Below are 72,089 nucleotides of genomic sequence, written 5' to 3'. Positions count from 1 at the left end.
TCCAAAAACCTCCAACTTCCAACTATCGCCAAATGACCTTGAAATGACCTACAGACCTCCAAATCCACATCCGGATGCGCTCCTAAGACTAGAATCATCACACGAACCTATTGGAACCTTCAAATCCCAATTCCGAGGTCGTTTACTCAAAAGTCCAACCTTAGTCAATTCTTCCAACTTAAAGCTTCCGAGATGAGAATTTTATTTCCAAATCAACTATGAACCTCCCGAAATTAAATTTCGATCACATGTGCAAGTCACAATACATGAAGTGAAGCTTCTCAAGGCCTCAAACCGTTGAACGACACGCTAGAGCTCAAAACGACCGGTCGGGTCGTTACACCTCCGCCTCTTGCGTTTCTAGCAGTATGTGCGAGTGTTTGCTCAGCTGACCCGGTAGCACGTGTCCTCACCATCTGTGAGAGAATAAAGGTACAAGGCTCAAATTTCAAAAATCAACAAATTCCGCACGACAGGAATGAAAGAAGTGGAAATTTCCTAACAGTTCTGTACCCTCTAGAAGATAAGTACAGACGTCTCTGTTCCGATCCGCAAGACTCTACTAAACTTGTTCCTGACTCATAGAACCTATGAACCTAGAGCTCTGATACCAACTTCTCATGACCCAAAATCCCACCATAGGCGTCGTGATGGAACTTAGTCTCTAAGACTAGGTAAGCCGATTACAATTACATTTCGAGCCTTTTTTTTAATCATACAATTTAATACAAGTGTCGAAACCAAAAGTAGAAATAAATATAACAACCTCTCAAGACAGGTAATACTAAGTCACCAACTCTAACTGAATACATGCCATGATCTCAAGGATCGAATATACAATATTGTTAGAATAAGAGTTGACAGTACAATAAAATAGAAAGATTCCTAGGGACTGCGACGGCCGAGCAGCTCTATCTTGAATCCTTGCGATCAACACACTAACTCTTCCCCAGTCTAGTATCTCCAATACCTGGATCTACACAAAAATGTGCAGAAATGTAGTATGAGTACACCACAGTCGGTACCCAGTAAGTATCAAGACTAACCTCGGTGGAGTAGTGACGAGGTACAGTCAAGACACTCAATAGTCTAATAACATGTGCAACATAGCATACAAAAATAATAGGAAACAGTTAGCAGTGATAGCAAGAATAATCGATTAGTGATATAAACAGCAAGGCAGCAAGAACACCATAAATATAGCTCAAACGAATAATGAAGACGAGTATAACTAACAAAACAAGTCCTTCAAAATATACATCTTTTATCTATAAGTTTTCAAATAAAAATCTTTAGAATGCAATCCTTTCAATTAAATATATCTCGAATATACTTCCTCCAAATAAATATCTTACGAATATAAATCTTTCAAATAAATATCTTCCAATATAATTCTTTTAAATAAATATCTTTTGAATATAATCCTTTCAAATAAATATCTTTCGAACATAATTCTTTCAAATAAAATCTTTCGAATATGATCCTTTCAAATAAATATCTTTAGAATATAATCCTTTCAAATAAAATCTTTCAAATATAATTTTTTCAAATAAATATCTTTCGAATATAATTCTTTCAAATAAAATCTTTCGAATATAATTCCTTTCAAGTTAAAGTCACCGTATGACATCTCACTTCATAATCATAAAAATTACGGGTCTCAACCCACTTTCATATTTTCACGACACCTCGTGCCCATATTTCTATCACAACCGCACGGACAATTCACATGGCAGAAGACCTAATAATTTAATGAAATGACTGAGAAGTGAACAATGAGAAGTTTCATAACGATAACAACACAACAACTAGAGGTAAACACACAACAGGGACGCTCCCGAGGTATCGCCTCATAAACCCAAATGTAACTGCTCAACAGGGGAATCTCCCGAGGTACCGCCTCGTAGTCTTAAAAGTAAATATGCAAACAGGGGGATCTCCCGAGGTACCGCCTCGTAGTCCCAATAGTAAATATGCAAATAGGGGATATCTCGAGGTACCACCTCATAGTCCCAATAGTAAATATGCAAGCAAGGGGATCTCCCGAGGTATCCCTCGTAGTCCCAAAAGTAAATATGCAAGCAGGGGGATCTCCCGAGGTACCGCCTCATAGTCCCAAAAGTAAATATGCAAGCAGGGGGATCTTCTGAGGTACCGCCTCGTAGTCCCAAAGTAAATATGTAAAAGCGAAGACGGGAGAATAACTCAGCAAGAACAGCCTCTTCTTAAATCCAAATTTCTGATAAATATATTAACGTCTCCATTTAAACTTATTTAATTGACTATTTGCAGATGGAAAATCCATAATGTAATTATTTCCAGAAAATATCAACTCAACAAGCATACGGAATTCACATAAAAATCAAAGTAGCAATCACACTAAATTATCATATAAAACAAATTCGACAAACAAAGAACGAGGGATGACAAATAAGGATTTAATAGGTGCCAGCAATTGCCAATTTAATACTTAAACATTCCTATGACTTTAAACTAATACAATTTGCACATATAAGCCTGAGTACTTACTTGACACCTCGCGTACACGGCTTTCACATTACACAAATGGCACATACGACTCAATGCCTAAGGGGAAATTCCCCACACACAAGGTTGGGAGAGATAATTACCTTTTTGAAGTTAGGAAAATATTCTAAAATAGCCTTCTTGCTTGAATTGACCTCTGGAGAGCTCAAATCTATCCAAATTAATTATATAACTTCATTAAAATTCATCAGAAACAATTCCGGATAATAAAACGTCGACTTAAAAATTCTCATAAAAAAGTCAACCAAAAGTCAACGCGGGGACCGTCCTTCGGAACCCAACAGAATTTCATGAAATTCAAACACCCATTCCGATATGAGTTCAACCATACCAATTTTATCAAATTCCGATAACAATTCGACCTCCAAATCTTAAATTTCTGTTTCTCAAAGATTTTACAAAAATCTCAATTTCCTCCATTAAAACTCGAATTAAACGATGAATAAAACTATGGATTTATGAAATATAATCACTTTCATATGTAGAACACTTACCCCAGTCAAAGTCATCGAGAATTCCCCAAAATCACCCAAGAACCGATCTCCAAAAATCTCAATCGAAAATGAAGAAATGACCATTTTTTGTCCTTATGATTCTGTACGATTTTCGCTTCTGTGGACAAGTGGTTACATCTACGGCCTCTCTTTTGCGAGACCAATCTCGCTTCTGTGAAAGACCATTACCAGCTGAAACCACGCACCTGTGGACAAGGATCCACTTCTGTTCAACCGTAGGTGCGGCTGGAGTTGCGATTCTGCGTTGCTGTCCGCTTCTGCTTTTCCATCACCTGCTTCTGCGATCACGCAGGTGCGGGAAATTTTTCGCACCTGCGACCTCTGTCCAGTCCAGCCTTCCATCCCAATTTCTCTTTTGCGAGCTTCATCTTGCTTCTGCGAGGTCGCTTTTGTGATGAAGCTTCCGCAAAAGCGAAAACACCAGCAACAGATTTCCAGTATTTCCTTCAAGTCCAAAAATCAATCTGTTAACCATCCGGAATTCACCCGAGGCCCTCGGGACCTTAACCAATAATTCCAACACGTCCCAAAATATAATACGAACTTAGTCATGGCTTCAAACCACGTCAAACAACGCCGAAATTGCCAATCACGCATCAAATCGAATTATAAGTTTTCAAATCATCCAACTTCTATATTTTGCGCCGAAACGTATCAAATCAATTCGGAATGATTTCAAATTTTTCACACGAGTCATAAATACGTAATGGAGTTGTTCCAATTTTCGGAATCGAAATCCGGCATCATTATCAACCAATTGACTTACGGTTGAATTTATGAATATTTCAAGAACTTCATTTTTCCAACTTTTCGCCGAAATGTGGCTAATTTTCCTACAAACTTCCAAATCCAAATCCGGACATACGCCTAAGTCCGAAATCACCATACGATGCTATTGACATCATCAAAGCTCCATTCCGAAGTCGGTTGCTCAGAAGTCAAACTCTGTTCAACTCTTTTTATTAAGCTTCAAAAATAAGAATTGTTCTTTCAATTTAATTTCGAGTCTTCCGAAAACCAAACTAGACCACACACGCAGGTCATAATACATATTACGAATTTGCTCGGTATCTTAAGTCACTGAATGGAACACTAATTCTTAAAATAAGAAGTCGGGTCGTGACAAAGAGGAGCAGGAAAAAACCACCTTCATCACCCACCAAGGAACGTACTGCTATAGGGTCATGCCCTTTGGGCTGAAAAATGCGGGGGCAACTTATCAAAGGTTGGTAACGAAGATGTTCAAATACCAACTCGGTAAAATGATGGAAGTCTATATAGATGACATGCTGGTCAATTCCAAAAGGAAAGAAGATCACATCGACCACTTGAGAAAAACCTCCGGCATACTCAGGCAATAAGGGATGAAACTGTACCCCAAAAAATGTGCATTCGACATGGCCTCAAGAAAATTCTTGGGTTTCCTAGTATCATAGCGAGGTATCAAGGTCAATCCCGACCAAATCAAGGCCATCGAAGGGATACCCGAACACTTGACCACCAAAAAACAGGTTCAGAGGTTGACTGGTCGTATCGCCGCCCTTTCAAGATTCATCTCGCGATCCTCTGATAGGTTCCATAAGTTCTTCGGAGTACTCAAGAAGGATAACGACCTCCAATGGACCCCTGAGTGCATCCAAGCCCTGAAGGAGTTAAAGGTATACATGTCATCTCCATCGTTACTTTCGAAACCAGAATTGGGACAGCCCCTCCTCGTCTATTTGGCCGTGTCCGAAGAAGCTGTGAGCGCGGTCCTGGTCCGATAAAATAAAGGTATGCAATATCCCATCTATTACATTAGCAAAACACTAGTCGATGCCGAGACAAGATACCCCTATCTCGAAAAATTGTCTCTGGCCTTAGTCGTAGCTTCACGAAAGCTTAGACCATATTTCCAATGCCACCCTATCTCGGTCGTCACGACTTTCCCCTTAAGAAGCATTTGCATAAACCCGAGCTATCGGGTAGGTTAGCCAAATGGGCCATTGAATTGAGCAAGCACAATATCACATATCGACCGCAAAAGCTGATAAAGTCATAGGTCCTCGCAGACTTCGTCGCCGACTTCAGTGCAAAAATAATGCCCGAAGTCGAAAAAGAAGTCGTCTACGCTTCTCCCCAAACATAATATCTATGGGTCTTGTACACTGATGGCACGTCTAAAGCGTCAGGGTCTGGGATGGGACTCGTACTGGAAGTTCCAATAGGCGAAATGATTCGCCAGTCCATAAGATGCCCGGACATGACTAAGAATGAGGCCGAGTATGAGTACATATTTGCATGATGGCATGGACCCAGATGATAAAAAAGAGGCCAAGAAACTATGAATGTAAGCAGCCAGATATAGCATCATTCATAACGACCTGTACAATAGGACCTATGGTGGCCCTCTAGAGAAATACTTAGGCCCAAATCGGATGCGGTGCGTCCTTGAAGAAGTACACGAAGTCCACTGTGGATTCACTCCGGCAATCGAGCTTTGGTCAGATGCCTCATACGGGCAGGGTATTACTGGCCCACCATGGAAAAGGAGACCGCATATTTCGTGAAAAAATGTGAGCAATGCCAGAAGTATTCCCCAATTATTCACCAAGCAGGCGAACACCTACACTCAGTGACTTCCCCCTGCATATACGATTTGTTTGGTTTTAACTGACTATTTCTCTAAATGGGTAGAAGCAGGAGCATTCGCCCAAACACGCGAACAGGAAGTGATCTTCTTCATATGGAAAAATATTATACATCATTTCGGTCTCCCCAAAGAGATCAGCTGCGACAACAGACCCCAGTTTGCGGGAAAAAAGGTTGATGAGTTTTTTTAGGAAATGGCACATCAAAAGAATTCTCTCAATGCCATACCACCCCGCGGGTAAGCGAAATCCTCCAATAAGTCGATACTGAACATCATGAAGAAGAAGAAGCTCGAAAAAGCCAAAGGATTGTGGCCGAAAATAGTACCGGAAGTACTCTGGGCTTACCGAACAATGCCAAAGACGAGCACAGGAGAGACGCCATACTTACTAGTCTATGGGACTGATGCAGTAATACCGATTGAGGTCGGGGAGCCCAGCTTGAGATACTCCCATGAAAGCGGACCCCGGAAAGATGACAACAGAAGGAAGGAGCTCGACGAAGTCGAGGAACGAAGAGACATGGCCTACGTAAGAATGGTCGCCCAAAAGCAACAAGCAGAACGTTATTATAAAAAAAAGGCAAAGATCAGGCCACTCAAAGTCAGGGACTACGTGCTTAAATCTAAAACACAAACAAGCAAAGACCCACGGGAAGGGAAACTAGGAACAAATTGGGATGGCCCGTATAAAATCACGGCAACAGCGAACAAAGGGTCATTCCAACTAGAGACAATGGAAGGAAAACGGCTACCAAACAACTGAAATATTACACACCTCAAATACTTCAACTTTTAAAAGATGAAGCGTCCCTAAAGTCATACTCTTTTTCCCCTCACTTGAGTTTCGTCCTAATTGGGTTTTATCGAGGAGGGTTTTAACGAGGCGATGAAGGGGACACTTCAGGATTGAAGTGTGTACAGGACGGCTAGTTCATTGCTCGACCTCTCAATACTTCTCCAGGTCGACCAATAAAGGGATTAGATAGACTAGGACTGGGACTGAAATGCCAACCAACGCCCGGAAAATATGTAAATTTCTCCAAATGTATGAGCAAAGCACAAATGCATGAAGTTTATTTCCACTTTCTCCAAATGTACAACCAAGGGAACGTTGCCTTAAACTCATACCGCAGAAAAATGCAACACCTAATCGGCCCTCGGCCATAATCAAGCATAGGTGATATTCGACCCCGTTCCAATCAACACCTAATCGGCCCTCGAACATAATCAAGCATAGGTGATATTCGACCTCGTTTGAATTACGTGCGAATCAACACCTAATCGGCCCTCGACCATAATCAAGCATATGTTATATTCGACCTCATCCGAATCAACACCTAATCGGCCCTTGGCCATAACTAAGTATAGGTTATACTCGACGTCATTTGAATCAACACCTAATCGGCCCTTGGCCATAAATAAACATACGATATGTTTGACCTCATTCAAACTAACATCTACCGGACCTCCGCCATGATTAAACTTAGGTTCTGTTCCGACCTCGTTCGACCCTACTCGAGCTAAGTTATTACGACTAAGGAAACCAAGGCAACCAAGCACCAAAATCAAAAGGCATACAAACTCAAACAGGAAAAAAAAAAGAATCAGGTACAAATAACAAAACTAGTATTTCATACTTAGGATATGTTTTACAAAGGCTCAAAAAGACGCCCACAAAAAAAGTAGAAGCCTGCGGCAAAACAAAAAGAAGGAAAATAAAAGCTACTAATTGACCTGATCACCTGGGCCATCGCCATCTGCCCATTCACCATCACCATCGCCATCAGGATACTTGTCCTCATACCAGGTGTCCTCTTCAATCCGATCCACACCCACATCTTACTCGTCATCAACGGCCTCCGGTTTAGTAGGATCATAGCTGCAAGCGAACCAAGCTCCACGTGACTTAACACGAGCATCCTAGAAGACATCCTCTTAAACGGTTCCCGCCCTCGTTAGGTCTCTAAATATATCCAACTGGGCCTCAGTGTGAATCTACTCTCGTACAAATCTCGAGGAAAATCAGGGAAACTAGAAGTGCGGGAAAAGGAAGGTCGAGCCAGTAATTGTGCCTTCTCGGCCTCGAGAGCGGAGACTCAATCACAAAGGCCAGAAGCCTCTTTCGACCTTGTTCGAATCAACACCTAATCGACCCTCGGACATAATCAAGCATAGGTGATATTCGACCTCGTTTGAATCAATATCTAATCGGCCCTCGGCCATAATCAAGCATAGGTTATAATCAACCTCATTCGAATCAACACCTAATCGGCCCTCGGCCATAATCAAGCATAGGTTATATTCGACCCTGTCTGAATCAACACCTAATCGGCCCTTGTCCATAAATAAGTATAGGTTATACTCGACCTCGTTCGAATCAATACCTAATCGGCCCTTGGCCATAAATAAACATATGATATGTTTGACCTCGTTCAAACTAACATCGATTGGCCCTCGGCCATGATTAAACTTAGGTTGTTTTCTGACCTCGTTCGACCCTACTCGAGCTAAGTTAATACGACTAAGGAAACCAAGGCAACCAAGCAACAAAATCAAAAAGCATACAAACTCGAACAGAAGAAAAAAGAATCAGGTACAAATAACAAAACTAGTAATTTCATACTTAGAATATTTATTACAAAGGCTCGAAAAGACGCCTCTAAAATGGTTCCCGCCCTCGTTAGGTCTCTAAATATATCCAACTGGGCCTCAGCATGAATCCACTCCTCGTACAAATCTCGAGGAACATAACGGAAACTAGAAGTGCGGGAAAAGGAAGGTCGAGCTAGTAATTGTGCCTTCTCAGCCTCGAGAGCGGCGACTCAATCATAAAGGCCAGAAGCCTCTTTCTCTAATTCTCCAATCTGATCATCAAGCCGCTCTTCTTTGGGCCTGGCCATCTCCAAGGCACTCTCTCGCTCGGAATAAAGAACATGGATTACGATCTCCAAAGCCTCATCCTTCCTCATAGCCCTCAACCGAGCTAACTCTGCCTTCTCGAGATCTGTTGCCTTCTCGGTGACCTATCCACTTAAAGCGCCCGCTTTGAATTCACAATCCTTGAGCTCGGCGCACAACGAGACCACCTGGGCTTTAATATGGCCGCACTAGGCTTCGACCCCCTGCTAACTTCAAGCTCCTCTTCTTTATCTCTCAGCGCCCCCTCAAGAACGCTGCATTTTTCGATGACCCTCACCAGCTCGCCATCCTTTTCCTTCAGTTCGTCTCGGAGAGCCTGGAAATTGCCGCTCTCACCGAACCACATACAAATATTACGGTGCTTGCCACGGTACCCGTGGTATTTTTTCTCCATCTTCAGGAAAATAGCCTTACGCCTCTCCTATCTTCGGGCGCTTTCAATCTCCAAAACCACAGTCTAAAAGAGAGACAAAGAAAATGAAGAGTAAGAATGAAACAAACTTTGAACTTGACAAACAAAACCGAAAGAGGTCGAAAAGCATACCCTGAGAGCGAGGTCGGCTATGATCCTAGATAAGGTAGCGTCATCCAGCTTTTCAAGGGTTTTACCCTCCACATCAGAATAGAGAGGACCAAGGGAAGGGACCACATTCTCTGTGTTAACCAACAAATCTCTATCCACGGGAATCATAATAGTCCGCGTTGACCCCTCCAATCTTACTTCGAGTCGGGTAAATCCCTCCCCCATCATCCTCACCTCATCGGCATCAACATCGGAGCCCGTCTCATAACCATCCTCGGCTATGCATTTTCCTTTTATGCCGGCCATCGAAGAAGGATCATCGGCCAGTCACGAGGCAGATGGCTCATCTCGCCATAAATTGTTAAAGGCTCTCGCCGATGGCCCTTCAACCTCCATCATGGTTTCAGGAAGAGACATACCCTCTACGGCTTCAGTCGGTGGCGGAACCACATGCGATAACTCGGCGTCATCTACAAGCTCTATGGTCGTCGTTTCATGGATGACAAACTCACTCCTTACTCAATCCGCCACCTGGGCACTCCCATCACCAACGTCCAACGATATTCTCTTACGAGAACCAAATCCCCATCATTCGGTGGTGATTCCTCATCCACTAGATTAAGCAAAAGGGAAGCCGAAATCTCTATTGTCGATATATCTACAGGCAGAGGAAAAGCCGGTATGGAAGCAGCAGTAGGTACGGCCCCCGAATGAGTAGATCTGGCCGCGACAGAAGAAAGAACAGAAGCAGATCACCAAGCAGGCATAGCCGCGGTCAAAGAAGGAACAGACTCCAAAGAAGAAGCATCCTTCCTCTTAAGAAATGCAGGAGGAGGAGCCCTCGGCCTCCTTGAAGATCCTCGAACTAAAAAAGAAATATATAAGGTCGTCACTACCGATAATAAACTATAGCGAGCAAGCGACCACGAGGTCAAAGCAGTAAAAATAAAAGATAGATGAACTCACCGGTCAAGGAAGAAGCATGCCCAAACTTCTTGAGAAAGCCAGGCCACTCACGAATCCCCACAGTGTGAGGCAGAATCCGGCCAACCCAGTCGGAAATGTTCCCAACCAAAGGAGGAGGCGCAGTCTTGGTTGTACAAGGAAGAGACAAAATGTTAGAGCCTACAACTAGAAACAGACAAATCAATTACCTTTCACAAAAAATGGATACTTACAAGCGTGATTCCAAGTCATAGGAAAGTCGTCCGCGTTGGCTACCATGTCTTTGGTTTTGACAAAAAGGTAGTTAAGCCAGAACTGACGATTTGCTTTGTCGTCTATCTTCACCACCAGGCATTTACCTCCTCGGTGGCTGATCTCGTTCAAGTTCGCGTCTCAATTCGAGGTTATGAAAATGGTCGATGTAATAATAAAACTAGGAAATTGATTTTGTTGTTTTTCAAATGTTATAAAATGGCTTAGAGCTATGACCTTCACCTAGGTGTTTGCCTAATGGGATATAAACTTTAAAGCTTGTTTCATTGGTCAGGGTGTATTATAGCTATCAACACTCAATACCTCTCGGTCAGAGAGTGATTTTGCCTAATTTGGCTTTCTCAAGTCCAAATGGGTATTGAACAAAATGGTTGATAAAAAGCTCAAGTCGGGTTGTTACTATCTCTAGGTTCAACCCTTTAATTGGGGTTGTCAATCTCTCAATTGACCCAATTTCTTGTTAGCCAAATTTTCCTAGACTAAGTTTCTCTTTCTCAAGTAGAGACCAAGTCATATAGGCATGAACTAATGTTTGCAACCATTAATTCCACAAATAAAAGCAATAACAAGGCTGAATAATAAACACCCAACCATAAACAAGCATTATATCAAACACTCATTAAGTTTACACACTAGGGTTGGGTCACAACCCTAGTGAAAATCTAGTTGCTCATGCTTGAAATGGAAGAAATAGAAGAAGAAGTGATAATTAAACTCATATTGCTAATTAAAATGATAAAATCTTTGTTCAAATAGCTCAAAATATGAAAAACTACTAAAAAGAGTAAAAAGAAATGGCTACTGTAGCAGCTGATGTCAAAAGTTAACTTTAAAATATGAAACTTTTCTATTTATGCAGGGCTGGAAATTCCGGACAAAAATGTCCTTCCAGAGGTTCTGCGGCCGCATAATTCCATGTGCGTTCCGCACTTTTCTTCAGCTTGACATGATTGGAAGTTTGCGGCCGCATAATGCTGAACTTTGGCCGCACTGCACTCTTTCTGCGGTCCACAAATTTATAACTGTGGCCGCATCTTGCTCTTCTATTGTCCGCACAATTGTAATTGCGGCCGCATATCACATCTTCTGCAGCCGCACAATTGTTGTATGGTCCGCACTTCTGGGAGACTTGGAATGCATCTTCTCTGAACTTTACTTCTGGCTCAGCTTTTGCAGCCGCACAATTCATGTGCGGACCGCACTTTTCACCAATGTCTGATGGAATTTCCTTTATAACCTTCGGCCGCATATGGAATTCTGTTGTCCGCACTTCTGAGTTTCTATGCCTTTTATGTCTTTAAGTTCATATTACTCCTTCTTGAGTTGGATTTCATCTCGGGAGTTCATCTTCCAATATTCCTACAATTTAGCACATTTCATTAGTTTTCGGGAACACAATTAATCGATTTTAGACTAAAACGAAAGCTAAAAGGCGCTAATAAGTAGTCAAAATCCCCACTTATCAACTCCCTCAAACTTAAGCTTTTGTTTGTCCTCAAGAAAATAAAGTGGTTCCCACCTCCACAAGTTAAGAGCCATTCCAGCAATTCAAAGTGAGTCACTTACACATCAATTGGGACCAACAATTACCCACACCACTTATGAATTATCAACAAGGCAACAAGTTAAACTTTTAAACACAAATAGTTCTAATGTGACACTTGAGCATCAAGAGTTGACTTTATTCATCAAGGAAGCTCGCTCTTTTATGTAGGTCATTGTGGATCCCAAACTCTTCCTCCTCTAATCTCCATTTGCCTATCTCACTTTAGAATTTAGCACTCAATCCAAAGATTTGCGAAAGGTTCACTCATCTCTCTCAAAAGAATGTCACAAGTATGGCTTTAAGTACCATAGGCTTGCCCCTCATGTAGATCACCACTAATGTAAGCTCACTCGGCTTGAAATCACATAGGGCTTTTTCGGAATGCAACGAAGGCTTTTGGACTAAGGTTGGATATACTATGATAGAACGGATTCATCTTTCCTTAAGCACTACATTTTCTTTTCTTGGCTCATGCTTTGCCAATTCTTTGAGGCGTTTTCTTTTCCTTAGGGGAACTAGAGATACTTACCATAACTCTTTCTTGATTATGATATTCATTTTATCCTTCTTTGATTTCTCCATGGTTTTCCTCATTACTTTTCTTTGAATCCCTTCAATTCTTCAGCTTATTCACTTCCTTTTTGCATTTTTTTTCTTTTTGTTCTTCCTTTTTCTTGCCTTTTATTCTCATCATTTCTTTTCTCTTTTTGTGCCTTGATACCTCTTTCAAGTAACCCGTCTATCCCCCAAACTTATGTTTTTAGCCAATTATTTCACAAGAGTGTTAAGGAAAGCTCGGGTGCCAAGAGAGGGTCACGACAAAACGGGTAAAGGCTTATAACATAGTTGTCAAATGAAAAGGGTTTTAGTCTCAAATGGGTTTACTAGGGATAACAATATTGGTTGGTCATGGAAAACTTCAAGCGGGTCAAGGAGAGCCTACAATCACTTCTCAAGCCAAGCAAAACTTAAAATTTTGCCTACAAACACATTTGGGGCAAGTTCTAGACCATTCGCACTAGTACTTGGACTTGCAAAAACAACATCTCACCTCTCACGCAGTTGGATTGTTAAAAAGGATAGAGTCGAAGGCACACAACGACCATATTTAAGATTGAAAATAACTATGGTTCGATTAAACCACTCGATGATAGCCTAAGTCAACACAAGAGTCACACTGTCACTAACTAGAGCTATTTCTTTCCAAAAACCTTGTTTTTAACCATAGGCATGCAGTTAAGTGTGTTAGTACCAAGTGAAGCATGTTTGACTCTTCGAGTATGACTCAATTAGGTCTTTTTATTCATTACTACTACTATTATTACTTAAATACCAAAAATGGACCCAATCCCTTAAGAAGGTTGTCATGCCATCCATCGTTGGGAAGAGCCACCCGGTTCACACAGAAACCACCTTTGGAAAGAACCGTGGCATTAAGAAAGTTAAAGAAGACAAACATAAATATAAAGAAGCTATAAAACAAAATAAATATTGAAATCTAAACGAATATACATAATGAAAGATAAGAGGGAATATATACATAATGAGAAAGAGGAAGAAAATAGTAATAAGTTAATTACAGGCCAAATGTATCATAGTTATCAAAATACAGAATCATCAGAATGTGTCAAAGAAACTCCACACCTCGAATAAAAATAAGCATTGTCCCCAATGCTTAACAACATAAGAGTAAAAGAAGGGTGAGAGTGAAGAAAACTCCCTATGGATCTGTGGCCATCTCTGTGTCCCCAGCAGTGGTACCGACCTCAGCCTCATCCAATTGGATCTCATCATCCTCAAGTCTAGGAGTGGCTAGGTTGGTGAATATCTGACGGACTACCTCAGCAGTGTCAGTAGCAGTGTCTGGCTCCTCAGACTGGCCAGCTGGTGCTGTAGGTGCTGTAGGAGCTGGGCTGGGTGGTTCGGGTCTATCAACATATCAAATGGAATGTCTCTAGCTGCTGCAAGCATTGTAACCTAGCTCCGAAGCTCATCCACTGACTTCTTAGATGCCTGCCACTTTCTCATTTTATTTACCTTTTTTCCCAAATCTTCGATCACTGCCCCATGATGCACTAAAGTGGCCATGATCGTGTTTTGATTTTCCAGGAGCTTCTTCAAAGTTTCTTCAACTGTAGGGTAAATCTAGAGTGTCGGAATAGATAATTGTGCTGCAACATGACTAGATATGTCAGACAACTTTGCAGTAGCTGTCTGCATCCAGTTGTTGAGGCTCGCTAGAGTCTGGGAGACTCGCAGCGCAGAGAGTGGAGCAGAGGGCATAGGCACCGGCTTCAAAGCCGAGGTTGAAGGCACTGAGGCTGAAGGAGGAGGCATGTCAGCTGCACTGACTGAGCTCTGTTGAAGTGGATGGCATATCGGCCGTCTCTACAGCTATGCTGGTAGTCGGATGACCCTTTCTCTTCGAGTTATGTGCATCCATCATAGAATACCATGAAAAGGGCTTCTTATCCCTAACCTTCGTGTCAAAATCTCTGGGCTCTACCCGTGCATTCGTAAGGTACTCATTGATGGTGTTGGGATACGGGTAGGAGGTATCAGCTTGCCTGCCAATCACTGACATGTTGGCCGATATCACGGCACCCACATTGATCGGGTACCCGGTCATAATATAGGCGACTAGAACTGCCCGTAGAATAGGTAGGTTGGTTTCATTCTGGCACGGGTCAAGTTTGCTGCATACGAAGGTCTGCCATCCCTTCGCCTCAAAGTTTAGGGTGTTCCGCTGAATAGGAACCCCTACTGTGATCCATGGTAGAGGTGGCACCGGGGCTGCAAGAATCTCAGCTAACCATGGGCAAGCTGCATCACCCATTGCCAGCTTCCCTCAACATCCTCAAACCCCAAATAGGTGTTCAGTGTGTGTTGGTCAAGTCTCACCTTCCGATTCCTCACATTTGTCACTTTGGTCCCTTTCTTTATGTGTGCCACATTGGCGTAGAACTCCCGGACCAGATACTCTTTGGCGTCCGCAATAGTTTTGGTTAACTACATTCACCCTTCCGCTCTCGGAACTGTCTCAATACTGTTGGATTATACGTGTCAAGATCTTTGAGTTGGAATTATCGCTGAAGAGTGAGAGATCGCACAGGCTACCATCCACGGAAGCTCGTGAAGGCACCTAGACTTACAAAAAGGTCCTCCCAAACCTCTTTCTTTTTCGACCTCTCAAGGCTGGAACCTGTCATATCACCCCCTCGGCCATCATCCGGAATATCGTCAATAGTAGCCACTGGTGCCTCAGGGACAGGTGTAGAAGAGGGCTCTGAAGCCTGGCCGTCACTCTCCTAACCCTCGGAGGTGCTATGTGAGAAGGAAGGCTCGTCCCGAAGTTGATACCTTCCTTGTGGTTGTGATTGGATAGCAGGCTGCTCTTGCACTGAGTCGCCCTCCGATGCTTCCTGAGATGGGGCATATGAACTAGATGCGGAGGGCTCTGGATTTCTTCCTCGGCCGACTGTAGCCTTCTTTGTGATTATCGTTTGGAGGGCGAGGGGTAAAGTACTTTTGCCTCAACCTTTGGAAGGTTCACCCTTCCCTTTTAACGTATCTCCATGGCCTCGAGATCTCACCATTTTCTGTAACAAGCAACATTAGGAGTCAGTTGTAAGTCAGGTGCAACAGACAGTGAACACATAGTGTAAAACATATTTGCAAGGTGGGGAAGTGCGGTCCGCACAATTTCAAGTGCGGCCGCAGGCTGGGTTGTGCAGACCGCATAATTTGAACTTGTGGTCGCAGCAATGAATCTGCAGTCCGCACAATAATTATTGCGGCTGCACATTGGACACCTCAAAATGTCAACTCTCTTAAGATAGAGAATAGGCGGTTTTGCGGCCACACACACTTTTCTGCGGTCGAGGTGGGATTTCTGCGGTCCGCACAATTTCAAGTGCGGCCATAGAATTTACTTGACCAAAGACCCAAAATCTCAACTTCTGTGGGCCGCACAATTTCTTGTGCGGCCGCAGATTTCATACCTAAATTGATCAGACTTCCTAGGGTTTTCAATTTTTGCACATATTCAACATGGTATTAACAAGTAGGCATGCAGATCAATTTATGCAGTCCCCATAAAGCAATTGGCAATTGACTCATTACAGATTAAAACCCACATGGTAGTAAAATTGAAATCTATTAACAAATGGCCTAAACTACCTATAAAATTGTAAATTAAACTAAACAAAAAAAAAAGAAATTAAATGTGTAATTGAAGAATACCATATATGAAGGAGTGCAACTAAGTGATCACAAATGTGGATGGAGTGTGGCAGATGATTAAACAGATAATTTCAAAGTGTTAATGTTTGGAGTGCTCAGAGAGGGGAAAAATGTACAGACGGGCTGGATTGAGGTACGAAAGAGGAGTACGGCCGCAGAATTCTTTCCGCGGTCTGCACTTTGTTACCTGGGGCTCAAATGCCCATGATGATCTGCGGTCTGCACAATTTAGGGTACGGCCGCAGATTTTGGCTGCAGACCGTAGAATTTGATGTGCGGCCACAGATTGGCAATTTCTCTGACAGATCAAACTTCAGAGAGTTTGTATTTTCCATTTCCAAGTTGTGCGGTCAGCACTGAAATTGTGCGGCCGCAGTTGCCTTCTGTCGTAGCACTCACAATTGTGTGGTCCGCACTTTTTCACACTTAGACAATGTTCTGAGTACAGTTCTTGTAAAGCACACTCATTCCTGCACCACACTTCAAATCCAGTTAGCACAAAATAACACATATATACAAAAGAAGAAAGGAAAAAGAAAAAGAAAACATGGGCTACCTCCCAAGAAGCGCATGATTTAACGTCGCGGCACGACGCAGATTACCATCACTTCAAATGAATAACTGTCACCACGTGGCCATCATCTACTTATCCTAAATAATGCTTCACCCGGTGACCATTGACTTGGAATACCTCATTATTTTCGTTCTTCAAGTCCAATGCACCAAAAGATGTCACACCCATAATTTCAAAGGGATCACTCTATTTAGATTTCAGCTTTCCGAGAAACATCTTCAATCTTGAGTTGAACAACAAAAGAAGATCGCCCACCTTGAACTCCTTGTTTCGGATGTATTTGTCAAGAAGGTACTTTATCTTCTCTTTGTACAAGGATGAACTTGCATATGCATTGTACCGGAACTCATCAAATTCATTCAAATGTGCAACACGTAAGTTAGCGGATGCATCCCAATCAAGATTCAATTTCTTTAAAGCCCACATGGCTTTGTGCTCAAGTTCCACCAGAAGATGACAAGCTTTTACAAACACTATCCAGTTTGGAGACATCCCGATAGGAGTTTTGAAAGTAGTCTGATAAGCCCATAGTGCATCATCAAGCATCTTTGACCAATCCGTCCTGTTAGCATTCACTATTATGGACAAGATACTCTTTATCTCCCGGTTAGAGACTTCCACTTGACCGCTAGCTTGTGGATGATAGGGAGTCTTAACTTTATGAGTGACACCATACTTGCTAAGCAAAGTGACAAAAGCCATGTTGCAAAAATACGACCCCACATCGCTTATGATAGCCCGCGGAGTACCAAATCTTGTAAAAATATTCTTCTTCAAGAATGCCACCACACTTCTCGCTTCATTGTTGGGTAGAGCAACGGCCTCCACCCATTTAGACACATAATCAACCGCAACCAAGATATAGTTGCTTCCACAAGAACTCACAAAAGGACCCATGAAGTCAATACCCCACACATCAAAATTATCAATCTCCAAAATGGTAGTGAGAGGCATTTTATTCTTCTTCGAGATTTCACCAGCCCGTTGGCATTCATCACATCTTTTCACCATATTACTTGCATCTTTATAGAGAGTGGGCCAATAGAAACCGCAACTTAGCACTTTATCCACCGGTCTTGCTCCGCCATGGTAACCACTATAAGACGAAGAATGGTAAGCCTCAAGAATAACATTTTGCTCTTCGTCCGGTACACATCTTCTAATTACCCCATCCGTGCAAATCCGGCATAGGTATGGCTCGTCCCAATAATAATCTTGACAATACCGTTTGAGATTCTTCCTTTAATTTGAATAGAGCTCATCCAGGATGATTCCACACACAAGGAAGTTTGCTAGATTCGCAAACCATGGCACCTCCTTCATTGAAATAGCCAAGAGTCGCTTGTCGGGGAAAGAGTCATTGATTCAAGGCCATTATGCGACCTCCCCTCCTCCTCCAAATGAGACAAGTGGTTCGCCACTTGATTTTCACTCCCTTTTCGATCTTGAATGTCAATATCAAACTCTTGCAACAATAGCACTATAACAACCTACTCGGTCATTTTGAGCATTTGTACTTTGCTTGGTAGTTTATGGGTATGAGTAGCTCAATATGATGTATTACGACTTATGTGAATTGTCGGTTTTAATTTTCAGGTTATTCAGAATCGAATTGGAAGAATGGATTTCATTATTGAAGTTTTAAATTGGGAGAGTTGAGCAAGTTTGATGTTTTGTGAATTTGAACCCGGAACGGAGTTTTGATGGTTCTGGTAGGTCCGTTGGGTTATTTTGGACTTAGGAGCATGTCCGGATTGTGATTTGGAGGTCCGTAGTGGAATTTGGCTTGAAATGGCGGAAGTTGGAGTTTTGGAAAGTTTCACCGGGAGTGGACTTTTTGATATCGGATTTGGATTGTGATTTTTGGAATTGGAATAGCTTCGTTTTGTCATTTGGGACTTGTGTGAAAAATTTGGGTTCATTCTGGGTTGATTTGTTATGTTTCGGCATGAGTTATTGAAGTTGAAAAGTTCAAAGTTCCTAGATTTCAATTTGAGGCGTGATTCATCATTTTGATGTTGTTATGTGTGTTTTGAGGTCTTGAGTAGGTCCGTATTGTGTTATGAAACTTTTTGGTATGTTCGGACGGGGTCCCGAGGGGCTCGGTTGAATTTCGGACGTAGTTCGGATCATATCAAATGGCTTTGCATTGCTGGTTTTTCTGTTATTACCTATTGCTTCTGGCATTCTTCGCGATCGAGAAGGTGTAGCCGCAATCGCGAAAGGTGTTTGGTCAATGGAGCTATTTGTTTTTCGCATTCATACTAGGTTGAAGATTTTTGTCTTCGCATCCGCGTCCATTGCTATGCGTTCGCGTAGTGTTGAGGTTTGGCAGCTGGGAGTTGGAGAATTCTTCAACGTGATCGTGAAAGGTGAGTCGTGTTTGCGAAGCTTTGCATCAGTGGTCATCACGTTCGCTTGGGGTGTATCATGAACATGTAGTGCTTTTGGTGGCAGTGTATTATTGTTCATCATGAACGCGATGAACTTCCCGCGTTCGCGTAAGAGGATGTCTGGGTAGAAGTATAAAGTACTCTATTTCGGGGGTTTCGACCATTTTTGCATTTTTGGAGCTATGGAGCTCGGATTGAGGCGATTCTTTAGGCAATTTTCACCATGTGAAATGGGGTAAGTGTTCTCTACTCATTTTTGATTTTATATCATGAATCTATCTTCGTTTTCGGCATTTGATTGAGGGTTCCAAAAGAGAAATTTGGGGGTTTTAGCCTAAAGTTTCATAAAGTTAATTTTTGAGTTTTGAACATCGATTCGGAGTCGTATTTGAGTGAAATTAGTATGGTTGGACTCGTAATTGAATGAATTATTGGATTTTGTGAGTTTTGTCAGATTCCGAGGTGCGGGCCTAAGTTGGACGTTTTGGCCGATTTTGGGCTTTTGATTAAAGATTCGACCTTTTTCATTTGGAATTGTTTCCTTGGGCTTTATTTGATGTATTTGAGTTGCTTTTGGCTAGTTTTGAGCCGTTCGGAGGTCGCTACGTGCTAGATAGCATTTTTGGAGCATCACTTGGCTTGCTCAGTATTGGAATTGGCTTGTTCGAGGTAAGTAACACTTCTAAACTTTGTGCTAAGGGTATGAAACCCCGAATTATGTGTAATATAATTGGTGTTGAAGTGACGCACATACTAGGTGACGGGCGTGTGGGCGTGCACCGTGTAAGTTGTAATTCTGTTATTTCTGTGATACTGTGTAGCTACCTGATCATATTTGTAACCATGAAATCCACGTACTAGAGCTATTGAGTTATGATTAATGTTAGAAACCATGTCTAGGCGTTACTGCTGTTGAGTTATTTGCTTACATTGCAATTTCATAATCAGTCATGTTCATTCATTTCATATCATACCTCAGTCTCTGTTGCTACATATGGATACATCACATCATTATTTTGGGCTGATATTCCATGACATTGAGAGCCCGAGAGACTGGAGAGATTGATGACTGGGTGAGGCCGAGGGCCTGACTGTGAGATATTATATTATAGCACGTGAGTTATCCGTGCGGATCCAGATGTTATACTATAGCACGTGAGTTGTCCGTGCAGCACGTGAGTTGTCAGTGCGGATCCAAATATTGATACTATAGCACGTGAGTTGTCCGTGCAGCACATGAGTTGCCCGTGCAGATTATAGCGCTTGGGTTGTAGGAGCCCCTCCGGAGTCTGTACACACCCCCAGTGAGCGCAGGTACCTACTGAGTGCGAGTGCCGGGTGACTGGGAGGACTGAGTGACTGTGAGGAGTGAGTGATTGGGAGGACTGAGTGGCTGGGAGGACTGAGTGAATTGATACTCTGGGAGTATACATATGGTCTTTATCACTTATTTGCATCACATTTGGCATGCACACTTGACATACAGGCATAGAGCTGCATTTTTCCTCACGATGTATAGTATCATGTCATTTATGACTTCTCATACATTATGACATATGGGCATAGAGAGACATCTTACACTTGCTATCTGAAAGGAAAATGAAACATCTTATTTATTGTTTAAAGGATTTTTGGAAAAATCAGAGTTTTCAAACTTACTCATATTTTTGGAAACTTTCAGTAAAAGATTTGAGTTTTCACTGAAATACTTGAAAAGCATGCCTACTTTTCTGGAACTGTGAACGAGCTGAGCATTTTATTTCTGAGATACTCCTTTTATTACTTGTACTATGTTGTTATGAATTATTGTGGGATATTGGTATTGGACCCGACCTTTGTTCTAGCTCGTCACTACTTTCAACCTAAGGTTAGGTTTGTTACTTATTGAGTACATGGGGTCGGTTGTACTCATACTACACTTATGCACCTTGCGTTCAGATATTGACTGTTGACGTTGTTGTGATCGACGGGAGCCGGAATTGAAGATGTACTTACGTTTCGTTTGTAGCTGCCTCTTGTTCATGGTAGCCTTAGATCTATAAAACTCTGTTTATGTACTCTTCAAACAGATGATGTATTTACTTCATTTCAGCTTTGTAAAATCTATTCTTAGAAGCTCATGATTTGTACTACCAGTCCTTGGAGAACGTATCAGATTCGGATATTTCTTTACTTAACTGCTTTATTAATTGTTATTAGAATTGGTTAGTGGTTAATTGGCTTACCTGACGGGTTGTGTTAGGTGCCATCATGACTAGGTATTTTTCGGGTCGTGACAAGTTGGTATCAGAGCCCTAGGTTCATAGGTTCTACAAGTCATGAGCAAGTGTGTAGTAGAGTCTTACGGATCGGTGTGATGACATCCATACCTATCTTCGAGAGGCTACAGGATATTTAGGATATACTTCCCATCTTTCTTTCCTTATTGTGTGGCATTGATTCAGCTTGAAGCGTAACTCTTTGAATTTCTTCCACGCATTCTTATACGTATGTGAGCGCTCGGTATCGATTCTGCACCGGCGGCTTGTGATTCCATGGTTAAGGTGCGAGATGTATTTTGGCGTGATAATGATGGGCCATTCTGGAGGACTTGAGGTCGGGTTTTGATGGTAGCTTGAGCACGGTGATTTCGATTGTGTGAGCTCGTGCTTTTGAGACTTATAGGTCCGTTGGTGTCCCTATTATTGGAATTTGTGATTGGATGACTATGTGGTGAGTATGATGTGACTGCGAGATGTGTTCAGATTGTTCGAATGTGATGAGAAGAGTTTACTTAGGATATAGCAAGGACTATGGGGTGTTTGATTTATGTCTTGATGTGACGTACAATCTCGAGTATGAGTGCATTGAAGGATCCTTTCTGTTGCTTAAGGCTAGAACGAAATAGGTTCTCATGTCTTATTGGTGAGATCAAACTCAGGGAGATTAAGTGATTGCTTAATAGTTGTGGCTATGAAAGGGTATCAAGAGATGTCAGTTTGAGGCTAAGCACGTGGGTTATAACTTACGAGGTAATCTACGGATGTGTGATTTTTATAATGTTATGTTGAGGCTTTCTTTTCTTCCAGTGGGGTATATTTGTGAGATTTGAGTTTGGATCAGTTGTGACAGTTGACCCGACTATCATGAGGATGAATGCGAGATTTGCAGACGATTTGAGGTATTATATGGTTTGTGTTACATGAGCTTACAAAGGATTTAGTTGAATTTCAGTGCGGGATTTTGCCAGTAATAGAGTATGGGCATCGTGATGTTATTAGTTGTTTTGTTTTATGGCTTTAATCCAAGTGGGGGAGTTTGCTATCGATGAGTTGATTGGTTTCAGTTTGAGGTATACCGGTGAATCAGTTATGACTGCAGGGGTTGAGATTGAGGATGACTCGAGTAAGGGAATTTCTGGATACGGGTTATATTACACTATATGGGTATATGGGAATCGTGGAATGATTGAGTGGTTATTCGTGAAGGATGTAGTGTGCATGGAGTAGGAATTTTCTTGGTTGCGTTAAGGTGGGGTTACTTCTTTGGGTTTCGTCGTGCCAATAGGGCACTAGTCGTTTGGCCTATTTGGGGCGGTGCAATTGAGATTTGAGAAGAGCGGATGACTCTCGAGAATGGTTCTAATGGATTCAAGAATTATATGTAGCAATTGAGAATTTTAGATTGGTATATGGCTAGGATATGATATTTGCATGGGATGGTGTCGAGACTTGTGGCATTTTTATATCATTGTGGATTATGCATTTCAGTATCAAGAAGGTGAAGGAAATAGTTTTAGGTTCACATAAGGTCTCTTTATAGTGGGTATCTCGGTTGTGGTGCTTTGGGGTCCTTAAGAGGGAAGTCAGCGGCTTATGGGCCTTAGGGCGTTGTGGTTTTATACTAGAGTCTCTTGTGTGGTGAGTTTTGGTTGAGGACTATGGTATTATGGCGAGGAGAACTATCAATTTGAAGGTAATTCGAAAAGAACTCGGAGAGTTAGGACAACTTAGTAGTAGGTTGGATCAGCACAGTAATGGATATAATTGGTTTTTTGGGTACTTATGATGTGTCTAGTATCTACAGGTGTTTCGTGGCAATGCTCTTGGGTTTTGGCGACATGCGTGGATGGGTTGAGTTAGAGAGATTCGGTTCTGATAGCTTGGTTATGTGTAAATGGGCTTCAAAGAGTTCTCAATGGTTTCTACCACGGTTTGAGGAGTATATTTCCTACTGGCATGAGGAGCATGTGGTGTATAGTGATTTTCTCCTGGATGAAATCAAATGGAAGGTCTTTGGCTAATTGAGTATGTAGTTGCTTGTGACTCGGAGTGGACTATGAAGTTCTCATATTTTTCATATGATGGCGTGGTACATGTGGTGTGTTGTGTGAGATTGAGATTTACATGAGCGAGATCACAATTCAGTTTTGAAGGGAAGGTCATAAAATTCTTAGGTAGCATAGACGGTTTCAGATGACTTGGTAAATGATATTACTATCTGGTATGTCTTGATGAGAGTATACATTTCAGAAGGGGAAATGTGTTTTGATATAGATACTTCACTGGTACTGCAGCACTCTCCTGGTTAATCCACTGCTGATATTCAAATTTTGCTATGTGGCACAGAAGAATTTTAGAAGTATTCCTCGTGGGATAATCGTGTATGAGAGATGTGTTAGACATTCGGGCGGTGGAGTTAGGATCAGATATGGTGATTCATGTGTTTTATGGATTTGGAGGCTGAGAGTTCTCAGGAGCAAATTGTTTCATGGTTGTGGACTGTGAGGTTGTGGCCGAAGCTAGCCAGATGATAGTATGTGTTATGATTCAGTCATTGTAGACTTTCGGAGGGTTATTTATCTATTTATGGGTGACCAGAGTTGGTTTGGGGGTCCATTGGTAGGCCAAATTAGGATGTGTATTCTACACCGAGCCGGATTGGTTGGCTCCATACTGCTATTGTTGAGGGATGTTCCATTCGGTTGTTGTTGATCTTATTCATGTTCTGAAAGGATCTATGAATTACTCTTCTATGCTACGAGGAGTTGTGATTCGTTGGCTATAAGCACGCCTGGTGCGGTTCTATTTGGACTTTATAGCGTAATTTGAGCAAGATGAGTAATTGGGTATTGTATGGTTGATGTCGTATGGGTTATGTTCTTTCGGGTTTTGTGTGGCATTGTGTCATCTACTTCTCCATGGTTATGGTAATGCACTTTGAGTACTTGATGTCGGATTGCGCGTCGTTATTGATTTTGAGCATGGTGGCTGAGGTATTTCATATGGATCAGTGTTTAGATGGGGTCACGCATTGCAGTGGAGTTATGTTGAGATATGATCCCTTGTGTTAGATTCGTGTGTTTTGGTTCTACGGTGTGTGATAGGTTCTTAGCATTGCGTTGTGGTAGTACTTGAGGAGCTTGCGGGACAGTTCTCTTGTCTGAGTCATTTTCCATGATTGAGTACATTTGGAATGTTGTTTATTAGTGCACGGGTTGTGGCTTTAGATTGTATTGATGTGTCATGTCACTAGAGTGGTCGTGTTGGATGAGATGAGGTCATTGGACCTAGAATGGATACTTTCAAAATTGATTACAGCATAGTTGGAAGGATAATATCGAAAGTCGGCTTAGAAATTTTCTATAGTTCTTGTCGAAGGAGAGGCTGGTTATTGTTTTGCTTTTCACTTATTTTCTGGTTCGGTCGAAAACAACCTATCTACCCCCTCGGGGTAGGGTTGAGGTCTGCGTACATACTACCCTCGGGGTAGGGGTAGGGAAAAATCACAGTTATCAAACTTACTCATATTTTCTGCAAATTTCGGTAAAAGATTTGAGTTTTCACTGAAATACTTGAAAAGCATGCCTACTTTTATGGAACTGTGAACGAGCTGAGCATTTTATTTCAGAGATACTCTTTTTATTACTTGTACTATGCTGTTATGAATTGTTGTGGGATATTGGTATTGGACCCTACCTTTGTTCTAACTCATCACTACTTTCAATCTAAGGTTAGGTTTGTTACTTATTGAGTACATGGGGTCGGTTGTACTCAAACTACACTTCTGCACCTTGCGTGCAGATATTGACTGCTGACGTTGTTGTGATCGACGGGAGCCGGAATTGAAGATGTACCTGCATTTCAGTTGTAGCTATCTCTTGTTCATGGTAGCCTTAGATCTATAAAACTCTGTTTATGTACTCTTCAAACAGATGATGTATTTACTTCATTTCAGCTTTGTAAACTCTATTCTTAGAAGCTCATGATTTGTACTACTAATCCTTAGGGAATGTATCAGATTCAGATATTTCTTTACTTAATTGCTTTATTATTTGTTATTGGAATTGGTTAGTGGTTAATTGGCTTATCTGACGGGTTAGGTTAGGTGCCATCACGACTAGGTGGATTTCGGGTCGTGACAAACACCTATCTCATCAACCTAACTTTTGAATCTTTCTTGCTCATAAGATAGCGAAGTGTCGCATGATCCTTATGAACAATAACCTTTGCACCCATATAGTATGGGCGGAACTTCTCAATTGCAAACACAATGGCAAGGAGCTCTTTTCTGTAACAGTGTAATTGACTTGGGCATCATTCATGGTCTTACTAGCATAGTAGACCAGATGAAAAAACTTGTTGATGTGTTGCCCTAAAACTGCTCCAACTATTACATCACTAGCATCGCACATGAGCTCAAAAGGAATACTCCAATTAGTAGCGGTGATAATGGGAGTAGTTGTCAACTTGAACTTTAGCAATTCAAAGGCTCTCATGCAATCATCATTGAAGTGAAATTTAGCATCTTTCTCTAAGAGCTTGCACAATGGGTTCACCACTTTAGAAAAATCCTTTATGAATTGTCGGTAGAACCCCGCGTGACCCAAGAAACTTCTCACGCCTTTCACTGAAGTTGGAGGTGGAAGTTTAGAAATCACCTCTATCTTCGCCTTGTCGACCTCTATGCCATTCTTTGAAATTTTGTGGCCAAGGACAATGCCTTCCTCGACCATGACATGGCATTTCTCCCAATTCAACACCAAGTTTGTTTCTTCACACCTTGCCAATACTCTATCCAAATTTTCCAAACAATCATCAAAAGAATCCCTGACTACCGAGAAATCATCCATGAAGACTTCAATGTAGTCTTCTACCGTATCCATAAAGATCGCCATCATACACCGTTGAAAAGTCGTTGGTGCATTGCATAAGCCAAATGGCATCCCCTTGAAAGCGAAAGTGCCATAGGGACAAGTGAAAGTTATTTTCTCTTGATCTTCTGGGGCTATAAGGATTTGGTTGTAGCCCGAATATCCATCTAGAAAGCAATAGAAAGCACGGTGCGCCAACCTATCAAGCATTTGGTCAAGGAAGGGAAGTGGAAAATGGTCTTTCCTCGTGATTTTGTTTAGCTTCCGATAGTCCATACACACTTTCCACCTGGTCACCGTTCTTGTGGGAATCAACTCGTTCTTATCATTGGCGACCACTGTTATGCCCCTCTTTTTTGGGACACATTGCACCGGAGAATTCCACGAACTGTCGGAAATAGGGTAGACCACCCCGGCATCCAACCATTTGATAATCTCCTTTTTGACCACATCTTGCATTGCTTCATTGAGTCTTCTTTGATGTTCAATGGAGGGTTTGGCATCTTCCTCCAAGTTAATCTTGTGCATGCAAAAGACGGGGCTTATTCCCCGAATATCTGCCAAAGTCCACCCAATAGCTTTCTTCCCCTTGTAGAGTACCGTCAATGTAGAGTCAACATGCACGTTAGTCAAGCAAGAGGAAAGAATTACCAATAAAGTAGAACAAGGGCCAAGGAATTCATACCTGATATGTGGAGGCAATGGCTTCAACTCCAAGATCGGAGGCTCTTCAATTGAAGGCTTTGTAGGAGGAGTTTTCCTATTCTCAAGATCCAAGGAAAGTTTCTGGGGTGCATAGTTGTACGACCTCATTCCTTGCAAAGAATTAACACATTTCATGAAGCCATCCATCTCGTCATCATCAAAATTAAGCAAGGCGGCCTCCAACATATCACCCACATTAATCGTGGCACTTGTATCATCAATAATCAATCGGTCACCAAGTCCATGAATGAACACACTTCATTGCTATTCGGTTGCCTCATAGATTTGCACATGTGGAACACCACCTTTTCATCACTCACCCGAAAAGTGAGTTCTCTGGATTCCACATCAACAAGAGCCATCCCCGTAGCAAGGAAAGGTCTTCCAAGAATAATCGGCACCTCATAGTCCACTTCACAATAAAGAATAACAAAATCCGCTGGGAGAATGAACTTATCGACACGAACCAATACATCTTCGATCACCCCCAACGGTCTCTTCATTGTATGATCGGCCATTTGTAATCTCATAGATGTGGGTCTTGGTTGCCCAATTCCCAAGGTCTTGAAAAAAGAATAGGGCATCAAATTGATACTCGCCCCAAGATTACAAAGAGCTTTGGCAAACTCGGCACTTCCAATGGTGCAAGGGATTGTGAAAGCAAGGGGATCTTCCAACTTAGGAGCCATCGAATGCACAATTGCACTCACTTGGTGAGTGACTATGATAGTTTCAAAATTCATCGACCGCTTCTTTGTCACCAAGTCATTCATGAACTTTGCGTATCCGGGCATTTGCTCCAAGGCTTCAACTAATGGCACATTTATCGAGAGACTCTTCATCATATCAGTAAACTTTTTGAATTGATTCTCGCCATTTTTCTTGGCGAGCCTTTGAGGATATGGAGGAGGTGACTTAGGTAATGGTGCCTTAGCCTTTTGCACTACCGGTTTCGGTATGTCAATCACATGCTCCATAGACGGGTTCACTTCCTTTTGAGTCTCTTCCACCGTGTCATCAATATCAATCTGCACTTCATCATTTGCTTGCACTACTTTGGATGGGATTTCCTCTTCTTCTACCACTTGCTCATCATCCACAAGTTGCCTTTGACTTGAGGTGGGTGCATTCCCACCTTTTCCACTTCTTGTAGCAGCCATGGCATGCCCCGTATAGTTCCCACCCTTTGGGTTCACCATCGTGTCACTTGGTAATGCCCCATTATGATGAGAATTTAAAGCTTGAGAGATTTCACCCATTTGTACCTCTAGATTGTGGATCGATGTGTTGTGTGAATCAAGTTGGGCATCGAAATCGGCGTTCTTCTCCATCATTCACTTGAACATGTTCTTAATACGGCCCATTTCATTGTTGGAAGAACTAGGACCATGGTAAGGATAAGAAAGTGGGTTGCTCGGTTGTTGATACATCGGGGGCCTTTGAAAACCCGACCCCCCATTTCCTTGATTGTTATTCCACCCGCGTTGATTGTTGCCTCCCTCATTGCCTTGGTTATTGTTGTTAAGCCAATTCCCTTGATTATTGTTTCCACTCCAATTGCCTTGAATGTTGTTGTTATTCCAATTGTTTTGATTGTTTCCACCACTCCAATTACCTTGGTTGTGAGAATTCCAATTGCCTTAATTATTCTGAGGTCTCCATTGTTGTTGGCTAGGGCCTTGGTAGTTGTTTCTTTGCCCTTGAAAGTTGTTCACATATTAGACCTCCTCTTCTTGATCATTGTGAGATTCATCTTGATCAAATCCACTATCATCTTGCACAAAATTGTCCACTCTTTGTTGCACTTGTGGACTTCTTGTTCTTCGCTTGTTAACTATCATACCTACTCCCTCAATTGCATTGACTTGCCTCGGGTTTTGCACTTGTTGAAGTTGAGCCTTTGCCAATTGGTTCATGGTGGTAGTCAACTCAGCTATGGCTTGCCAATGATCATGCAACTCTTTGTGAAGGTGAATCACATTGGGGTCACCTTGTGGAATATTATCCCGAGATTGCCATGCCGAAGAAGTATCTGCCATCTCATCCAAGATATCACACGCCTCCACATAGAGCGTAGTCATGAAGTTCCCACTGGCAAGTTGATTCACTACACATTGGTTGGTGGTATTGATCCCTCGATAGAAAGTTGTTGAATCATGTTCTCCGTCATATCATTGTTAGGGCACTCTTTCACCATTGCTCTATATCGTTCCCATATCTCGTGTAGTGGTTCATTAGGCTCTTGCTTGAATGCTAGAATTTCATCCGGAAGAATAGCCATGTGCCCGGGAGAGAAGTACTTAGAAATACATTTCTCCGCTAGTTCATCCCAAGTATGAATGGAATAATTTGGCAAACGTTCCAACCAATCTAAAGCTTTCCCCCGTAGAGAGAAGGGAAAATCCTTAGCCTCAAAGCATCCTCGGAGACATTTGTTTGTTTGCTCCTCCAACACGTATCGATGAACCCCTTCAAGTGTTTATATGCATTTTGACCCGGTGCACCGGTGAAGAACACTCGTTGCTCGAGCAAAGTGAGCATCACGTTGGTTATTTAGAAGTTGCTCTCCCTAATACGAGGAGGGACTATAGCACTTTCATACCTTTCATTCGGCAACACCCGGTGTGGAGCCGCTCGTGGTGGAGGTGGGGGTGGAACGGGAACATTGTATTGAGGCGCTCGGCCTCGTCTATTGGCTTGAGGTTCAAGAGGGACCTCATCCATTTGATCATCCTCAACGTCCACATCCCCCAAAGCTACGTTTCCGAGCTCGTTGTTTGCCATGATTGCACCTACAATACTCACACATTAGTAACAAGGAAGGAAAAGAAGATATCCCCAAAACACACCTAAATATATAGCTAATATCGTTTTTAGCTCCCCGGCAACAGCGCCAAAAATTGATCTCGTCCAAGTTCACACCTCAATTCGAGGTTATGAAAATGGCTGATGCAATAATAATACCCAACAAGAGTCGGGGTCAAATTCCGCAAGGAGCTATATGCATGGGAGTTAGTAGTATATATCGTAGCGCGTGAGTTTGTATATCTAAATTTGCACTTCCACAAAATTGGGTTGTTTTAAAGTCTAAATTAAACTACGATTGCAATTTAAGAAATAAAACTAGGAAATTGATTTTGTTGTTTTTCAAATGTTATAAAAAGGCCTAGGGATATGACCTTCACCTAGGTGTTTGCCTAATCGGATATAAACGTTAAAGCTTGTTTCATTGATCAGGGTGTATTATAGCTATCAACACTCAATTACACACTCAATACAGTCAGAGAGTGATTTTGCCCAATTTGGCTTTCTCAAGTCCAAATGGGTATTGAACAAAACGGTTGATAAAAAGCTCAAGTCGGGTTGTTACTATCTCTAGGTTCAACCCTTTAATTGGGGTTGTAAATCTCTTGATTGACCCAATTTTTTGTTAGCCAAGTTTTCCTATACTAAGTCTCTCTTTCTCAAATAGAGACCAAGTCAAATAGGCATGAACTAATGTTTGCCACCATTTATTCCATAAATAAAAGCAAGAACAAGGCTAAATAATAAACACCCAACCATAAACAAGCATTAAATCAAACACCCATTAAGTTTACACACTAGGGTTGGGTCACAACCCTAGTGAAAATCTAGGTACTCATGCTTGAAATGGAAGAAATAGAAGAAGAAATGATAATTAAACTCATATTGCTAATTAAAATGATAAAATCTATGTCCAAATAGCTCAAAATATGAAAAACTACTAAAAAGAGTAAAAAGAAACGGCTATTGTAGCAGCTGATGTCAAAAGTTAACCTAAAAATGTGAAACTTATCTATTTATACAGGGCTGAAAATTTTGGACAAAAATGCCCTTTCAGAGGTTCTGTGGCCGCACAATTCCATGTGCGGTCCGGACTTTTCTTCAGCTTGACAGGATTGGAAGTCTGCGGCCGCATAATTCTGAACTGTGGTCGCACTGCACTCTTTCCACGGTCCGCAGATTTATAACTGCGGCCGCATCTTGCTCTTCTGCGGTCTGCACAATTGTAATAGCGGCCGCATAGCTCGTCTTCTGCGACCGCACAATTGTTGTGCGGTCCGCACTTCTAGGAGACTTGGAATGCATCTTCTCTGAACTTTACTTCTGGCTCGGCTTTTGCGGCCGCACAATTCATGTGCGGACCGCACATTTCACCAATCTCTGATGGAATTTCCTTTATAACCTTTGGCCGCAGATGGAATTTTGTGGTCCGCACTTCTGAGTTTCTGTGCCATTTATGTCTTTAAGTTCAGATTACTCCTTCTTTAGTTTGATTTCATCTTGGGAGTTCATCTTCCAATATTTCTGCAATTAAGCACATTTCATTAGTTTTCGGGAATACAATTAAACGCATTTGGACTAAAACGAAAGCTAAAAGGCGCTAATAAGTAGTCAAAATATCCACTTATCAGTGGCCAAGATGTAACACTGACCCCCTATAAAAGCTAGGGACGAAGAGATGCATCAGATGGCGGAGTGTGACCTCGACCCCGGCCAGCTTGGCAAATTTTGAGAGCATCCTGGTAAGCTTGTAAATGTACGGGGAGAGTTGGGCGGGACAGACACCGTAATAGCGGCAAACTTCCTCCACCAATGGGAAAAGGGGGAGAGTATAGCCGACCTGGAAAGGATACGCATAGAACGTGCAATATCCGGGGCGGTGGATTTGCACCACATCGTGCCCTGCTGGGACCAGATCGATGTGGGCAGGAATGTTGAATTTTGCCCTAAGCTCGGCCAAATCGGCCTCTTCCATCACTGACTCCGAGATTTCGGGCTCACCTTCAGGAGCCTTCGAAAAATCGGACCTAATTTTCTCACTACGAGGGATTATTTCCTCCACCGTATGAAAATGCTCTTCCTTAATGGCGACGGATACCCTATCAGCGTGGGGGTATAAGCACCGCCAAAGGGACAGGGTCAGTTTCCATACCGGAAATAGAGGGTACATTAGCCATGTTGATTAAGGGAGGATATTCAAGCAAGGAAGTGTTAGAAGCTGCGAGAATCACTAAAACTGTAAAAAGATGCGCAATAATGGGGGAAGAAGAAGAAAATACGAAGTTTTTTTATGCAAGGGTTTCGTAAAAATTGAAACGTTACCCACACACCCCTATTTATAAAAATTCAAGCGTCGAAACCAAGGAATTAATCCATCATTACCTGGCACTGTAACCGAAGCGGCAAATTCAATCAAAAGACGCGCGCGAAACGAAGCAACATATCAGGAAATCGCGTCATAATGACGTTTGTCGCCATGACGCCATCCTGATTCGTGGGACATACAACTCCAGGAGTTACGGTTCACAAAGGGACACGCTGCCAACTCGCCCCAATCATCTCGACTCGTTTAGGTCGACCAAATGCTTCGGCCACGTTACACAATATCCGCTCATCGAGCCCGCCTTAGGCCGGCCTCTATAAGCGGAGGGACTAACTGTATAGGTCAAAATCTTCCCTAGAATATTTAGGATAATATAACATTAAGAGAAGAGTCAGCCGAGGTCGACCAGGAGATGCCAAAGCCCGTGGGCGAGAAGCAACAGATGGCCGATATTGTGTAATGCAGAAAGAGTTGTAACGGCTAGTTTATTAGGGTAGGATATTAAAGAGAATATTCCGTTGAATATTCTTGATACTTGTACTATTAGGGTTTATTGGGGGTATATTCCAGATAAATAGGAAAAAAGATAAGGAATAGAGGAGGTGATATGCACTTGATAAGAACACTTTTCAGAAGAAGAATCTCTCTCTCTCTCTCTCCCTCTCTCTCTCTCTCTCTCTCTCTCTCTCTAACAAGGATACAAACAATACATTTTCATCAAGATTCTTGTTGATATTATTCTATGCTTTTCCATCAGATCCGAGAATAGTTCGAACATTCTAGGATTTATCTGTCACGCATCATTGTCACGAGGAACAATCATCTAACTCATTTATTATTTGGTGAATCATTCCTTCTATTTATTTAAATGTCATTTATTGTAATTTATTGCTAGTTACTCCTCCATTATTGCTCATACTTTTGGAATATTTAATGCGCGATATTATTAATCCCCCACAGAATTACTCCCACACTATCCGTATTTTCAAGATCCACGTTTAAGAATATTATTATTAACTAGGTTTAACCCAACATTACATAAACCCTTACTCTTTGATTGGGAATGAGGAATGGGGTCCGGAAGCGGGAATGGGAGCTGGGAGGGTTTCCGTTTTTTTAGAGAGGGTGGGGCCCATTTGGGGCAGTTGTTATAACTATAAAAGTTTGGGATTTTTTTTAAACCTAGTTATAAATATTAAACACTAACAATGAAAGTGTCATTTTTACACCAATCTTAACACTTTAGTCTTATAAATTGCTTTAAGTGTTCAAAAGTCCTATAAATTTAATTCCCCCAGCTTTCTGCCATTAACAAAGCTTTACAGTTTTGAGTTCAAAAATTACAGTTTCAAAATTGAATTCGAATTTGATTAGGTGTTGTGGCAAACTATTGGAAATACTTTAATGAGCTCATAACTAAACTTTTGCACAATTTGGTGAAGATTTTGAGCAGATTTAGCAGGATTTCAATTCCAGGTTGAAGGAGGACGAACATCCAGTTTGTATACCATCTGTAAAAAAAAAAAAAAAAAAAAAAAAGTTACTTTAACTAAATAATAAAATATAGTTAAACCGGATAAAATAATTACTAATATTACCTACATGATAAAATCCAATATAATTACTCTTCGTAAAACTCACTTGGTTAAACAATTGCCATTTGTTTGGGATATTCTAATAAGAATCTATTATTCCATTATTATCCATTTAATCCCTAGAACTTTTGAGGAGTGTTAATTGCCTAGCATAAATGTAATTAGCTTAGCAGCCTATGTTTTGCACTCCGAAGTAATTTTGGCAATATAGACTGATGTATAGATATCAAAGCAGACAAACTACACAATGCATATAAATACAATGATAAGTTCACTCAGAAATTGTCATTTAAGAACACTAGCTCCAACAAATTTTTCAAGTTGCAGGCTCTGCGAGCCTCTGGGTCACATTTGCTGGAAAAATTTCAATGTTTCAGGGTGTATGAACAGTTTTGGTGTAGTTTGAATTCCAAGTACCTTTCACCTACAACGTAGGATGATATCCAAGACTGACATTTGCTTCTACCCGGTGCACTACACTTCTGATACTCCTATCATGGCAGAACTCAAGGGCAAGCCGAAGAGCCGTTCCGAGTCCCAGCACAACTATTACTCCTGCGCATTGCTTCTTGCTTTCAACGTGAGAAGGGACACTTAAAAAGTTCTAATGTCCTAGTTTTGACAACAGACGATTAATGAGAAGTTGAAAAGATCAAGAGCATGTACCGATTATGATGTTCACAGGCAGTGCAGAGACTCCAAGCGTAATGGATATTAGCACATCCAGAAACAGACCACCAATGAGGATACAAAATGCTACCCAAAGTGGATTAAGACAACCCTGTACAAATTAACTGATTTAGAATTAATATAAAAGATATGACTTTCAGAAAGAATGTAAGAGTAGCAGCTTGGGAAAATGCGATGTTCCTTACTCTATCCCGCTCTTGGGAAATATTCGTCCCTCTAAAAGAAGGATCGACTCTCCAAATCCAATAACTTGTCTGCAATCCATGAAAATGATACAGTCAAACATAATTAAAAGAGTATCTATCCGATAATATGTAGCTGACTAATCTTTGAGCTTAGATCTTTTTCTGAGCCACAACTTAGCATAAAGATGAAAATCGCCAAAGTATCTCTGTGATAGTGGCAAGTTTTGAAGGCGGAAAAAAGCCCCTTAACAACATTGATCCCAAAAGCAACGAAAATGAAAATATACCCTTACAGTGCCTATCGAAATTAAGGTGGTTTTGTTTCATAGGATAACAAATGACATGAGTGTTCCACCAGATCTGTAGATGAATCTGGACTTGGCTCAGAGATTTTAATCATTTCTGTTTGGACACCGGTTATGTTCTGAAGTAAGTAGAATCTGGATCCACGGTATTCATTTGGTCTCCAACCCGATATAACATTTAAATCAGTAGAATATTTGTCAGAGAAAAAATAAGGGCATGGCTATCCATGCGTCCAACCAGGCCTGTAGATGAATTTAGACTGATTACATGAACTTAGACATATTACAGAGATCTTTCATCAAGTTTGAAATTACATACATTTTATGTTCGAAGTGAACTGACTCCATGTACAATTTGATCTCAAACCAATACAACATTTTAACTCGGCAAGAATATTTTTCAAAATTTGCTCTGTTATTAGATCACTCTTTAGATGAAAGAACTAGATCTGCATCAACAAGTATGCGCAAATCCCAAAACAGTTAAATTCAGAAAAGAAATAAGGCAGCGTAAAATTGTTGCTTAAGGGGCTCAAACACAGGACTTCCGAAGGAACCTTGAAGAAGCAACTTGACTATTGCTCTAGAGTGTTCTTTCTAATTAATTATCTACTACATACATAAATAAAAGGCAAAATACATAAGATGCACCCCGTACTTGTCCCGAAAAATCAGTTTCACACTCAACCTTTACGGACGTCCTAGTACCACCCTATCCTTATTCAAAGTGAATTTAATACCTCCTTCAAATGTGAGGTGCCAAAGAAACTAATTTCACCTTACTCAAAACGCGTGGGAGGCTGAAAAAACGTAAAAGGTTACTTAAATTTTACAGATGTTATTTTTCCATTGGTTGTTATATTTAATTACACTTAATTAGTTGTATTTAATTAGTGTAATACTAACCCTTTTTATTTTTATTTTCCTTGTTCTTTTTCATTTTCCCGTTTTTCTTTTCTTCTCTTTCCTCTTTCCTTTTCTTCTCTCTTTCCTCCATTGTCACAAGAGAGCAGCACCATACAATCATAATCGTAAATAAACAAAAATTAAAGATTGATAGCTCTTTCTCCACCTATTTTATCACCTCCTCCACCCTCCAATTGTTCTTCACAACTTGGCTGGAGCAAACAATTACCAAGGTGGAAACGAAAACCCAGCACTTTATTGGATCTTTCTTAGCTTCCTCTTGCTTTGTGATTGTGCTCTATACATTAACTTCACATTACATTTTTATCTTTTGATCAAGATGGAAAGAAGAAAAAGGAAAAGAAAAAACCCAAAAAGAGAGACCATTTTCTTGTCAATATAGTCAGCTAGCTTCTCTTGCAAAGGTTCCATCAGAAAAAGTTTTTCTGAAAGTCACTTCTTTGGTTGTAATTTGGTTGCCCATGGAGATTGAAAATTTTCCAGCAAGCTGGAAAAGATGATAAAAATGTGTGGATTATTTTGAAGGAGAGAAAGATTTGGGTTGGGGTTGTGGGGGGGGGGGGGGGGGGGGGAGGGGGTGGTGAGGAGGATTATTCCCGTAAAAGAAAGAAAAAAAATGAAAACACCTGCGAAAATGCCATGTGTCGGCGCGTGTAAACACTACTTGGGTTGAATTTGGTTGTGGCATTTTAGGGGGTAAATAAATTCATCTTGGATAAGGATAGGATGGTAATAGGACGCCCGTAAAGGTTGAGCGTGAAATTGACTTTTCGGGACAAGTATAGAGAGCAACTTATGTATTATCCCTAAAAAAAAAAAAAATCTTATATAAAATACAATAGACATATTAACAATATTCTTATTGTACTAATGTGCGAATACATACCCACAAAAAGGGGCATAGCTAGAAATACTTTTTTACTGGGTCAACCACTTTGTACAAAATAAACTTAAATATGTCTATTTTTATATATGAGATTTTCTCTATTTTAAAGTATTGCATCTCTATATTAGCAGATACCCTATATTTTCAGAAAATGTGGAAAGGATGAAGCAGTTGTAACAAATTTGCAAGATGTTTATTGAGGTCTGGTTCATGGCTAATGCTTACCGGGAGGTTGCAAGATTGCTCGTATTTAACATTTTGCAGACAAATAATATAGGTGCAGCAGTTGAAAAAGAGAGGAAGAGCAGAATCAGAATATTCTCATTCATAGATTAAAAAAAGTGGAAGAACCTGTACACAGGATTGGTAAAGTAGGAACAAAGAGAGGAAGAAGGAGAAATATAGAGATAGCGAGAGAGCCACCCCCCACCCCACCCAATTAAAATAAGAGATCAACACAACATAATCAACTCAGCCTTGTTATTCATTATCATGGTAGAAAGCATATAAACACAAAACTTTCGGTCTAGGATAAATGACTAGGAATCAAGAATTACTTTGTGGCGAAGAAACTTGGTGTCCATGTTTCATTTGTATTTCTCCTGTAAAGAGAGAATCCGGCAGTATGCATATTTACCCTAACACGTGAGAGGATTGTGGTTGAGCCAACCAATTTCTACATAGTATTGACACGATATATTTTGAAGTAATTTACTTGACTTATCAAGAAAGTAACTTGGAGCCACAAAATCTAAAAAAGGAATAAAATGAAATTACTATGTTACAGAAATGTACCTTGGGCCTAACTCAACTCTAACATCTAGCTCAAGTAGTGAGAAATGCTCAAAATCACATAAGAAGACTACCATTATTCACTGAACCAGTGTGAAATTATTTTTAAATTTTTTTTCAGTAATCAGTTATTTCCAACTTTGGAACTCAGTGGATAACATGTCCCTCTACCAAGCGGTACACCAACCCCATTCTAGAAATCACACGTGGACCTTAACGCAAACTTATAAGAGGGACATGGCTTACAAAAGTTGGCTGACGCCAAATCGTTGATACGTGCCAGTATTGGCAAGTTTAGAAAGCCCACTATGACATGATAATCGAAAAAGAGGCCACCTTGGTTGGCTATCTTCAAGGATAACTCACCTTTTAAGAACACTCTCTTAAAAGAAGCAAACTACTGCACAAAAGTCATATAATAGATTTATTAAATACAAACTGGCCTACATTAAGGCTTCGAGACCTATTTATAGGCTACTAAGTCTAAGATGTTTTGGTAACTAATCAATGTGAACAAATGAACCCACTAGATGACAAAATAGTGGTAAGCTAAAAGATATGACAAGTATAAGGATAAATGATGACACGCTGTCGAATCATCTTAAACTGTTTAAAAAAGATTGGCGCATTCCTATATTTCCTCAATAGGAAGTCTTTATAGCCACACAAATACTATGGCTTGTTTAAGACTACGTGTTTCAATAGTTTTATAACCACACAAATGTTATAGAAGATAGTGTGGCCTTCATCAGCAGATCTAATCTGTCTGGCCACATATGACATGCCTAAATACTGACAAGCTTTATATGTTGCATCATAATTCATTTGCTTTAGCTCCTTCTCTTCTTCAAGATCATCACATGGAGATATACCCAATCCCCTTCTAATAGCCTCAGCAGAAATAGCATAGTGTATCTCCTTTCCAGCAATCTCTTTGACGCATTTCTTGAATTTGCATAAGGGACAGCGAGCATACTTGGAGGAATCAAAAGTAACCGTCGTTCCACATATTTCACAGAACATCAAATCCCATTATCGAAAGTATGTCATCTCAATAAAATCTTCCGGCAAATCGAATGGTGAAGAATACAGAATTGCCTCCAGAAATTATGTTTCTTATAGGGGCCTTATTGCTTTCTCTTCAGCTATAGAGCAATTTTTACACAGAACGTTCAGCTGAGGTGCACCCTGAGTACTCAGGGTTTAAGGTTTTAGTTGTAAAGAGTTATGAACCGGACTGCATAAGGAACACTTAAGGGGGGAAATGGTAAATATGGATAGCCGAGGGGCTGATGGTATTCTGGACAAAATTATCTTGAGATTTCATCCTTATCTATTGAGTTTTCATCATCTCCTTTAGTAGGTTTTTACTCCCACATTGGTTGGTATAGTTGGTGACTCTTACTCCTTAGATTTTCCAAGCCTATATAAATGCCTTTAACCCTTAATATGAATTATCTTGTATTGAATTATAAACACTTTATAAAAAGTTTTGTGCTTTAGTTTGCTTCTTTTAATAGTGTATTTCATCTTAAGAAGTGAGGTATCCTTGGAAATACCAACCAAGGTGGCCTCTTTTTCGGCTATCATATCATATTAGGTTCCTAACCTCACCAATTTTGGCACACCCCTGACATTCTGGCATCAAATGCTGTGAGGGACTCCATAGCAACTCACAACTGTATAAACTAGTTAACAAGAAAAAGATTCTAGCCATTAACTCATTTTGTAGAGTTATGAGTCGGCAAAATTCCCTCACGGCATTAAGCAACTTTACGCAGATGACTCTCTTTAATAACTAGTTTATGAAAGGGAATAACTACTAACTGTTTGTAATGGCTAGAATAAACTATTTTGTGAAATGGAATAAACTATTGCCTGATTAGTTAATGGAAGGGCATAACTACTGACAGATTAGTGATTAGCTAGAATAAACTAGTTCAAGAAAAGGGAATAACTACTAACTGTTTGTAGTGGTGCATATTCTTCCTCATTTACAAATTTATAGGTTCTTATCTTGTCCATTATAGTGTTAAAACAATTTGAAGTTATTTCTTTTTTATAAAGATGCATAATGTTGTAAGAGATTCAACATCAACTCAAAATGGTAATTTAATAACCAGAATCTACTACTTGTGGAAGGGAATAACGATTATCTGCATATGCAGTGTATTTTTTTCGTGTTTCACAAATTTACCAAGTGTTCTTTATCTATTCCATTCTAGTCACACAACATTCTGGGAAGTGACATATTATTGCCACTAGCCAAAGTGGTCTTTGTCATACTGATGGTTCAAAAAGTATGTTCTCCATTCGCTCCTACTTAATCGACCACAAAAAGCACTCAAGGGAGGCAGGTGCAGTCAAATGCTCAAGTTCAAAAGCCTATGAGCTGAAATGCCAGAAGAATATTCATGCTTCAAAAAGCAGTCTAGCTTGAATGCTGAAGCACCCAGCAGCAACTTCAAATAGAGAGCCAAAAGCATGCATAACCAAAGTTTAAAGAGATCCAATCGTTCCGCACTCATCTAAAAGCATTGGTATCCAACAAAGACAGATACTTACAGGTGCATGAGACTCTGGAGGTGCCACATTGGCAGCTACTTGCCTGCATAAAATGGAAAACCTACATCAATATTCTGTATAAGGAAAAACAAGATTAGCATGCACTTAGTCTATCACTTACTGGCATATTTCGCATTTATTTGAACCTCTAGTATTAAACCACGTTTCAATGCATGACTGATGTGCTTTTGCCAATCCACCACGACAGTGGCATCCAAGATCGATTAACTCTTCTTCCTTTTCCTCTTGACATACTCTGCAAAGCGTCATAGAGAATTTCAAAACTGGACCAGAGCCTCGTTCTTTATATTCTAAAAGCTGCGACAGAGACTTTTCAATGTACCTAAGGAACTTCAAAGATTGATACTCTGAATATGCAAATCAAAAATTAAGAATAAAACTTACAAAGATTGGCACACTCTATATTAAATCAAAATAAATGGCCGTTTTGCTGCAGCAAGTTCTGAAAGAATACCAACTAGAAATCCATAAAGTACTAAAAATATAACAACATACCCAGTATGATCCCACAAATGGAGTCTAGGGAGGGTGGGGTGTATGCAAACTTTACCCCTACCTTGTGTGAGGTAGAGAGGCTGTTTCCATAGACCCTCGGCAAAGTACTAAAAATAAATTAAAAGAAAAAAAAAGACTATCTCAAAAGGTCTTTTTTTGCAAATCTCATAGACTTAATCAACTAGGATTTGCTAGCCTATTTTAAGTTAGTTATGGACATCAACTTAATTCTTTCTTTTAAATAAGGTGGACATTAATTCAAATATAAATCCTGTAAGCACTCCGATTTCCCTTTCAATTTTTAATCCCTTGATAGTTTATGTGTCACACTACCATTCAATTACACAGAAGTAATGTGATAATGAGCACTACCACAACTTTGACCATGAATATAGCAACACACCAAATTCACAACAGCTCTTGAGAGCTAAATTCTAGAGAGAAATAAAGGTCATAGTGTCAAAACGAAAAGAAAAAAAAGGTATGGGTACTTCTCTTATGGTTATTATATCTAGATACCATCATCGAACGTAAGGTTGATGCGTTATTGATCGGCAAGCAACTTCGGACATGATTACAGTAATAAACCTTTTTACAACAGTTCTGGAAAAAAAAAAAAAAAAGGGCTAAATCTTGGTAGAACAAAAGATCATCCAAGCAGAAGTTCTCGAAAATAATTTTTTTTTTTTTTTTTCGGGGGAGGGAGGGGAATGGTTTATTCAGTATGTAGATGTAGATAGCAATGCAAACAAAGCACATAAGAAGGGTTCAATAAGGATCAAAAAGTTTGAAAAATAAAGGGTCTCATAACTAAAACTTTACACGGTGCTTACGAGCTAAATTGCTCTGACACGGCAGTTTAGGTACCGCACCTGTGTCGACACGACACTAGTATGGGTGTGGGTATGAGATCCGCACTGGATCTGGTCAAACAAGATTGGGTACTTTGACCACGATGGACGGAAAAATTCGAGACGAGATACAATTTGATTCCCGAAATCAGAACCAAAACTAGGATAAATTTGAAGAAAATAGCATACTTTATAGGATGCCAATCCTTTACTTATCTACAACTTAAAATAAAAAAAAATTCACAGTTTACAAGTTATTCGTAAGTATTCCACAAAAAATTTCATAATGTAGAGATATTTTTATATTTTTGAATTATTTTTAGCGGGGTCCACACACCCGTATCCGTACTAGAATCCGTATATCCGAATCTTAGAATTTACATTTCGAAAAATCCGACCTCTAGATCTACACCCTTGTCGGACGCCCGCACCCGTGTCCGAGCAACTTAGCTTACGAGAAAGCAGTAAAGAGACTGGCAGAAAGGACCTAATCTCTACGCAAGTAGAAGAGCTAGAAACCTGCATTGTTCATGACGACTAGAATTCCTGGATAAGTTAAGCTTCTTAGGAGACTCTACAATTTCTATTTTCACAGTAGTGGCAATATCCCCAACTGGGTCTGTGGTTACTGTGGCAGCTTGGGAGTTGAGTGATTCGCCCGCAGAAACCACTATGGTGAGTACAGATTGATCCACATTTTCAGTAGCTAAGCCATGATTGCTGGCCTCCGCATTCTGCTTTTCAATATCCAATGGATCACCGCAGTGGCCACCCAGGGCGGTACTATCATGCCGGACTACACCGACATCCTGCATTGGTAACAACTATGAAGGACCAAGCCAGAACGTTGCTATCCCTCTGCAACCTTTTTTAACATTCCTCCTACACAAAAACAGGCTCAGACTTGATATAAAGCTGAAATTATTTGGTTCACTACACCGATACCAAGTAACAAATTCTCACAAGATAAATCTAAATCAAGCAAACAGTTTGACTACTACATCCGAAAATTTCAATTTATCCAAAGAGGAATCTAATGCAAGGTATTATGAGCATAAAACCACAGGAATTCTTTTTCGGTTTTCAATGTTTACTTACGTGGATGAAACTTCAAATAAAGAGCATACATTTACCAGCACGCTCACACATTCATACGCAAGTCTGCATATAAACACACGACAATATCTAGCATGGCGGCCTAACATGGCGGAGCCAGGAAAAATGCAAGAATGTGACGATTAGGATGCTGACGTATGACCTAAGTAACTTTTGTACCCCCTCATTCGATGGATTTAAAGTTTCCCAAATGTCAAGGGGATTTTTTTTTTATAAGATAGAAGGGAAGCTCAGATGCACAACTCATCGTCCTGTAAAGTCGGAAAACAGCAGAGACCCTTATCACCGCATATACGCACAGCTATCATCACAGCTAACCCAGGGATGCACCAGCCGGTAAACATATGTCAAGGGGATTCAAAACCTTATATATACCCCAAAAAAGTTGTTTTTACTCTATTTTGTGCAGTACAATTTTCCGATTAAGGGGATTTAATTGAACATAGCCCCGCCACTGGCCGCCTAATTACGAGAAGAAGAGTAAATCAAACCTCAAAAACCATGAACTAAGTGATCCATCGAAGATGTACAGAAGCACATAAGTAATTGAAACTAAATAAAAAAAGACTACGTTTTTCACACTCATTTGAGCAAAATCCACATCCAAAACAAGCAGAAGGGAAAAGAATGCTAATACCCCATCTCATCAATTTTTTATGAGGACCCATCTCATAATTCTCCTGCAGTTACCAGTTTCAATCCCTCAATTGTCATCTAAACGGAAAAAAAACTCATGCTTTACCATCTCAGTAAAAAAATTTGGCATAACTTTGAAGCGTCCAATCAAGCGAGAAATAAAGGGAACTAAAAACGCTGTTAGGTAAAGATATACAGAAATGTTACATACGTTGAGCAGAAGCGAGTTGATTAAGACGGTAGCGATGAGTATTGATTCAATGGAAAAAGTAGGGGGGGACGGACCTGGATTTTCTCAACAGTATCTCTACATATTCACTGCAAAATATCTGATTTTTACGGAGCTATCGAACAGACGGAGTCACTGCTGTCCTTAATTACTGGCGGTTTGGCAGCCTATTTGGTTTGTGGATTAAAAACATTATGCCCTTCTGTCCACTTCGCCTATGCGAGTGTAGTCTATTGTTTACAACTACCACAAGCAAATTGTCGTCTTTAATAAAGTTAGAATTTTCTTATAAAATTGAAATTTAAGGTTTTCTTTTAATGTAAAACTTACATTAATTAATATATACTCCATTTGTTTCATAAAGAAGGAACATATTATTATTTAGGGTGTCAAATGAGAAACTTTATTAACCATATTTTTTTCAAATAGATTTTAAATATTTTTTTTCTAAGTCGAAGATTTTACGGAGATAACCTCGCTGCTTTCTTAAAGGTAGTGATAAGATATGCGTATATTCTACCTCCTCATACGCCACTTGTGACACTACACTGGATATATTATTATTGTTATTGTTGTTATTTTAAATATTTTGATTTTTTAGCTATTGTGACTTATACCAATACTTTTTGATAGTTTTTAAATATATAGATTTTAATTTAAAAATTAAAATAACTTATCACATAATTAGTCAATTTGACCCTGGTGGTTTTAGATTCAAACAAATCAAAACGGATGAAGCATGTATCATGATCATGAAGTTATATTTTGTCAATGATAAAATTTATGTATTATTGTAGTTTTTTTTTAAATTACAGCTGTTCACAATACATAAATGATTTCTAGTTAAGTTTGAGTGGTTAAGTGACAAATCTAATACTACTATATTTTGATTACCAAAAACCGAATATTTGGACTTCTTGATATGTTCACTCTCTTATCCGCAAAAAAAAAAAAACATAGCCGGGAAAGAAGGCGTATCGACATGAGCAGGCTTGCTGTATTACCCATTCAAAGCCCCTGCTCCTCTTCCACTGCCTCTATTTGCCATTGGGCTCCGCGTTTAAGGAGGAAGGCGCATTTGAGAAGAAAGGCGACAGTATTCTGCTCTGCTGATGAAGTGGATTTCAAGGTGCTCACTTCTGTCACAAGTAGTTATAATAACATAGTTATCCTCGACACTCCCGACTCACGTGTGCTGCTTCTCGACTCTTCCAGTATGTGAGATAGTAGCATTTTGTCAAACGATTGTCATTCCGTGACTTAATTTTTTCTAAGGATTTTTTATGTTTTATTTTGTTTGGAACAGATAATGTGCATAGCATTCTTCACAAGGGAAAGAAGTGGACTGATGCATATTGGGTATGCCATTGCTTCATTTTCTTTTTATTAATGTCTATATTCTTCTCATAGTTGTCTAATTCTCACATTATTTAAATCAAAATGTATGATGGGCATTTGTGTGTGGACGCAATAACATCTGGGGTAGGCTGTCTATATTACTTTGGGGTAACTTCCTAATGTGGTACAGTTTCTTCTATTTGATTACCAGGATGAGTTTGCCACCTTGCCGGCCATTGTTCCAAGGGGTCCAATTGCAATTTTTGGCTTGGTAATTTAGGTTCTTTTAATGATTTTTGATTTTTGACAAAACATATCACTAATACATCAACTTTTCTTAACAAATGCAAGTTTGAAATCTTACCGTCTCTTTATGCTTGATTAAACTAATGTACAGCTACTTCCTGCTAATTTTCAGGGGGGCGCAACTGCTGCACATTTGATGCTTGAACTATGGCCTTCTTTGCAGCTTGTTGGATGGGAGATAGATGAAATTGTAATAACCTTTCATTATCATTTCCTAGCTTTTTTCTTTTATAGAGCATATTTATATTTTGATAACTCAAATGCAATTTTTCACTAGCATATCTTGAACCTTGGTGCATTGCCAGAAAGACAAAGAAAATATAAATCTAGAGGATTTCAATGCTATGATACTTGCTTATGTTTTTTTTCAATTGATCCAAAAAAAAGAATTTGAGTACTGCGTCATTCACAATTTTCCAGAGTCTTAAATTAGTCTTATATTATTTTGTCAAGGAAACTCCTTTGTTGCATCAGCTATTTTGTTGATAATCAAAACCATGGAAAGCAGAGAGGAAGGTGACCTGAAAGCCTAACTTCATGCTTTTTGATTTGAATAAGTACCCTCTCCTTTACACTAAGATGCATCCTGTAGAGCCAGTAGCAAAAAGTGCAGAACCTATGGAAAACAATCAATGTACTATGCAGATATGGGCATAGGCATACGGCTCCATTCAAAAAGAGTAGAATGATATTGAAGTTTAGGCAGTTACAAGAATTCTAAGAATTACGAGAAAGATCTTTGGTTTGGGAAAAAAAGGTATGGATATGCATACTCTTTTGCAACAAGCTTAGCCAATGAGAGTGACTTATTTAACCTCCTTGTTGTAGTCAGTAAAAGGACACCTCATAGGGTCTGTGACTTGGCAATGGTGAAAATCAATCAACGGAACACTAAAGGCCTTAGCTTCTGCGAATTAATATTTCCAAAACCAAAACAGGAAATATAAGAAGAAAATTATTTCCTTGGGTAGACATTAGAATATGACCAGAGGCAGGATAAAGAAAATCATTGCTATCAGTTTGAAATTCAAAATTTTAACAGGTCTATAGTAACTTTCCAGCAGATTCACTAAGTGTGGCAATTGAAACTGATCTCTATTGTATTTAGGAATTGAACTTCTACAAAATCATATGAGCATGTGCTGCATACTAGAAATTTCTTTTGGGTTTTCATCCATTTTTGGCAGCTCTTGTCATTCGTCAAGCTACTTGATGCCATTCAGTTTTAATTTTTTCTTCTCTAACTTATGTGGAAGTTATGTAGTGATCTTAGTAACTGAAAGTTGCATGGAGCTCCAGAGTTGATTGTCATATAAATGACACAGACCTCTAGTGATTCGTGTTATACATCTCTGAGGAGGAAATTATGCCTAGAACCGCCTCTAATTTAGAGTCACAACATATGATGAATTCAGAAAATACCTAGTGACACCCTTGAAAATACATGTGCATTTATGGTGTTTCTGTACTTCAAAAGAGCAGCAAAAGAAAAAGGAAAAAAAGATTCAAGTTTTTTGGAGTTTTAAGTTCAAAGAGCAACTAAAGCATGAACTTTGATGAAAATATTACAAAGGAAGAAATACATGTGTAATGCATGAATAATTTATTTTCTCCAGTGCATGAACAGATTATAAACAAAAACAACAATAATATTGAAAAAGGAACTTTGAAAACCGCTCTCACTTAAGTGAAATGCTTATTGTCCAATGCCACCCTCTTCAAGATAGAATCCATGGTCGATGATGCACATGTTTTATCGCCTTGGTGCCTGCACGAAAGAGCCTCTAAGCGAGTGGAGCACCAAGCCTGTCTTGCTCCTAGTTTGAGGAATTTAGCACTCCTCAGCAGCAATACTGGTTGTTCGTCATTTATCTGTTGGATTTTAATCTTTTAGAAATTCCGTGCATTTTATGTCGTTGAATTCTTGACTGAGGCTAGGCTACTGACATGTGCTAGTGCAGAAAATATACCCATGGCAAAAGAAATTGCACAAGTTATGAAAATTTTAGAATTCATTAGGACTAGAAAAGGGAAAAGAAGAAGAGACAACTCTTATTTGAAGTTTGTTGGTTAAAAACATAGTACTAGAGAGCTGTTTATATAGGAGTTTTTACTTTTTCGTAACATGAAAAAGAAAGCTTCCTAATTCGTAGGATTCTAATTATTATGACATAGTCATTAAGTTTTACTTTATATTTTTTCTTATTATTTTGACTTTCAACATTCCCCTTAAAAGCAAGATGGTGAAGCAACTTGAGTTCGCCCATTTCTAAGATGAGACATATTAAAATCGGAACAGTAAACAATCGTCCAGACAGTGACATTAGAATATAAACAATCACCAGAAAGATTTACTCTCAATCATTGAAGAAATGTGCTGTTGCACTGGCCAAGCAACAATTGGTAAAGTCACCAGAACAGTGATTGGAAAAGTTTCTGGAAAAGTTGTAGGAATAGTGACCATAACAAGTGGTGCGGTCAGAATATCTAATTTGGAATTGCCACCTGAAAGAGGCACTGCACCGCTGGAACAGCCACCAGAATACAATTTTTTTAATTATTCTCTTTATTCTCAATAATAACGTGATCATCTAGAATGTTTTACACAATATTCTTAATCTTTCATACATTTTTAGTTCGGAATTTTTTGTTTTGGAAATTGATCCAATAACTTGGAGTTCAAGGAGTTTAATACTGTTGAGAAAAAAGCAGCTTAATAATGTCATCTGACATTTAAAACTGAATTATTCAAGTCACTGTCCAATTCATCATGTTTGATTTGTGAAAATGAGTTACAAAATGGCTTTTCTCATTCATTCCAGTTGATTGAAAAAGCAAGAGAATATCTTGGGCTTTCTGATCTGGAGAAACATAATGAAGGTGGTGGTGTATTGGAAGTTCATATTGGAGATGTATTTTCTCCATCTGTTACTATTCCTGGAGGTTATGCAGGTATATCACTGCCTTAATCAAACAGAAGAATTTCAGAATGTAATCCCTAGTCAACCTTTTAATTGGTTTATGATGGAAGGGAAGTTCTTATCCTCCAGTAAATGATTGTTCTTCCATCTGGTTCCTGCAGTTGAAGCGTTTGAAATAATTTTCTTCCGTGGAAGCTTCTTCCCTGATTTATCATACTTTTTAACTTGTTTTGCCACGCATAAGAAGTGAGCATTCGAAATATTGACATTGAAACATTCTAGGTTTGACTTCTATCCAGTGTTTACTTAATTCTCCAAAATGATAATTTCAGGTATAATAGTTGATTTGTTTTCTGATGGAAAGGTTTTGCCCCAACTGCAAGAGGTATGCTCAAGTGCACAATTTTGATAGCCATGCATTTTGTAGTAATTTTGACAGTCATGCACAGTTTACTTGCTATCGATACTTCTTTCATATTCTTTATTGTTATCTTCAATTTAGTTTTCTAAATATATTGTCTTGCTATGAATTGCTATCGGTGCTTTTTCATCTTCTTTAGCCGAGAGTTTATCGAAAACAACTTCTCCGTTCCCCAGGGTAGGGGTAAGGTTGCGTACATCCTACCCTCCCCAAACCCCACTTGTGGGATTTTTACTGGGTTGTTATTGTTGTTGTTGCTATCTTTACAGACAATGCTTGCTTATCTTCTCATAAACTAATGTTGTTGATAATAGTATCTCTTTTTTGGAATAATCTCATGTTGATTTTCTTTTTGGCTGCTAATAGAGTTGATCTTTGAGTCAATCCTTTGGCACCCAATTGGGAGTGTGGTATTCTGGATAAGTACTTTTTCTGGTAGTTATTTAGAGAAGTACTTTATAAATTCTATAGTAGCATTTCGTTGTACCATTATTTTACAAAGTACTTTGTGTTTAATATACAAATTAAGCATTTAAATATTCGCTTTGATTTGTCTGGTACCTGTGTCGTTGAGATAGCAGGTACCCGGTGAAATAGTCGAGTTGCGCACAAACTGCCCTCGGCACCACATTATCAAAAAATAAAAAATCGCTTTGATTTGGTAGTGGGGAAAATTGTCAAATAGCACCTAAATATTAACCAACAGAAGTTTCATAAGCTCCAAATTTGAGCATTTGCAGTACTCTATTTTTGGCATGTGGGCCGGTCCAAACGGTCCCGAGCCCGGGCCCAAATTAAAAGGGCCAAATGGTCTTTTTGTAGGAACCAGCCCGGGACCGGGCCCACGAACTCATGGTCCCGGGCTAAACGGTCCCGGCCCGCGGGATAAGTGGGCTAAGTGGGCCCAACGGATTTTTTTCTTTTTTAAAATTAAATAGAAATTAGAGACAAAAAGATGTTAAAAAAAATATCTAAGGAAATGCCTTGTAAATTTTATTATAGAATTGTGACCTAAATTTTTTAATTCAAATTTAAAGCCTAAAGACAAAAATATTGTAAAAAGATATTCAAAGCAATGCATTGTAATTTTATTATAGCATTAAAAAAATATGGCAATATCTTTCTTAGTCTTCCTTACCCCTATGGAATGAGCACGACAAGGTGCTAATACCATCATTGAGAAGAAAAAGAAACTAATCAAGATGTGCCAAAATACAAGTTACATAATACATATTAATTTTTGTTCATACAAGTTACATGGTATCTCTTACAAACTTCATAAATCCATCAAGGTCCGAAGGAATTTCTGTTGGTGGTGCCGGAAAAGTAGCTTGGTCATCGCCGCTTCCGGGTGAAGCAGCATCCTCCGCAAGTTCAGCTAGCATTTCTTCGTAAGCTTCGTCTTCCTTTGGTTGTGATTCAGCAAGTCCAAAATTTCTTCTTTCCGAACGGATCCAATCTTTGAAGAATACTGATTTTTCCAAGCTCTCCCTCATAGACGCTTTATAATCACCGAGTTGAAGTCTTGCTTGACTGAAAGCGCTCTCTGATGCCACTGTTGAAGCTTGAATAGTTAAAATGTCTCGGGCCATCTTTGAAAGAACCGAAAAGCGTTTTTCTTTGTCCTTCCACCATTCCAAAAGATTAAAGGAGCCTTCAGGATTCACTTCCTCAATTCCCTGCGACAAATAAACTTCAAGCTCAGTTAGTTGTGAAAATCACTACTACTAGAACCTTGAGAACCCCTAAACCCCGCCCAAGCACTAAGTGCTCTTACTCCCGCAGTTCTTTTAGATGATTAAGAATCAAAAGAAGGAGTTGGAACATTCGGTCTAGCATGATTTAATGCAACTTGATAAGCATTAAAAATAGTTTGAGCATTTATTCTAATTGAGGCTATTGCTTCCGGAAGTTGAGACAACTTCTCATCTTCAAGTGCTAAACCATTATAAACAGTTTCATACCAAAATTGAGGACCTCCTAATTTCATACAAGGATTTAACAAAGCAGCAACACTATAAATAGGGGGAATAGGGAAAAAATATTTTTTAAATTTTTTTCTCATAGAATCAATAGCAAGTTTATAAATTTTCCCACCTTCTGAACAATGAGCAAACAAATTTGCAAAGTTCTGCAATATAAACTAAACAGTTAGAAATAGTAGGATAATATTGCCCAGAAAATTCATTTGTAGCAATATGAAATTTTTCTAAAAAATCTACAAGCATTTTAACATTAGCCCAATCCTCATTCGTAAGGTGCTCATCATCATCACTTACATGTGCATTAAACGCTGAGTTTATGGGATTTCTACATTCATATGCAACAACCAAACTTTCATACATGTAATTCCATCTAGTTGGACAAGGTTTAGGAACTTTTCTTTCTCTTAGGCCAAATTCATCGCATCTTTTAAAATATTCTCTAAGTCTACTTCTACGGTTTGAATAAAAAAGCCAATTAAGAGCCATTTTAACCTTTTTAATTTCAATATTTAAAATTTTCATACCATCACCCACAATTAAATGGTAAATATGACAAATACATCTAACATGAAAAATGTTACTAAATGCAGGATTTAGCATAGTGGTAAGCAAGGCTACAGCATTTGTATTACTAGTAGCATTATCTACAAATATCTACAAATATCCGTAATTGTGCTAGCAATAAACTGCCTTGTGTGACGTGAATTAATTATTCTATAAGCAATAATGTGCTTTTGCATTATCCAATCCTCATCAATACAATGACTGGTAACAGTAAGGTAATCACAGTCGTTACCACTTCTACCAATATCAGTTGTAATAGCAACACGACAATTTATATGAGTAAATAAATAGCGCAAATATTATTCATATTCATATTTATATTTATAAATATCGCTCTTTACGGTTGTGCGAGGAAAATCTTTATAAGTAGGATTAAAAAAATTTCTAATATAATGCACAAAGTTAGGGTCAGAAGGAAAACTATAGGGTAAGCACATAACAGTTACCATTTTTGCCAATTCTTCCCGATCTTTTTTTGGATCATAATATAAAATACCACTGATAACAGTGTTAATTCCCGGTTGAAATTGATTTGAATCGGTACTAGGGTCAGCCTGACTAGGAGTAGGTACACTTTTCCCCTCGGCCAAAGCTTTCAGACGAAGATATCTGACTCTATCTTGAGGGTGTTTCAATATGTTTCTAGCCAAAGTTCTCGCCCCCCTCCCCGAGATCCAAAATATTTAAAAGCTAACTCTGTGCCACAAGTTTTACACTTAGCCTTATTTTCTGGAATTAGTTGAGTAAAAAATGGCCAAACAGGAGATGTTTTTGTCCGTTTGGTAGGTTGTCTAGAAATATTAGGGGCACTAACAGGAGTATCAGACGGGGTATCATTTGGATTAGCAGGGTTATCACTAGTTGGGTTAACATCTGGAGCAGGACTAGTGGGTGTATCATCATCCGGTTGAGTTTCATCAAAATTTATTTCCTCATCATCATTTTCATCAATAGTTGGATTAGAATAAAGAGCATTCATTAATTCATGGTCTAATTGTTCACCAGCTCCAATATTATGGCAAAATTGACTCTCATTAAATTGTAATAAACTATTATCGCTATCAAGAATAGCAGGTGTAGGACGTATATGGGGTTTGATTTGGGGAGCCGGGGTAGTGGAGGAGGAACAGATTGACCACTAGATTCGCCACTCTTGGATTTTCCCTTATTTTTACCAAAAAGTTTTTTTTAAGGAAGCCATCTTAATTAATCAAGTAATAGAAAATAAATAAAACAAACAAAACTATAATATTAAAACTTAAGAGTTGGAACAAGTTTACCGAATTGACGAACAACTTGTTGAAAATTAATTATCGTTGAAAACTTGAAGACTTCAATTCACCAACTTCACAATTTTTTCACAAATTGTAACAATAAAGTAAGCAATAGTAGCAATTATAGAAGAAAATTAGAGAGAGATTGTGATAGATTGATGATTTTGTAAGAAAAATAAAAGAATGAGGGGGTATTTATAGTTGAAAATAGGGAAAAAGTGTAATTATAAAAAGTTTGGGGTTTAAAAAAATTCGGGGGTTTTAATGGCTATTTTGTGACAGCCAACGGCCAGATTTTAAATTCCCCAACGGATAGTTATTTTTTTTTGAAATTTGACCGTTTGGCCCGCCAGGGACCAGTCCCAAACGGTCCCGGTCCTAGCGGTCCCAATCTGTAGAACCAGCCAGAAGCCCGGAACAGGCCCACGAATACCGGTTCTACCGCTCCTGGCCCGTTTGTCCCGCGGTCCCGGTCCCGGACCGGCCCACTTGCCACCCTTACCGTACTCATTTGTTGAAAGCTCTACTAGTGATATACACTTTCAACATTTACCAAACACTAGACAAAGATTCATTTCATGTTGAAAGTGCTAATTTCTCAAGTGCACCCCCAGTGGGACCTAGATTTAGTGTGACCTGCCGATCTACTCTCATTTTTATTGAATAAGTAGATATATATATTCACCAAAAGTATTAAGTTGCTGGTACTCTTAATTCACCTGTGTGTGCTTTTTTGATTCATAAAATTCACCCTTGTGCATCTATTGCTGTCTGGTTCCTGGTGGTAGATTTCTAGGATCTAATGCATTTGTTTCGGCTTTCCTTGACAGGTCACAACTTGGTTGGAGATGAATAAGATGTTGATGCCCAATGGTCGGCTCATGGTGAATTGTGGTGCTGCTACCAAAGAATGGTCTAATACTTCTTCTGAAATGATCCAACCAGAAATTTCCGAAAAGGATGATCCTAGGGAACTTAACGCAACTATCAACGCATTATGCAAGGCATTTCCTGGGCAGGTAGGGTAATTGAATTCCATTTATCTTCCTTAAAGCAGGACGCACATGAAGGCGCGAAGCTTCATCGAGTTATAGGAGCATCTGGAAGAACCAAAGTTTGTAGCTCTTTATTTTCTCAGTAAAAGCAGTATAAATTTTTGTGGCCGCTCTTGGTTTCCTAGCTGCCTTTTTTGTCATTCTTCTTTTAAAAGGTTACCTAGGGTTATGCAACTATGAAAGCAATACTCTAATCCAGTGAATCATGGAGGCTTTGGAAAGTAATCTCAACCATTTATAATTCAAAAGTGCCTTTATCAAGATATGCAATTTGATAGAGAAATCCTGTTTAGTAATTATGACATACTCTATGTCCTATTTATTTTACACAGTGACTTGACTTACAGATTAAAACATTTTGGTTCACTCGAAAGAAATCAGTAGTGGTAGATGAAAGTTGAGTGAGTTTGTGAAAATAGTATTGTACATATAATTTTCAGAAATTCATCATCAACAACAACAACAAACCCAGTATATTCCCACAAGTGGGGTATGGGGAGGGTGGTGTGTACGCAGACATTACCCCTGCCTAGTGAAGGTAGAGAGGCTGTTTCCAATAGACCCTCGGCTGAAAGAAAATTTTCAGAAATTCATCAAACAGCACACAATATGGGAGTTTGGTCTTCACCAACTGTTACCATTATCTGTGCACCAGATAGATGGTTTCAGGCACCAAACCCCTGTATCTTTGGTCACGCACCAGTCCCATCATAATTAACAATGATCACTTGAAACAGCTGTACTGTCTTGATAAGTTGTCCATCTTTTAGAAGGAATTCTTGACTTTTCAAGTTGATCAAGGTATACCGTATATGGATGCAATGTAATGGTGTACTCTGTAAATGTGTGATAAATGTCTAGAAATGTGCAATTGCGTGGTGCGATATTACTGGGAATGAGCTTAGGAAAAGGCAGGACTGGTGATTCTGCTTAGTTTATGATAGCTCGCTATAGCTTGGCATGAAACCGTTCAGAGGGTTTCAGTGACATTACAATTTCATGGCATATAAATTTTGTTATTTGCTGTGTGCACATTAAGAATAATCTGGTCTTTTGAATGCCACTATGCATTTTGCTCTCTGTCTTTACCTGCTATGACTAATAGTTTATTATCTGAAATGGCAGGTAAGCTGGAAAAAGTTGCCAAAGAGAGCAGGAGAAAATTTTCTTGCGCTGACAGGACCATTACCAGATTTGGCTATTTGGTCTGCTCGTTTCCCGGATCAATTAAGCTCAAGTGTTAAAGAATGGAGAAGTTGCATGCCTTCGTGATTTTTGACAATGGAACTTGATTAAGCTGTCCTTCGTGCCAATAGAAAAGGTCCTTTGCAGCCCCCCGCCCCATTCCCAATTTTCAGCTAGATTCCAAATTTCCAGTAGGTGGGCTGTTTTAACAAATACTATGTCTTCCCGTATAGGAGTTCCTTTCCAGGTTTTTATTTTCGTGTAAGTGATTGTTTTATCAAAAGGAAAGCAAAGGGATGCAACCTGTATATATTGGCCCACAGGCAACCATCAGACACTACCTAGTCACCCTTAATCCCTCTGTGAGTAGCCTGTTTCTATCTTGATTTGCAGTAGTCTCCGATCTCTTCAGCTCTCCCTTATGCGTATTATTAGTATTACGTGATGATTATTACTGAGAGTCTCAAATCTGCTATAGTTAGGATATACTTTGAGTTGTGACTACGCCATTACCAATCGTGGAACCAGGTGTTCACTCCTCTTGGTAGGCTTCAATCATATAGTTTTCTTTATCAAAGTTTGTGATGGTTTAACACATGAATTGTGCATGCTTAATCCATAGGCAGGCGGTTTTGAAAAATAATTCAGGCAAGATCATTGTTTTTTCAATTTTGGCGGAGAAGAAACTGATGTCTCCTGAAATATAGTCGCAAAAGCGTGTGACATCTCATCTAAAAGTTTAACCTGTTAAAGATATCATATTTTTATTTACTTAATTATATCACTGTTGAATTGGATTCACACTTATGTGGAGTGCACAATTTTGCTACAACTTTGTGTTTATAATGTGATGGCTGCTAATATAAGCATTTTGATGCTTAAACATTATGACAAGATCATAAACAAGTAGCAGCTCAGAAAGCTTCTTATTACCATCACACAGAATTATAACGTAGCAAAGTTTCTCACACAGCAAACCATAAAAAAAGGAAAAAAGGTCGCAGACCACAAGCGAATATCAGCCCCTTCCTCAAGCCATCCACACATAGCGAATGAGGAGAAAGAGTGCCAAATGCAACTGTAAATTGTTTTTGGTAGTGAGACTGGAAGTCACATTTTCCGAGTCCTCCACCTTTATTTTCAAGCACGCAATAGTATAATAAGATAAGCTATTAGAAGTTGGAACAACACCCTTCCTTCAGCAGGCTAGCGGCGGAAGCTCCTAACCTGGCGTGGTGTCTCAGTACTATCATCCCCTCGAAGTTTGACGAGCGTATAAACAGCTGCCCCTGCAAGAGCCCCCAGAGTTGGAGCCACTAAGTATATCCACAATGACTTGTAATTTCCTGCTGCAACGGCTGGTCCCAAAGTTCTTACTGGATTCATGGAAGCACCACTTGATGGCCTGCTTATTCCAACATTTCAAAAACCAAAAAAAAAAAAAAAAAAAAAAAGAGTTACTGGTTTGGCAAAGTCTTAGTTAAAAGCCTAGCTGAGAATTCTTTTCTCGCTGTGCTAGGCATGAAAAACACAATTGGAATGAGAGCATTTAGCTCTCTACTTACTGTTTACTTCTTTACGGTTGGTTCTGTGCAACAGTTTTGTAAGTGAGGAAAGGGCATCAGAATGAAGTTTCTTCCTTAATGCAAGAGCTGATACGGTAATACCCCCAGAGGTTTAATTTGTTTGGTAGCTAACCCAAATATTAGTACTAACACGTACTATTGTAGGATTTTTGGATTCTGGGAGGAAAAGATTTAGCAGATAGATTTAAGTAAACTGTAAAAGCTAAATACTTAGGTGTTGTGAGTATGGCACTGTTTTAGCTAGGGAAGAAAATGGCGTTGCAAAATGCTTTGGCCAAATTTGCAAGTCCCACTTGCAACTAAACTGTATTACACAGTCCAGAACCTTCCTAGAGAAGCTAATGGTCCTCTCATGATGGATAAGATGCAGCTCCCAACATTTAGAACTAGGCAGGTCAAGGAAAGGGTTGTACATAATGTTTTGTAAGTTGATCATATTACATCTAACCTGTAGTATTATGGAGAAGTCCTACTTGCGCATTTTTTTGGCCTTCAACTCCTAGTGTACATATAGGAATTAGGAGTTGACACAGTTTGTAATACGGAAGGCAATACTTTAGTCTCTAAGTTAGAATCTAAGACAATTTCTAGGTTAGTTGCTAAAGATAGTTGGCTATATTTTTTAACATAATTGAGCCTGTCCTATTCACACTCAGGATTTGAGGATGTAAGTTGGCATGTGCCCCTCCTTGTCCTTGATCTTTCACTTTTTGGTTATTAAGCACCTCAAACGGGCTTACATAAGAAAGTAATAAATAAATAAATACTTGGGTGTTGAGATATTTACTTACCCCGCCACTAGAATATTGAGCATGACTGTAGCTCCAACTGCAATGCCCGCCAACTCTCCCACCTATTGAATATTAAGATTTGTATCGTTAGAGAAAAGAAAACTAAAGGAATATGTATTTATTGGCATAGGAAGAGGAAGGAAAGAAGAAAAAACAAAATTTTCATGCCATCTTGCCATGGAAGTAATTACCAGATGGATTCTAGGGATTTATTTTTTAATATTAATTTGTGTGAACCTCTAAGTTGAACTCAAAGGAGGTAATAGATCTTTCTAGATTTCGATCGTGTAATTGAACCAATATCAATGATAAATTTTACCTAAGGTAAATTTTTACGCCTCCTTCTCGCTTTGGTCCTCTTCAATAAACTAGACTAGTAGTCTAATATGTATATAAAAGAAAACTAGCTAATCAGAAACAAATGAAGTATATATAACATAATTAACATGCTATCGTCTATCCTTCTTTCTTTCACTGAAAATATATTTTCACTTTTACTTGTCCATTCTAGCAAATTACTTGTCCATTCTAGCAGATGGAGAGAAAGATATTTTTTTTCTCTTATTTTACCCTTATCATTAACTACTTAATTATTCCCCAAATTATTTTCCATGACTTTTTGAAATGCTATCATTATTAGGGGTTATATGGTAAAATGCATACTATAATTATTATTATTTCTCAACGGCTTGAAAAGTCTGAAGTGCGAAGGAAAACTATGTATGATTAATGCTCCCAAGACAAGTTAAGTTGGTCCATACCGCGCGGGTGTCGGTAGCAACAGCAGTGACAACAAAAAGGAGATTGAATGTGATGAGGAATTCGAGAGCAAAAGCCTGGCCAGTGTTTACGGAAGGAACAGTAACGCCACCAGACATGAAAGGATGAAAAACACCCTTGAGAGCAAAAGAAGCACAAACGGATGCTGAAACCTGCGCTGCAACATAGGCCGGCACTTGAACCCACGGAAAGTGACGAAGTGCTGCAAATGCGATGGTGAGCGACGGATTAAGATGTGCTCCAGAAATATGGCCTGTTGACAGAATCACGATCATAACGGCCAGCCCAGCGCAAGCTGCATTTCCTATTAGAGATTCTACGCCGCTGTACTTCTGGTTCACAATTGGCCCAGCTGTTGCAGCAAATATAAGGATAAATGTCCCCACGAACTCTGCTCCCAACTGTATCCACACACAAGTTTCTATGCTTTAGGATATGACAATTAGTTCTATAAATGCAACAAAGTAACAACGAAGGAGTTCTATGTCAGAAATCAGAACTTGCAAGTTCATGAACTACTAGAACAGTGAGCGTCGGTTTATTATCTATTGGCACAACAAAAACTTGCTAAATTTTAAGATTATATTTGTAGCACATTTCATACCCGTGACTCGTGAGAGTGAGCTTGTACGTCCTTCAAGTTTTCCTCGTTTTATTCGCTTATTTTTGTACTTAAATATTACAGAGTCTTTCACCACAAAACGAGTATTGGTAACTAAAAAAAAACGAGTCTGGATATGCATTTTTGAGTATAACAAAAGGATATTAATCTGAGTTTAATAAATGTATCTTGTGACATAATCATGCTTGTAATGGTTTATTAAGTACCCATATGATCTACCTAACCCCCAATTTGTCTAACTAAAACTTGATTAATAGCCGGGTATTCTACGTGGACCAAAAATTAAATTAATGAAAATCTAATAGCATAGGCAAAAAATAAATAATCAATATCACCAGAATTTATCTTAAAAAGAGATGCAAATATCTTAAAGAAAAATATAATATGACAACATTCTAGCAATCGAGAGACTGGCAAAAGCTGGTCCAATTGACACAATCTAGCTAGTTATCGCAACCATTGGACCTTGACAAATGAAATGTGAATATGTGATTTTAATAACAGATAGTCATTCTCATGTTATTTATACATTAGTCAATACTTATTTTTGTTATGAAATCGTAAACTAAAAATCTTAACTTAAATATAATTCAAGATATTTTTGTCCCAAAAATTTAAGGAATCTTTACACAAATAGCCGGCAACATTTATTATTTATTTTTTCTAGCCATATATATAAATTATACACTGATTATACATAATTATACATGTATAATACAAACATTATACACATATTATACTTTCATTGACTATTTTTAATTTAGTTGATTGGGTGGACGGCTATTTGGTTAATTCTTCAAAATTTAACTACTAATTATAATCCCTTTAGAGTTACTATCTAGCATGATTTCTACTATTTTTATCCAATGCAAATTAATAGTTGAGAACGTGTGTACCTTGCGGGTGAGGGAGACGTCTGGTGCAGGGAAGTCAGAAAGACACGTGTGAGGGGTGCCCCATGTTGGAGCATCCAAAGGCAAGCACTTGCATCGGGGCATTGACTTTCGATCATAATTAGACTCCATTGAGTCCACTCGAATCGACGAGAATAGCGGCGTTGGTGTCCCCGGCGTTGCCGGCGCCGATACTGGTGATTCAAATTCCGGCATCTCCGATAGTTTTCCTTTGTTTTTTTTTTGTTTTTTGTTTTATTAGATGAGCTAGGTTTCTTTCAAAGGAGAAGTAATTACATGATTTTTTGGCTTTTTTAAATGTTTAGCTACACGATATTCAGTTTAACGGCCAGATCGTTTGATCCTCAGAATAATCAGAATCCGGCAGGAAACATAACAAATGGAAAAAAAAAGATTTTTTTTTAATTTTTTTGGTGGAAAGGAGAAGCTAGGAGAACTAAAGTTACATGCTTTAGAGGTTTTTTATAATTGTGCGACTAAGGATTACAAGAACTGAAGCTATCCAGCTTGACTATATATGCACTAATTAAGATGATGGCGAAACCTTGAGCATATATAGGATCTGAATTACAGTACAGAACAACAACTCAGACTGCTTAATGAATGAATTGAAGAGGATCCAGCTTCAGAGAGTAACAGACAAAAAAGAAGAAGAAGAAGAAGAAGAAGAAGAAGAAGAAGAAGAAGAAGAAGAAACAGATTAACGAAACAGCGGAAACAAGAAACAGAAATGATTTTAGGCAAGGACGGGCAGTGGGCTATATGTTTTGGGTATGGCATATGTAATTATATACACACACTGCTTAGCTATAAAGTAAATAAATTACTCCTCGAATAGTAAATGGAAGCCGACAATCTTATGAGAGAGACGAGAAGAGAGAGAGAAAAGTCAATGCTTACATTGCTAAACTGACAGGGCGCTTGATAAAATAACTATAACAGCAAAGACTACCAACACTCTCTCTTTATTATTATCCTTTCTTTTCTTTTCTTTTTGCACAAAACTCTCCCTTCTTATTTGATTTTACGAGCTACTACTAGTAGTAGAATAGATGAGATATGGTATACCAATTGTTGTGGCAAGGGGATGGATAAAAAAATAATTATCTATTCATATTATTCATTAACAAATGCGTTGGATAATAAATTTATTAAAAATTAATCAAATATGGATAAAATTCATATTATCTACTTAAAAAATATATGACAAATAGATTTAACTTTTATAGGTGAAAAGATTCAAATTAGGGTTCCTTGAAAAATTAAAAATTCTTCCAAAAGTGATCATATAAAAAAGTTATAGATAATATGAATATTTATATTATCCATTATTTAACTAATTTTCTATCCGTATTGAATATTAGTTGGATCGAATAGATTATCTATTTTTACATTATTTAGTTTTTACTAACCTATATCCGACGTGATCCGTCCATTTAACATCTCTGCCCTACTGTTAGTCTGTTACCTGCACGACTAATTATTCTCATACGGTAATAATTTATCGTAGAAAAAAAGGGAGATAACAAGTTCATCGGTGATCGTAACCGCCAGTGACGCACTGACAATTTCAATTTTCCTTATTTTAATAATTCTACCTTCTACCAATAATGCATTAAACAAAGCACGCGCCATTGGAGAGAGAAGTTCAACCCACCCAGCAAAGAGCAAAAAGAAAAATAAAGTTAGAGAGAGAAGGTATATATTAACTGCAAAGAACTTGGTGCTATTATATGCATTATTATTGTTCGCCAGTCAAAATACTAATGAATCATTAGGAGTCCAATAAGTCCAGTAGATATGAACTCTTTTTCATTCTTAATTTTAAGTTTATAAAGATTTAATTTGTCACTAATATAAAGAAATTCAGTAGTGGAGTTTCTTGTACTCGATGCATGTATGACACGTCTAATGTCATCACATGTGAACTATACTGAAGTATGTATCTTTAAAATGTGAAAATGAAAATTTTGAACATGGCTCAACTATTTTGCTACTCTGGCTCAAGTTGGTTAATATAAAAAATAATATTGGGTAAATTTCACAAATAATCATGTAACTATTACTTTTTTTCATCAAAGTCATATAATTTTATTTTCTCACACAAAAATCATATAATTATGACTTTTTTCCCCAAATCATATAACTTTGTTTTCTCACACAAAAATCATAAAACTTTCATTAATTCACACAAAAATCATAGGCGATCGGAAAATAAATTTTTCGGTAGTATTTTTTTAATTTACGGTTTTTTTATTTTATATTTTCAGTCTAATAAATAATTACCCAATTAAAATAGAAGAAATATGAGTATATTTTGAACCGCTCCTAAAACTAATAGCCGATAAAATATTATATATGTGTGCGCGCGCGCGCATGTATTATTTACATATAACATACACATTCTCTCTCTCTCTCTCTCTCTCTCTCTCTCTCTCTCTCTCTCTCTCTCTCTCACACACATATATATATATATAAAATTTCTCCATTATGCCTTATCTTTAGTTAAATCTACATTGAGATCTAAGAGTTTGTAGTTTCGGCCGGATGGTTAATTTTATATTTGTTTTCCTTAAAATAGGAATGACACAACCCAACCTGACCCAATACCCATATACGTAAGCTAAAATAATACTAAAAGTGAATTCATTTAGTTCGGAATGCATGAGATTCTGACAAAAAAATAAAGAAATAAAAGGTATAATTAGAGAGCAATTGAAATAAAAATGCTATCAATTTGATTAAAAATCTTGAAAAGAAAAATAAAAGATATATAGAAGTATCATCTTTTGATAGATTTACTATTCACTTTTAGTATTATTTTAATTTATATGTATGAGTATTGGGTCGGATGGGCCAGGTCACGCTGAGCTCATTCCTATTTTAATTGGATTATTATATATTAGACTGAAAATAAAAAATAAAAATTACAAAATAAGAAAATACTACTAAAATTTTATATTTTTCGATCACTATGATTTTTGTGTGAGTTAGTAAAAGTTTTATGATTTTTGTGTGAGAAAATATAGTTATATGACTTTGATGAAAAAATGACATTGTTATATGATTTTTGTGTGAGAAAACAAAGTTATATAACTTTGGTGAAAAATAATAATTATTATATGATTAGTTGTGAAATTTACTCGGAATGCGTACGGTCATGGGCAAGTAGAAACTGGAGTTATTTTATCAATCCCAATAGCTAATTAAGTATTAAAAAAATAAGTTTGTGTCCAATAACTTAAAGATACTCAGGAAGTTGTTTAACAATCAATAATTGTTAGTAACATAAATAATTAGTTGGAGGTAAATGTAGAGATAAATGGCTAAAAAAAGAATAAGACAATCTAGAGTCCTATAAGATAGTATTTCAGAGTTTGAAGGGGCCGGGCCAAACTTATTTGTTTTATTTTCATCAGCCTAATAATTTCCCTATTCCTTTCACTCTTTTAGTTTTGTTGACTACAATAATGTTTCCTTCCCTATTTTTCATGTTTCTTTTCAGCTTTAGTGGGTCAAGCGTGTTAGAGTCACCAATATATCGAGAGGAGAAGGGGAAAAAATGAAAAAGAAGTAGAAACATCAATACTATACTATTTTTTAACTCCTTTCTGGATATTCTATAGCTTAATAATCATGCGTCATCGTGTGGGCTTCTTAAGGAATCTCCTTCGGTGGCATTGCACCAAATGACCAAAACTTGCTCCTAATCCTCCACTGCTCAACATTAATTAAAAAAAAACTCGCAATACAAAGGCGAAAATATATTCAAATCTGTATTTACATCAAATTAATAAATACAAGATACACTTATTTATACCACTTAATCATAATTAAGTGATATGAGATAATTTTACATTATTATAACCCATGGTAATAATTAATCACACTCCCCCCAACAAAAAGAAAAAGTGACAAAAATCCTTCGGGGGCAGGTTGCATGTACTCGTCTCTATAAAATGGAAGGGTGATGGATTAGGGCATAGATGGAATTGGTGATCCAATATAAGTAGGAGTAATACTTTTGACAGAGCATACCCAACTCTTAAATCTATAAGAAATTTAAAGTGATTCTCTGACTCGTTGCTAAAACATGCCTGGATTTTTATACTATATAGTTGTGCGATGCCAAAACGCATCTCTGTAATTAGGTGTGGCATTTATGAAATGGAAACTAGAATACTTTTCAAACAGAATATCTCGTCAGCTGCATCCCCTCAAGTAGACAGAAAATAGAATAAAGATGTGGAATCCATGAAACTTCACATGAATGCATGCACTGATCAACTTAACGTCAGAAGTGAGCTCGAGCTTGGTAACATATTCTAATTAACTTTGTAAATCCTCAAGAAGCGTGGGATACCGGCAACGTCTTTACCTTTTTATGATCCCAATTTCAAATTAAAACCTTAGATTTAATATGTACATGCAAGATTTTTTATAAGTGGTGTCAATATTTATAGAACATAAAAAAATAAATAATAGTACTAATTATCACATTACCTAACAAGAAATAATCTTAGTCCAGTTATTTTGTTGAGTCTTAAGTTAAAAGAAGGCGTGAGTTCAATTCTATCTATTTCAATTCTATCTATTTACAATTTTTAACAATAGAAGCTCTCTCAAAATTAGTAACTTAACTAGTGTGCCAAGCAACAATATATGTCAACCGGTGTTATTTCCTTCATCTTATTATTTCCGTATAATATTACTAAAAAATTTCAACTAATCGCTTTGTTCCACGTGCATCCGTCCTGATTAGTTGTATTACTGTTTGCTTGGATATGAATTCTACTATACTTTAATTAATGAATGGCCTTTACATATGATTCTCCCACTAACTCAGTTGGACTAACAGTCTGCTACCTGTATAGCTGGACAAAGAATACTTGGCAACCAAGTTCGCAACCCATAGGCATCAGCGTCATTTCTTCTGGATTAGGAGTAACCCCTGATCTGCTGCACAATGCTAAAGGCGCGTAATACCATAATATTAATACTCCCTCCGTTCATTTTTACTTGACATGTTTTGACTTTTCGCACCCCTTAAAAAATAATAAATAAAGTGTATAATTTATCATAATACTCATATTAATTGATGCATATTTTATTGGATTTGAGAAAATAATTTAAAATGAGTAATAAATACTGTGAGTATAACAGGAAAAAAAATTGTCTTTCCTTGATATGCGTAAATTGATAAGTAAATATAAAAATTTATTTTTAGCATACATGTCAAATAAAAGTGAACGGAGGGAGTATATATCAAATCTTGAATCCTGCGCTTTCCTTAGTATTTAGTTTGTATACTATATATAGATGGAGTTTTCGTTTATACCAAGAAAAGAACAACGAGTTCCCATGTGCTTTTGCTCCCAGCATACTTCCTAGTAAAGGGCGGAGATAGTGTATTTTTACAGGTTCGGAAGAGTCCAATTATTTTTAATTAGATATTATTTTTGTATTAGAAAATTGATTAATATGTATAAATATTTAATTGCAAATTAAGTAACCAAATGAGTTAAAAGTTCAGTGTAAATTCAGAATTCACAAATTTCAAACTCTGCTTCGTCTCTTGTATATGGTGAAATATGATATGACACGTGGTTATTTAAAGGAAAGATGCACGTGGAACCCAAGACGGGGATGACCGAAGACCCAACGCAATCATTTCACTTGTCACCGGAAGGGATAACGTTCATAAAGGTGTATTAAATACTCTGCGCCCGGTAGCATTTAATAAAAAATATTCTATAGCATTAAGAGCGACGGCCCGTTACAGAGAATTTGGCATTTATGTTCACTATTACATCTTCATCAATGACCCTCATAATTGACATTAAAGGAGGGCACGATCCTAGGAACTTCTTCCCTAGATACAGCTATAAATAGTGCAATTAAATTGATCCTTGCCTTTTTTACTAACGTGATTTGATTATTTTGTCTTAGAAAAAATACAAAAAATGGCAGATAACACTGTTAACGACATGCACAACCCTGAAATTCGAGGGGATCAGCCTCATTTCGAGGATTCAATCAGTAACATCCGCAATGAGGGGAATGACTCCACGCCAGTTCATGACAGGTAGCACCCTCGACAAGTTCAGGAGACAACTCTCGATGATGCTGATGAGGAGCATGTCGTGGATGCAGTGAGGGTTCTGCAAGAGCAACAAACGATCATTCTAGGCCATCTCACGTGGCACGATAAGGTTATGACGAAGCTGAAGCAGGCGCTATCGGGGGCTTCGAATAATGCAAACAAACGAGATCCAATTCCTCCTGGTGTTCCCGCAAACCAAACAACGCATAGAATCGACGACAACACTCCCAGGGGTAAAGTTGGCTCCAACGGGGCTGGGGGAGTGGATCCGGTCTCAACAACGAGAACGACCCGTTCAAGAATGAACTTTTACGGTTTATGAGGGAAGTAAACGCATGCATGGACCAAATCCCAGGCGTGCCACCAGTATTGAAAGGCCTGAACTCAAAGAAGTATACTCAATTGCCGTACAAGCTGAGTGCGGCACCAAAACTAATCTCGAAGCAGTTCAAAATGGCTGAAGTGCCAAAGTATGATGGGACTTTAGACCCACAGGAGCATATTACCACCTACACAACGGCGGTAAAAGGAAATGATTTAGCTCCTCACGAAATTGAATCTGTGTTGCTAAAAGAAATTTGGAGTAACTCTCACGAGGGGAGCTATAACATGGTATTCATTATTACCCGAGCACTCCTTAGATTCTTTTGAGATGCTTGTGGATTTTTTCATCAAGGCTTATGCCGGGGCCAGAAAAGTACAAACCCGGAAGGCCGACATATTCACAATCGCACAGGGAGAATCTGAATTATTACGATAGTTCGTTACCCGATTCCAGAAAGAAAGAATGTTGCTCCCAGTTATCCCGGATGAATGGACAGCTGAAGCATTCACCAAAGGATTGAATCCAAGAAGCTCAGACGCTTCTCGGAAGCTAAAGGAGAGCCTACTTGAGTTTCAAGCAACAACTTGGGCAGATGTCCACAGTCGGTACGAGTCAAAGATAAGGATCGAAGATGACCAGGTCAGTTCTACATCATCGGCCTTTTGGACGGGAGAAAAGTAGAGAAAAATCAAAGAATGACTACGATGCGAGCAGACGGACTTCGAGGGGCCGGATTTTGCCTTACAAGCGGACCGAAGGTCGTGGCAGAAACTTCCGGGCAGCAAACAAGTTCACCGTTGACGAACGACCACCGAACAAGGGACTGCCGACACCTCCGGGAAGAGGTGGAAACACTATTCAAGAATGGTCACCTCAGAGAATTCTTGAGTGACCGGGCTAAGAACAATTATGGTCGTAACAGAGACAACGCGGAACCTTCAAAAGCAGGAGAAGAACCCCCACACCAAATGATCAATATGTTCTTCGGAGGGAATGAGATTAATGGGGTCACCCTTTTGGTAGCGAAGAAGACTAAAGTATCAATAACTCATAGTAAAAGATTTAGGGAAGACGATATCACTTTCACGGAGGAGGACAAGGAGGGATTGTTGTTACCACACAACGATGCACTGGTAATTTCTTTAAATGTGTTGGATTTTAAGATTAAACGTGTTCTAGTGGATCTAGGAAGTTCAACTAATATCATACAATGGAGAGTATTGGAGCAAGCTAAACTCACCGGAAGCATTATTCCGGCAACAAAGCTCCTCGTTGGATTCAACCTTGCGAGCGTGATTGTCACGCCCCAAACTAGGGGAGGCACGACTGGCACTCGATACTTTATTCGATCGAGTTAGCCACTAAACATACTAGCTAACTAGACTGGGGGCCCAACAGATCGGGCAGCACAACATCTGAAATACTAAGCCTAGACTGTAAGGTTATGACATGAATAACAATTTCCTATCTTCCAAAAATTGCTCCAAACACAGCTAATAGAAGGGGAAAATGATTGCAAAGCGTAGAGATTGCGCTTCTAGGCACGGGGGCAAATTTTAACGATAGAAATTATTAAAAACGGACCTTAATCACTCAAGAACACCATGAAACCCTCTCTTAAGCTTTCTCACTATTTTGGGACGAAGATGAAATGTTTTGGGGTCTTAAAAGTCGGATTTTCCGACTTATACCACTTGTTTGACCCGACCCGGTTCGCGATCCGATTTCAGCCCGGACAGTCCGCGGTAAAACAGTCATAACTGTTTACTCCAATGTCGGTTTGATGTGAGATTTCTTTGGTTGCAAACTAGACTCGTAGACCTTCGATTTGGTAGGTTGTGGGTCCCATAAATCTTTATATATTAGGATAAATGATCTGATACATTTGACCCAAAGTTTAAAATATTTATTAGAGAAATTTACGATAACTTTTGCCGACCTTTATTTCGCAACTTGCTTGACTCCAAAACTTAACATGTGACGAGTGTGATATTATAATACCTCATAACACATTATTCTTAGCATATTATACACTCTTAGTCTTATCCCACATGTGCAAGTTAACTTAAACCTTTCGAACGCGCGGGGTGCTACCCGAGCCATTTCTTTAACCATGAACCTTTGTTTAAGGGATTCCTTTGACTTAAAGCTTTAGTTTAGTTCCTTGATATTACCACACATTTTCAGTCTTATTCTCCCAATGTGCTATACCCAATCATATATACCTAATATAACCACGCCACGTTACGTATATTACGTAAGAGAAGAGAGAAACACCTGGGGTCTCACAGTGATGACCCGGAGAGAGATTTTGCTGCTCACGAACGCGGAAGGAGTAATGAAAATAACTCTCTTCGAAGTAGTAGATGGTGACATGGGATATAATATCATCCTGGGAAGGCCATGGTTACACGAGATAAAAGCTATACCCTCAACATATCACCAATGGCTAAAGTTTCCAACGCCCGAAGGAATCAAGCAGATAAGAGTTGATCAACCGGCAGCAAGGGAGATGAATGCAATTTTGGTTTCCAACAGCAAAGGGAAGGAGCACACGATATAGAAATTACATGAACCGGCACTGTCATGCCCCAAACCTGGGGAGGCGTGGCTGGTACCCAGTGTTGTATTAGCCCGAGCGAACCACTCTGTAACTTATTTTTTATAACTGTCATGGGCCAAGATGACCACAACTCGTAATGTATAACTATAAATGAGCAAACACTGTATCACTGAACCATCTTTCTTAAAACATGAATACATATGGGCCATCAAGGACTCTGACATACTGTATATAATGAACCTCTGTCTACAAAGCCTCTAAGATTATTCGACATCAAATGGGATAGGGTACCGGCCTACCCATAAGTCTGTAGCAAAACTCTGACACGATGACTTATAGACTCGGTTGCACTCCGAATGAGGTGGAGTCTTACCGATCCTTCGCTGAATGCTGACCTCCTCTACTATGAGGGCTTGTCAAACTTATTATCTATACCTGCAGGCTTGAATGCAGCGTCCCCAATAAAGGGACATCAGTACGAATAATGTACTGAGTATGTAAGGCAGAACTGAAACATATCCATAAGTCAATATTAATTAAAGGGATATAAGAATCAACTTGAATCTCTGAAGTGCCACCGTATATGCATACTTATTATACTTATATATATATAATGCTTCTCTTTGAGACTATTATCCATATCGTATGATGCATGACTGCCCAACTGATCAGTGATAACTATCCCGACTGGCCGTAGTGCGGTGGTAAATGTATGACTGCCCGACCGGCCGTAGCTCGGTGGAAAATGTATAACTGCCCAACCGGCCGTAGCTCGATGGTAAATGCATGACTGCCCGACCGGCCGTAGCTCGGGGGTAAATATGTAACTGCCCAATCGACCGTAGCTTGATGGTAAATGCATGATGCATATAATACCATTATGAACATTAACATCTTTATCATATACCTCAATAGAGACTTAGGAGCGTACTTAGACATACATTTCATAGGAATGAATAACGTAGACATCCTTAACTACTAAGAGTATAACCATTTATGGAATAATATTACGTTTATGTATCATTACTTGGATCATGCCAAAAGAAAAGAGAGGGATAGCCTTAATATACCTGAGCCGATTCTCTTGACAATCCCTCTAACACACGTATTTGCAAAAAAATACGTAACGGTGGATCGAAGTAGGGAAAATCCGTATGATATTCTTGATATCATAGCACATTATTTCTTATTCGACTAATATTCACTCCATACTCTAAATCATCAAACAATTTTTTCGGCCTTCTTCTGTCATGTCTTCCAAAACTTTTCCAAGTTATATCACTAATAAAGAAACCAAAACAAAGGTAATTATCCAAAGACTTTCACGTGTAAACAAGGCACCTTATGTGTTATGACTCATCATGCATATTGGTGCCACCTTGGCCTAGCTTAATGCCATGTGGCAGCCCATAAAATCTTTATCCACTTAATCCTATTTAATACCATAATTATCCCCACAATTAATTAATTATTCACATAATTAAGAATTATCTTAAATTACTTAAAATACTACTCAATTTTATCATACTTTATTCATCTTACTATCATGGTCATGTGGTACCATAGAAAATCAATACATACACTATTATTTCATTAAAACATCCATGTAAAAATACATATATTTTCTCAACTTCTAATTTTTCTAATTTCATATAAAGAGTACAAATTTTCGTACCCTTAATTCTTAAAATGGTAAAACGATAACCTTCTTTTCTTGTGAAAAAAATAATTTCTACCTTTACAATAAAGAAAATCTCATAAACTTTCTCATATTATGTGTATAATTTAAAATATGTTCGAAAGTAGTAATATTAATAACTATACAAAATCATATTTTTCAAACCTTTTTTTTTTACAAAAATACTCCACTCAAAATACCATATCAAATGTATATAATTATATCAAAGTTGTTAAACTTACGAGGTCTTACAATAACATAGTCACAAATCCTCTATAATCTCATGAATGGTCTTAATCCCTTTAAGCTCATATGGATTACTACGACTCATCCTAATATTAAAGTATGGGATGTAATAGGCACCTACCCCTGAGCTAGAAAAAGTTAGCTCGTGAGTAGAGTCCTCAGAACATTATCAGGTGCTGAGATATTTTTAAGTTCCAGAAGAGATGGACGCAATGAAGTTCACAGTGGAGGAACTGGAGCAAGTTGCATTGTTCGAAAAATTCCTAGAAAGAAAATTCCATTTGGGGACAGGACTGCACCCGGAGCTCAGGTCTGGTTGTATTGAATCCCGTAAATTTAATGCCGATTGTTTTGCATTGTCTCACGAGGATATGATAGGTATCCCGACGGAAGTAGCCGTGCACAAGCTGAGTTTGGATCCCAATGTACCTCCGGTAAGACAAAAGAAATGCCTTATTTCTGAGGCCAGGAATAAATTCGTCAAAGAAGAGGTAACCTTCTTGCTTAATATCGGTTCGATCCGAGAGGTAAGATATCCAGACTAGCTAGCCAATGTAGTAGTAGTTCCTAAGAAGAACAATAAATTTCGCATGTGTGCAGACTATAAAGACCTTAATAAGGCGTGCCTGAAAGACTCGTTCCCACTGCCAAATATCGATCAAATGATTGATCCCGCACCGGGAACGAGTTAATGAGTTTCCTCGATGCTTATTCCGTGTAAAACCAAATCAGGATAAACCCAGAAGATCAGTAAAAGACTTCGTTTGTAATGAATTTCGGTACATATTGTTACAATGTGATGCTCTTCGGGTTGAAAAACGCCGGAGCCACTTATCAACGGCTCATAAATAAGATGTTTGAAAAGAAAATAGGAAAGACTATGGAAGTTTATATAGATGATATGCTCGTTAAGTCTTTGAATGCATGTGACCAACTTAAGCATTTGCAAGAAACATTCGACATCCTGAGGAAGCATAACATGAAACCTAATCTTGAGAAATGCGCGTTCGGGGTCAATTCTGGTAAGTTTCTGGGATTTCTAGTCTCACAAAGGGGAATTTAGATAAACCCCAACAAAAACAAGTCTATAGAAGATATCCTGGATTAATTGTCGAACGTAAAGGAAATCTAAATGCTCACAGGAAGATTGGCAGCTTTGAGCAGGTTCATTTCCCGTTCGTCAGAAAAATGCCATCGCTTCTTCACACTGCTCAAAAAGAAAAATAATTTCGAATGGACACTGGAGTTCTAGCAGGCTTTGAGGGACATGAATAAGTACTTATCAAGCCATTCATTTCTCTCAAAACCAAAAGAAGGTAAAACATTGCTAGTCTACCTCGCGGTTTCAGAAGTTGCGGTAAGTGCGGTTTTAGTCCGGGAGGACGAAGGTACGCAATTTTCCATTTATTATGTTAGCAAAATTTAACGGGAGCAGAAACTCGCTACCCACATTTGGGAAAACTGGCCTTAGCTCTCGTAGTCGCCGCTCGAAAGTTAAGGCCCTACTTCCAATGCCACCAGATAGTTGTGGTGACTACTTTTCCTTTGCGGAACATCCTTCATAAACCTGAGCTCTCGGGTAGACTAGCCAATGGGCCATCGAAATGAGTAAGTTAAACTTAGAATATAAACTAAGGACTGCGATTGAGTCGTAAGTCTTGGCAGACTTCATGGCCAATTTCAGTCCGTGACTACTGCCTCTGGCAACCAAGGAGGCAATAATGGTGTCGGAATCGACATCGGGGGTTTGGAGCTTATTTACGGACGGAGATTCCCACGTAAAAGGGTCCGGACTCGGAATATTCTTAATCACGCCTTCAGGGAAAATCTTAAGGCAAGCCATCAGAACGATCATTCTAATTAACAATGAAATAGAGTTTGAAGCTTTGATTGTAGGGCTCGAATTGGCCCAGTAACTTGATTCCGAGGTTATCGAAATCAAATGTGACTCGCAGCTGGTGGTAAATCAGGTATACAGGATCTTTGATACTAAAGAAGAACGTATGCAATAATACGTGGTAAAGGTCCAGGCTCTTTTGGCACGATTCCGGGAGTGGTCAATTAC

At 38.9% G+C, this 72,089-nt stretch overlaps 3 protein-coding genes and 1 non-coding gene across 11 annotated transcripts; 1 reads left to right on the top strand and 3 right to left on the bottom strand.

Moving 5' to 3' along the window:
- Window positions 1-33,294: 33,294 nt before the first annotated feature.
- Window positions 33,295-43,629, bottom strand: LOC104087864 (uncharacterized). 8 transcript variants are annotated; one of them, XM_070192266.1, is made up of 9 exons: window positions 43,350-43,459; window positions 43,140-43,216; window positions 41,906-42,268; window positions 40,141-40,275; window positions 40,020-40,062; window positions 34,545-34,613; window positions 34,336-34,450; window positions 34,087-34,224; window positions 33,295-33,585 (listed from the first exon to the last, which is right to left on the bottom strand). In XM_070192266.1, exons 3-8 carry the CDS (start codon window positions 42,199-42,201, stop codon window positions 34,094-34,096), a joined length of 789 nt encoding a protein of 262 aa, XP_070048367.1. In that variant the 5' UTR covers window positions 42,202-42,268; window positions 43,140-43,216; window positions 43,350-43,459; the 3' UTR covers window positions 33,295-33,585; window positions 34,087-34,093. The 8 variants fall into 8 exon arrangements, with proteins under 8 accessions (XP_070048367.1, XP_070048366.1, XP_070048364.1 ...); XM_070192265.1 differs by lacking the exon at window positions 43,140-43,216 and having other exon boundaries at window positions 43,424-43,563; XM_070192263.1 differs by lacking the exon at window positions 43,140-43,216 and having other exon boundaries at window positions 43,350-43,488.
- On the bottom strand, window positions 42,729-42,818 carry LOC117274559 (small nucleolar RNA snoR114). The gene has a single exon (XR_004504667.1). It is a non-coding gene; the product is annotated as a small nucleolar RNA snoR114 (small nucleolar RNA).
- A 652-nt stretch (window positions 43,630-44,281) lies between the features above and the next one.
- On the top strand, window positions 44,282-54,831 carry LOC104087865 (uncharacterized). The gene is made up of 8 exons (XM_009592437.4): window positions 44,282-44,581; window positions 44,674-44,726; window positions 44,917-44,976; window positions 45,124-45,201; window positions 47,834-47,963; window positions 48,265-48,317; window positions 53,007-53,195; window positions 54,357-54,831. The coding sequence occupies exons 1-8, from the start codon at window positions 44,290-44,292 to the stop codon at window positions 54,501-54,503; spliced, it is 1,002 nt and encodes a 333-aa protein (XP_009590732.2). The 5' UTR covers window positions 44,282-44,289; the 3' UTR covers window positions 54,504-54,831.
- Window positions 54,832-55,315: 484 nt separating this feature from the next.
- On the bottom strand, window positions 55,316-59,893 carry LOC104087866 (probable aquaporin NIP5-1). Its single transcript, XM_009592438.4, has 4 exons — window positions 59,092-59,893; window positions 57,555-57,974; window positions 56,794-56,855; window positions 55,316-55,821 (listed from the first exon to the last, which is right to left on the bottom strand). The coding sequence occupies exons 1-4, from the start codon at window positions 59,302-59,304 to the stop codon at window positions 55,623-55,625; spliced, it is 894 nt and encodes a 297-aa protein (XP_009590733.1). The 5' UTR covers window positions 59,305-59,893; the 3' UTR covers window positions 55,316-55,622.
- Between the last annotated feature and the right edge of the window lie 12,196 nt (window positions 59,894-72,089).

The sequence above is a fragment of the Nicotiana tomentosiformis genome, chromosome 12 (genome assembly GCF_000390325.3).
Source record: "Nicotiana tomentosiformis chromosome 12, ASM39032v3, whole genome shotgun sequence".
NCBI classification, from domain to species: Eukaryota; Viridiplantae; Streptophyta; class Magnoliopsida; order Solanales; family Solanaceae; genus Nicotiana; species Nicotiana tomentosiformis.
This window is presented reverse-complemented; position numbering and strand designations above follow the sequence as displayed.

What these genes read in the sequence shown, in the direction of transcription:
- LOC104087864 (XM_070192262.1), bottom strand. Translation starts at nt 42,201, where the DNA reads ATGCAGGATGTCGGTGTAGTCCGGCATGATAGTACCGCCCTGGGTGGC. An exon ending in AATAAATGCGAAATATGCCA is followed by an intron (nt 40,063 to 40,140) that starts GTAAGTGATAGA and finishes CATTTTATGCAG; the next exon opens with GCAAGTAGCTGCCAATGTGG. An exon ending in GCCTGTGAACATCATAATCG is followed by an intron (nt 34,225 to 34,335) that starts GTACATGCTCTT and finishes AGCAATGCGCAG; the next exon opens with GAGTAATAGTTGTGCTGGGA.
- LOC104087865 (XM_009592437.4), top strand. Translation starts at nt 44,290, where the DNA reads ATGTTCACTCTCTTATCCGCAAAAAAAAAAAAACATAGCCGGGAAAGA. An exon ending in GCTGCTTCTCGACTCTTCCA is followed by an intron (nt 44,582 to 44,673) that starts GTATGTGAGATA and finishes TGTTTGGAACAG; the next exon opens with ATAATGTGCATAGCATTCTT. An exon ending in GCAAGGCATTTCCTGGGCAG is followed by an intron (nt 53,196 to 54,356) that starts GTAGGGTAATTG and finishes CTGAAATGGCAG; the next exon opens with GTAAGCTGGAAAAAGTTGCC.
- LOC104087866 (XM_009592438.4), bottom strand. Translation starts at nt 59,304, where the DNA reads ATGCCGGAATTTGAATCACCAGTATCGGCGCCGGCAACGCCGGGGACA. An exon ending in ACGTCTCCCTCACCCGCAAG is followed by an intron (nt 57,975 to 59,091) that starts GTACACACGTTC and finishes GTGTGGATACAG; the next exon opens with TTGGGAGCAGAGTTCGTGGG. An exon ending in TTGCTACCGACACCCGCGCG is followed by an intron (nt 56,856 to 57,554) that starts GTATGGACCAAC and finishes AATATTCAATAG; the next exon opens with GTGGGAGAGTTGGCGGGCAT.